Below are 58,560 nucleotides of genomic sequence, written 5' to 3' on the forward strand. Positions count from 1 at the left end.
CTCACACTTCACTGGCTTCCTCACACTTCACTGGCTTCCTCACACTTCACTGGCTTCCACACACTTCACTGGCTTCCTCACACTTCACTGGCTTCCTCACACTTCACTGGCTTCCACACCCTTCACTGGCTTCCACACACTTCACTGGCTTCCTCACACTTCACTGGCATCCTCACACTTCACTGGCTTCCACACACTTCACTGGCTTCCTCACACTTCACTGGCTTCCTCACACTTCACTGGCTTCCTCACACTTCACTGGCTTCCTCACACTTCACTGGCTTCCACACACTTCACTGGCTTCCTCACACTTCACTGGCTTCCACACCCTTCACTGGCTTCCACACACTTCGCTGGCTTCCTCACACTTCACTGGATTCCACACACTTCACTGGCTTCCTCACACTTCACTGGCTTCCTCACACTTCACTGGCTTCCACACACTTCACTGGCTTCCTCACACTTCACTGGCTTCCTCACACTTCACTGGATTCCACACACTTCACTGGCTTCCTCACACTTCACTGGCTTCCTCACACTTCACTGGCTTCCACACACTTCACTGGCTTCCTCACACTTCACTGGCTTCCTCACACTTCACTGGCTTCCTCACACTTCACTGGCTTCCACACACTTCACTGGCTTCCTCACACTTCACTGGCTTCCTCACACTTCACTGGCTTCCTCACACTTCACTGGTTTCCAGTTGAAGCTCACATCCACTACAAGACCATGGTACTTGTCAATGGAGCAGCAAGAGGAACTGGCCCTCCCTACCTTCAGGCTCTGCTCATGTTTCCAATGTAGTGTGATTTCATCCTGTTTCCTATGTAGTGTGATTTCATCCTGTTTCCTATGTAGTGTGATTTCATCCTGTTTCCTATGTAGTGTGATTTCATCCTGTTTCCTATGTAGTGTGATTTCATCCAGTTTCCTATGTAGTGAGATTTCATCCTATTTCCTATGTAGTGTGATTTCATCCTGTTTCCTATGTAGTGTGATTTCATCCTGTTTCCTATGTAGTGTGATTTCATCCTGTTTCCTATGTAGTGTGATTTCATCCTGTTTCCTATGTAGTGTGATTTCATCCTGTTTCCTATGTAGTGTGATTTCATCCTGTTTCCTATGTAGTGTGATTTCATCCTGTTTCCTATGTAGTGTGATTTCATCCTGTTTCCTATGTAGTGTGATTTCATCCTGTTTCCTATGTAGTGTGCTGCTTTCCACTAGTTTATAACAACAGTATAACTAGGGGCTGATGTTCTTCCTGGTCAGGTCACGTGGTCAGGAGAAATCAGGGGTCCAAGTAATGACCTCATAGTTTAAAGGTATACTCTGTAAGATGTGCCTTTAAGATGTGCGTCTGTAAGAAAATAGGTAGGGACAAGCTGTGGAATTACATAATGTGCCTTTTATGCCACTGCCGGGCATGGCCTTGACCAGCTAGCACAGCCAGCATACCCACTGGACAACAACACAGTGAGTGTGTGTGTGTGTCTGTGTGTGTGTGTGTGTGTGTGTCTGTGTGTGTCTGTGTGTGTCTGTGTCTGTGTCTGTGTGTGTGTGTGTCTGTCTGTCTGTCTGTCTGTCTGTCTGTCTGTCTGTCTGTCTGTCTGTCTGTCTGTCTGTCTGTGTCAGTCTGTGTGTAGTAATGTCTTCCACAGTTCTCTCTCTCCACTTTAACTCCCCAAAGAGGAAAGCTCCTCCCTTCTCCGTTTTCACAAAACAAAACACAGTTGAGGTGCCCAGATTACTGATATGTGTGTGTGTGTGTGTGTGTGTGTGTGTGTGTGTGTGTGTGTGTGTGTGTGTGTGTGTGTGTGTGTGTGTGTGTGTGTGTGTGTGTGTGTGTGTGTGTGTGTGTGTGTGTGTGTGTGTGTGTGTGTGTGTGTGACATGCTTTTACTCTCTCTAAACATCTGCATATAATAGAACAGTATTTCAAACTAGAATGGAGAGGCCACTACAGGAGATAGACCTGATATATTATATATGGCAGAGGAGATAGATCTGATATATTATATATGGCAGAGGAGATAGACCTGATATATTATATATGGCAGAGGAGATAGACCTGATATATTATATATGGCAGAGGAGATAGACCTGATATATTATATATGGCAGAGGAGATAGTTCTGATAAATTATATATGGCAGAGGAGATAGACCTGATATATTATATATGGCAGAGGAGATAGACCTGATATATTATATATGGCAGAGGAGATAGACCTGATATATTATATATGGCAGAGGAGATAGACCTGATATATTATATATGGCAGAGGAGATAGACCTGATATATTATATATGACAGAGGAGATAGACCTGATATATTATATATGGCAGAGGAGATAGACCTGATATATTATATATGGCAGAGGAGATAGACCTGATATATTCTAGTATCAAAACAAATCAAACATACTGAAGTATGCTGTCAGAAGTATAATATTATCTCTGTACCAACTTCTTATCAATACCTCTAGCAGTCTGCCACAGATTATCTCTGTACCAACTTCTTATCAATACCTCTAGCAGTCTGCCACAGATTATCTCTGTACCAACTTCTTATCAATACCTCTAGCAGTCTGCCACAGATTATCTCTGTACCAACTTCTTATCAATACCTCTAGCAGTCTGCCACAGATTATCTCTGTACCAATTTCTTATCAATACCTCTAGCAGTCTGCCACAGATTATCTCTGTACCAATTTCTTATCAATACCTCTAGCAGTCTGCCACAGATCACATTTGCCATAGGTGGATAAGGCTATTTTATTTACAGTCCCAGTCTACCTCTAGTCTCATCACGGTATGTCTGTTGCTGAGCGACTGAGCAGTAGGTGGGTTTGATCCTGGAGTCTTTAACGACTGAGCAGCAGGTGGGTTTGATCCTGGAGTCTTTAACGACTGAGCAGCAGGTGGGTTTGATCCTGGAGTCTTTAACGACTGAGCAGCAGGTGGGTTTGATCCTGGAGTCTTTAACGACTGAGCAGCAGGTGGGTTTGATCCTGGAGTCTTTAACGACTGAGCAGTAGGTGGGTTTGATCCTGGAGTCTTTAACGACTGAGCAGCAGGTGGGTTTGATCCTGGAGTCTTTAACGACTGAGCAGCAGGTGGGTTTGATCCTGGAGTCTTTAACGACTGAGCATTAGGTGGGTTTGATCCTGGAGTCTTTAACGACTGAGCAGTAGGTGGGTTTGATCCTGGAGTCTTTAACGACTGAGCAGTAGGTGGGTTTGATCCTGGAGTCTTTAACGACTGAGCAGCAGGTGGGTTTGATCCTGGAGTCTTTAACGACTGAGCAGCAGGTGGGTTTGATCCTGGAGTCTTTAACGACTGAACTATATTGTAGTTTAGCCTGTAGCTTTAGCCATCAGGACAAAAGGTTATTGTAATTAGACAATGGTATGGATGACAATATAATGTGTGTGTCACCTGAGTTGTCCTGTATGTATAATTACTGTGATCCGTCTAATCGTTTCCAAGGGGTCCCCAAAGGGTCCCCAGAGGCCTCTAGGGTTACACAGTACCACAGCTGTTTGGACATACTGCTGGACCAAATCACCACAGGGACAGGTGGGGGGCACTAAACAGTTATCTTTAGTTACAAAGGCCTACATTCAATTATTTACAGACGTTCATTTCTTTAGATATGTTTATGTATATATTACTAAATATAGACATCATGATAAGCAAACCATAACTGTCTGAATCTAAAAAAAATATATACATTTACTAGAATCGTACTAGTGTTATAAAAATAATTTGTGGGAGCATTGGTCAAGTCTACCCAATAAATAACATTACTTAATGACGCGGTGGCATTTGCCTTCCAAATAGAGACAGATTTGTTAGACTATTTTCCACTTAATGTAGACTGTATGTATGTCTATGTCTCTATGACTATGTCTCCACATGTGTGTATATGGTATTACCGTGTAATGATGAGACCCGTTATTTCTGTATAGGCTACAGTCTATGTGACGACCCCAATAAAGCCCCATAATCATTTGTCCATCCAATCGCATGGCAGGAAAGCTGGCCTTATATAAACTATCGCGTGCAGAACAATGCAATCACGTCGGAATGACTAGGTGTCATTAATTAGGTTTCATATACGGCTCCTTTCATCATTTTCTGCTCCTCCAAATACGAGATGGCCTATCACTGCCATTCAGCCATGCAATTTCGGCCTCTCGTCCCTTAGAAAGCAATATAGGTCGACCGACCATCATTTCAAGGTAAATTAGAACAAAGATAGATTTATTACCATACAAGAAGAGCCCGTGTTGATGCTGTGCCCGATGTTAAATCGTCAGTGTCCCGACGCTGCAACGTAGAGACCGTAGCCAGCCCCAAAAAAACTGTTTCTTCCCTGGAGAGGCGGTAGTCCTGTGACAGCGAGGCTGCGCGCGCGCAGACGGTGTCCTCGGTTTTCTCCGGTACGTAGTATTTTGACAGGAGAGAGCTGTCCTCACCCTGCGAGCAAACCGTTATTTTTTATAGTCTATGAAGCATAGGCTATAGTACAGTAGGTTTATAAGGAACGCTGTCAAACAGATGTAACTACAAAATATAATAATTTATAAACAATAATGCCTACCGTGACAGAAAAAAATATAGAATTTCCATGGCAAAAGCATAGGGTATATCTATTCTATTCTATAGACAAGTAATCAAAATGATTAAATTTATTTTATGGTAAGCATAATTTGTGTGAATCTTTATTGTTGACATTCTTGTCAAGTGACGTCCTTGTGGCTGTCCTGGGTCAAATACTTTATTGACATGTCTTTCTGGGTTCAATAGATTGTTGTATACTCTGGATGCCTGGCTGGGCTCACACAACCTTGTCCAATTAACATTACAACAATCATGTGTAAATGCATCATTTCCACAATAACCATTGGCTTTACTAAGTTATTATCAACATCTGACATGCATATATAAGTGTTTCCCAGATTTATTAAGATAAGAATGTGTGAGGGGAGAGCAGGTCACCTTTTCTCTTTTTGTTTTTCAAAACCACATCTTTGAGGAAAATCAAACAGTTGTATTATTGTGTAAAGGTTTAAGGCATGACGGCACTAGAGTTAATTTCCTCTATTCTGACTGTTTTAAATTTGGACACTGACTTCAGTTTGATTGTCACTTTCCTCAAGTAAGACATCAGTGGTGATGGGGGAGGGGGGGGGGGGGGTGAAGGGTTGGAAAGGGGGAGGGAGCTCTTAGATTCTTACCCCAGAGAATGGAACACAGGGCACAAGTTCAGTTCAGTTCAGTTCAGTGAACTGCTTGAAGGCTCAGCTCCATGGGGAATTAAATGGGGAGAATTGAGGGTTGATTTTCCCCAACTGGGGTTTAGAAGTGGTAGTGGTGGTGTTGGTGGTGGGTAGGGGCCTCAGCCCAGGACTGTTGGCTGGTCATCTGGGTGCATCCTGGGGGTTAGAAGTTGAGCTGTGAGGGGGTCACAGTGGTGGGTCAGTCTTTAAAGGCCCACTATGGAACAATAGACCTTTCAGAGCCTGTCTGTGAGGAGACAGACAGGCCAGGCTAGGGGTGAGGAGACAGACAGGCCAGGCTAGGGGTGAGGAGACAGACAGGCCAGGCTAGGGGTGAGGAGACAGACAGGTCTGGCTAGGGGTGAGGAGACAGACAGGCCAGGCTAGGGGTGAGGAGACAGACAGGCAGGCTAGGGGTGAGGAGACATACAGGCCAGGCTAGGGGTGAGGAGACAGACAGGCAGTGAGACATCAACCACCATCACTTCCTGTCCCAATGCATTCCCTTCACTCTGCCAGGTCTGCTCAGCAGAGAGGCAAGGGACAGGGCCTCAAAGCAGATCGCCTCACAGTGGATGGGACCTAGCAATACAGTGCAGGCCATCCTGTCTGTTGGCTAAACTACACAGCAATGACACATCGCCATCTACTGGTGGTGGGGCCTCTAGGCATTCTCTCCCCTGAATCTGAGAAGCAACGAAAGAAAATGCCAATGCGAATACTTTTATCCAGAGTGACTTACAACAGACTTACAGCGAGTGCATACATTTTCAGTGTGTGTGATCTCTGCTAGCGTTACACACACACACACACACACACACACACACACACACACACACACACACACGCCGACCTGTGTGACGTGAAGGACGTACAAGGACACCACATGTTTCTTTTAAACGCAGTCACATTTATTGTCCTTTTCTATGCCCAGTCACTGAGCAGTCTGATGAGCTGTCAAATCAATAACATATAAAGCAGTCAATGGAGGTCTCACGTTTACCCAAAAATAAATACAAGACTCAAATAGTGTTGCACTGCTCCAAAATATACAAAGGCTTGGAATTAATTCATTAATCATGTAAACTTTGAAAATATTTTACAAAAAGAAAAAGATCTTTGCAACATTTTTAAAAAGGTTTACTATTTACATTTAGTTTGTACAAAAATACAAAAAGTGATGCAATCTGTTCTGCTCTAGCTGTGAGCCAGGAGCATCTTGTACCGACCGAGACAGTTACACTGTAACGCTCATCCTTTTAAATAGTTGGTTGGTTTTTCATCTTTTTAAAGTTTGTTTTTCATCTTTTAATGTTAATGTTTAAAGTTTCAAAATCTTTTTTTTGTGTTTGTTGGTTCTTTCCAGTACACTTCTGACTCTCTGAAACCCTTTGACAGAAGCCTGGCCTGTGCTATCCTGAACATGCATCCTAAATGAATGAACCATGTATAATATATTTGAATCAATAGGGGAAATACAGTCTTTTACACAAATCATCACATATCATCATCAATATAACTTCAGGTTACAGCAAAAAAGAAAAAAACTTCACAAGCTCCACTATACCAGTGCAATAGGAGAATATTTTTTTTTTTTTTGTTTTTAAACTTTGAAATAATGGTAAGTTCAGGGAATCATGTCTCAGAGTATAACAGTATTTTTTTTAAATCGTAGGTTAAAATGTGTCTAGGTCAATGCAAACAAGAGAAGATTATTACCTCTGGCTCTCACTTCTGTGTTGGGGTTTTACACTTCTGTGTTGGGGTATTACACTTCTGTGTTGGGGTATTACACTTCTGTGTTGGGGTATTACACTTCTGTGTTGGGGTATTACACTTCTGTGTTGGGGTATTACACTTCTGTGTTGGGGTATTACACTTCTGTGTTGGGGTATTACACTTCTGTGTTGGGGTTTTACACTTCAGGGTTGGGCTCTAATCCATTTCAAATCCAGTCAATTCAGGAAGTAAACTGAAATTCCAATTCCGATTGTCTTCAATGATTTTCAAAGAGGAGAAATTTGGAATTGGAATTGAGAATTTGGTTAACTTTCTGAATTGACTGGTATTGAAATAGAATCGATCCCAGCCCTGTTACACACATTGGATATGTCTCACGCAAAGGCAGGCAATAGTTTCTTATTTGAAAACGTTTGTTTGTGGGGCCTGGACTCAGACGAACCAATGTCTTTAGTTTGTGGGGCCTGGACTCAGACGAACCAATGTCTTTAGTTTGTGGGGCCTGGACTCAGACGAACCAATGTCTTTAGTTTGTGGGGCCTGGACTCAGACGAACCAATGTCTTTAGTTTGTGGGGCCTGGACTCAGACCAACCAATGTCTTTAGTTTGTGGGGCCTGGCCTGGGGGGAAATGGCTACATTGCTACTTTACTGAAAATTGAAAGACACTTGCAATGGGAACACAAATCATCAAAATATAATCTATATATTTTTTTGGCTGCATACAGATTATGTCAAACTACTGTTACTAATCCATATGAACAATTAAAAATGACTTCAGAGGATCCCAAATATCTACTCAAGGTGGATTTTGACACCATATAGTTTAACGTTTATATTCTAAGACTGAGTCAGAAATGGCCCCCTTTTATTCCCTATGTAGTGCACTACTTTTGACCAGCGCCCTATGGGGTAGTGCACTAGGTAGGGAATAGGGTGGCATTTGGGATGCATTCTAAGAATGCACCGTCAAGTTTAGCATCAGCCAGTTCAGTTCAATCATGATATTATTATAGACTCTGATATGAAGTGTCTAAGTTTCACCATCATTCCTCTTCTAGGTTATTCAATATGATAATAAAATAACTCTCTGGATAAAATATCCTGTGATTAAAAATAGTTTCTATACAATGCTGTATAATTATTGTCATTAATGAATGTCATCTTGTAGATCCTGTCAAGTTGTCGCACCATAATCTACATTTGAAAGAGAGACACAATGCATAGAGAGGTACCTGTCTCTTGGTTCCCCAATGTTCCCCAATGTTCCCCAATGTTCACCAGTGTCTAACCAGCCATTTTGTGTCATTTTGACCACAGAAAGGTTCAACAAACACTTAGATATATATATAGTATGGCATTTCAACACCAGGCAAATGAATGGCGGTAGTTCTATAGTCCAACAGTTTGTAAAACGATAAGATGAAATAGAATGTTAACACAATTATACACTACACTCTTAGAAAAAAAGGTTCCTAAAGGGTTCTTCGGCTCTCTCCATAGGAGAACACGTTTTGGTTCCAGGTAGAACCGTTTCTACAGAGGGTTCTACATGGAAGACAAAAGGGTTCTACCTAGAACTAAAAGGGTTCTACTTGGAACCAAAAAGAGTTCTTCAAAGGGTTCTCCTATTGGGACAGCCGAAAAACCCTTTCAGGTTCTAGATAGCACCTTTTTATCTAAGAGTACAGGGAGGAATTGTAGTGCGTTGCCCTACCTAACGACGACCCTACCTCTACCTGCTCTGCTCACTGTCCACGTAACACATACACACACACGCAGATGCGCACGCACACATACACACACAAGTGCACACGCATGCACATACCCATCCTACCTCCCGTCCCATCTCAAGCTCAATTCAACTGATTCTCACAAGGATTTCACCCTGGATCTTTTTACTAATAACTAACTCCAGAACGTACTCATCCCTCACCTGGAACCTACGTAATAACTAAGTCCAGAACGTACTCATCATCCCTTACCTGGAACCTACGTAATAACTAACTCAAGAACGTACTCATCATCCCTTACCTGGAACCTACGTAATAACTAACTCCAGAACGTACTCATCCCTTACCTGGAACCTACGTAATAACTAACTCCAGAACGTACTCATCCCTTACCTGGAACCTACATAATAACTAACTCCAGAACGTACTCATCCTTTACCTGGAACCTACGTAATAACTAACTCCAGAACGCACTCATCCCTTACTCATCCCATACTCTTATAGCTTTCTTACATTTTCCAAAATTCTCTGTTTGATTGTCCAGTCATTTTTTGTTCATTTTACAGTACAAGATACCCCCCTGTCCATGAACACAACTATACAAAACAGAATTGTCAAACATTTTGTACATATATTGAATTACACTCAACTTTACATATTCAAAAATGAAACTGAAAATTCTATATCTTTTCTCGTGGTAGTATCTCTAACAGACATTTCCCCTCTTGAAAATGATATGGTGTTTTTTTGTTTATTGCATGCGATAGATGAAACTACTAATAAAACAACGAACACCACAGTGCTCTGCAGCAACGGATATTAATTCATGACAGATCATGTTAAATTCTAATTAGTTCACAGCTTGTTCCTCCTGTAACCTCGTACACAGTGTCAGTTCAGTTAGTTCTGCAATTCAAATTTCGCTGAGTAACAGTTGTCATTTTATCTATGTATCTCTATGTTAGATCTGTACAAACGAACAGTAATATGGTTGCAGAGGTATTCATAGAACACATTGAGTGACTTCATTGATCTACAGTTTGTTTTTCAATGTAGAAACACAACTCTTCAAGATTTGTCTGTTCACCAGAATGTCATTACTTAAAATGTATAACCCATTTGTTATGTTCAATTCGTTTAAAACCCTGAAAAACACTAGACAGAAGCGTAATATTTGAGTGAAATCTTAAAAAAAAAAAAAGATTCAACCGATATTTTCACAAGGACAGATGATTTGTTGCTTCTCTTAATAAGGTTGAATGATTAATGTGTTGGGCTTTGTGACGTGCCCCTGGCTACTGATGTTACGGAACTACGGTAAGATTGCATCCCACCCACCCACCCCCATAGAAACAGAATCTAGTCATTCTAGAATGTAGTTATTCTATTTCTACGTCACCAATCCACTCTGCTACACATGATGGGTTTGTGTCATTAAAAAAAGTTTTGTATGTCTCTTCATATAGCTATGTTCTTTATATTCAATACAAATATACACAATAGGAATTTTCCATTATAAGATTAGTTTTATTTTTCTCAAGGAATATTCTTGAAGAATTGATAATAACGAAGTGCAAAGGAGAAGCTTTGAAAACCCGATTCATTTCAACCTCCCAGCTAGCTAGCCAAACATTAGTAGTAAAGACCCTCGATAGCTTTTCACTCTTTGATTGTTTTTATAGTCCAAAATATCTCCTCTGGAGTAGTCAGTGAATCCCCTGCATGCTTGGCCCTCCAGCACAGAAAGGCCACAGCACGACTGTCCCATCATCTCTTCTGACACCTTGACATCTGCACCAAATCACTTCAACAAGACCAAATATTTACCTTATGTGTCCCTGCCAGGAATCCCTGCACTGAGAGCGCTTCTAGGGGCATAGGTCATTCCTATTTCTTTACATGTAGTTTATCTATGTGAGGATGGCATGTAGACCTATGTGTGTTGTTAACTCACTCTTGGTAAAACAATGCTTTGACACATGGTTGTCAATAGTGATCACAGTCCATTGTTTTGTGTTGGGGCGGTAGCAATACAAAACATATAGCTTATTCAATTTTGTCGACTGGGAATATTGTGTTTATGGTTGTAATAATGACCTGTCCTCTGGGTAATGACCTGTCCTCTGGGTAATGACCTGTCCTCTGGGTAATGACCTGTCCTCTGGGTAATGACCTGTCCTCTGGGTAATGACCTGTCCTCTGGGTAAGTGTAGAGAGAAATGCAATTCTTTTGGAAAGCAGTTATTTTAGGGTCACGTTAGGACACGACATACACGTCATCCAACATCCAAGAAGATAAAAAATGACGATGGATGTTCCATTTGCTTCAACACACACACAGGTTGTCTTACCGCTCCATTTTTCTCCTCTTGTCCACGTTATCACTCAATACAGGATCTTGGGTTATTTAAAAAGGGAGTTCAAAGTTCAAAACAAGATATTTTTTTTCTTTCTTTACACTGAACAAAACACAAAGTTGTGTTCTTCAGTTCTGCACATAGATATCAAATCCCCAGGCAGGTAGTCCCGAGTAGTCTTCTCTCTGGTTAGCCCCTCTTTGTTTAGTTGTGTATCCGTCAGTACTCAGTAGATAAAGTAACAGCACTGAACCAGATCCATATGTCTCCGTCCCAAATGGCATCCTATTCCTTATATGGGCCCTGGTCAAAAGTAGTGCACCAAATAAGGAATAGGGTACATGTTTCTGCACTGAGCATGCCATGTTCTTTACGAGGAGCGATCATCATGAGGACTCCCATCTGAGTTCTCAGTCTCCCCCTCTGATATGACCTGCATGGGTGCCGTATAGAGTCGGCTACGGGTGCTGTAGCGACTACTATTGGCTGCAGGGGGGATCCGGGAGCGCCCCTGTCTGGACGAAGCCGACGTGGGGGGTGTTTTAGGGCTGAAGCTGTCTGAACTGGGCCTGGGGAAGAGGTTGGGGGGGAAGAGTTGCTCCTCGGCCGCCTGCAATGACGGCTCCTGGAGGGGAGAGGGGGGCTCCTCGGTGGGGTACCTGACCTGGCCCTCCGCAGCCAAGGGGTGCCCAGGGGACTTTGGGGCGATGGGGCTTTTGAGGATCTCTGTAGCAGACATGCGGTAGCTGGAATCAGTCCGGCTGCCCTTCTTCAGGAGAAGCAGCTTGAACTCCTCGTTGGAGGTGCTGGACTTCTTGGCGCTGCGGTAGATGGGTCCTGGTGTGCGCTGGGTCCCGGCTGCGGTCAGGGTGGAGAGGGCTGGGGCGGGGGGGATGATGAGAGGGGGCGGAGGGGGGATGGCTGGGAGGATAGCTGCAGGGGGAACGACGGCAGCAGGAGGAGGACACAGACGGCTCTTCCCACTCAGCTCTCCAGAGTCCTTACGGCCAAGGACTTTTCTCTTGGACCTAGAATAGGAGAGTGTTACACGGTTCAGGTAAACAGGACATTTTATAGTCCATTCTACTGTGGTTCTGATGTCTGATGGGTTTCTGCTGTGGTTCATATGTCTGATGGGTTTCTGCTGTGGTTCTGATGTCTGATGCATTCGATGTGTGTTCTCAGTTTGTTTGTAATTAGCTGCAACCTTGGAAAACAATGAAGATCTTTTGAACTGAATTGAAGATAGTGACAGATAAATGTAATGATAATATCGGTTATGACAAGTACAGCTATAGCCTAGTGAGTCAAAAATAATACAGTTATTTGAAGTGAATTGAAAGTGACCTGTGGATCATGGCGAACAGGTCTTCAGTAGTACGTGATTTGCTGGGCGACATGAAGACAACATCATCCTCAGGTTTGGTTGTTTCGTCAGTCAGAGGAGAGAGGGAGTTATCACTGGGACTAGTAGACTCTGGAGGAACAGGAGGTTATAGGGAATATCATGCCAGTGATCTGATCACATTCCTTATAGGGCATTAAAGACTAGAGATGAGAGGACCACAACAGAAGTGATCTGATCACATTCCTTATAGGGCATTAAAGACTAGAGATGAGAGGACCACAACAGAAGTGATCTGATCACATTTCTTATAGGGCATTAAAGACTCTAGAGATGAGAGGACCACAACAGAAGTGATCTGATCACATTTCCTATAGGGCATTAAAGACTCTAGAGATGAGAGGACCACAACAGAAGTGATCTGATCACATTCCTTATAGGTCATTAAAGACTCTAGAGACGAGAGGACCACAACAGAAGTGATCTGATCACATTCCTTATAGGGCATTAAAGACTAGAGATGAGAGGACCCCAACAGAAGTGATCTGATCACATTCCTTATAGGTCATTAAAGACTAGAGATGAGAGGACCACAACAGAAGTGATCTGATCACATTCCTTATAGGGCATTAAACCCTCTAGAGATGAGAGGACCACAACAGAAGTGATCTGATCACATTCCTTATAGGTCATTAAACCCTCTAGAGATGAGAGGACCACAACAGAAGTGATCTGATCACATTCCTTATAGATCATTAAACCCTCTAGAGATGAGAGGACCACAACAGAAGTGATCTGATCACATTCCTTATAGGTCATTAAAGACTAGAGATGAGAGGACCACAACAGAAGGAAGAGAAAGGGGATTATACTTTTACTTGAAGTCTCTTAAATTAATACATCAATTCAAAAACAATTAATTGTTAAAAAGTCTCAAAGTAAAGTAAAGTTTTAAGTAAAGTATTAAAGCTGCAATATGTCACTTTTTGGGTGACCTGACAAAATTCACATAGAAATGTGTTTATATAGATCTGTCATTCTCATTGAAAGCAAGTCTAAGAAGCAGTATATCTGTTCTATGTGCTCTATTTCTATGCTTCCCGGTTTTGTGTATTTTACTTCTGGTTTTGTATACCAGCTTCAAACAGCTGAAAATACAATATTTTGGGTTATGGAAAAGATATTTCACAGCGCTTTAGATGGTACAATGATTCACTACACTATACTTGCCTGTTTTGACACATAAACTGAAATTAGGCAAACTGTTCGAATTTTTGCAACCAGGAAATGGCGGAGCGATTTAAGTAAAGTAAAAGTAAAATCTATCAATCCAGACTGACCTTTGCTGAAGTAGTCCTCTGTGTCCGGTGTGGTGGAGTCATCTCTGCTGTTATCCTGAGAGGCACTTCTGGTAGGAACCCCTGATAATGTCATCTCATAGCGGTCCTCTCCACCCCTACCTCTTAGATCTATCACATGGCTAATTGAGTAAGGGTGTGATGCTTCCACAGTTACACCGGGCACTTTGTCAGGACTGCTGCTTGGGCCCAAGTCCCACCTCTGGACCATTTGACTGTGACAGGAGTGTGTCTGTGACTGGCTGTGATAATGCGACTGGGACTGATATGAGTGGGACTCCTCTAGCGTCTCGTACGTCGGTGGTTCCCTTGGATGATCTCTTTGATGATATTCTCGATATTCTCTAATTAGGCCTTGACTGTGACTCATAACCCTTGATATCTCTCTATCGTGCTCTTCCTCCTCCTCGTCTTCTTCATCCTCTGTCCGCTCCCCTAGCACGTGGCACTCCGGATGTGTAGTAGGAATCACGGGTTCCGGAGTTGGCGGTGGAGCTCGGTGCATGGGTTCCTCAAGTTCCAAAGGTTCCGCAGGCCGTGTCCGGAACGCCGTCATTGCCCAGAAGGTTCCGGGGCTGTAGCGGTCCTGCCGGTGCCTGGCCAGGCTCTCATAGGGCGGGGGGCCGTCCGGGTGCTGCATGGGGGTGGGATGGTGCTGGGGCTGGGGTACAGAGTGGTGGTGTTGCTCCTGAGAAGGGTGGTGAGGGTCCTGGCACGGTGGTGGCGGGGGTTTCTGGGCGATGGGTCTCCTGGGTGGCAGGGGCCTGGTGTTGGTGTCAGAGTGGGGGGTCACAATGGTTACACTGGGCATCTTGGGTCTGGTGGCAGGGGCCCCTGAAGCCTCGTGGGCCCATGCTTGTGGTGGTGGTGGTGGAGGCTCCTGGCCCTGAGCACCCTGAGCCTGGCCCAGGGCCTGGGGCTGAGAACCATCTGTGGCCCTGTGGCCGATGGAACGTAGATGGACGGAGCGCAGCACAGTGGGGGTGATGGCCAGGGCCATGGGGTTGGCAGCAAGTGGGGCCTCTGGGGTCAGAGTGGATCCATAGATAAACCCAGAGGGGGCTGCACTAACGTTAACACTAGTGTTAGCATTCGCACTAGCGGTAGCGTTAGCACTAGCTTTAGCACTAGCATTAGCGTTAGCGGCTGCAGTGTTACCCGCGGTGGCCCGGGCCTCTGCTGCTGCTGCTGCCCTCTGCTTGTTCTGGTGCAGCGTGTGCATGTGGGTCCGGTGGGCCAGAGTGGGTAACGGCCGGCTGCTGTGGGCGCTGTGAAGAGAACTTAAGTCCAGCTGGGTGGGTGGAGCCGGGAAGTCATAGTCCTTCCTGGATGACGAGGAAGAGGAAGAGGAACAGGAAGAGGAGGATCCAGAGGCCGAGCTAGAGAACTGGGTCTGGGCCTGGTGCTGCAGCGAGGATAGAGAAGACTTCCTCTCGGGGACTTTGGGTTTCCGTTTCCCGCTGGTCGGAGAGAGCGGGCCGGGGAAGAACGCTAATGGGAATGAAGACGTGGGCGTCTCGGATTGGCTAGAGTATCCGCTGGAGGGCGAGGCGAGGCCAGCCAGCTTCTCAGGAGAGCCCAGCTTGAAGTCTCCATCCCCGGGGGGAAGAGGAGGGGAGGTGGGCCTGGAGGAGCTGGAACCAGAGCCAGAGGAATGCATCAACACCTGGGTCTCTCCCCCGGGAGAGGAGGAGCTGTCCAGCGGCGACTTCATGCATTCGATAACAGTAGTACCCGTAGCAGTGCTGGAGGTGGACAAGGAGCCGTTGGGGTCCAGGTTATTTTTGGATTTCAAGTCGTTGAGGAACCAGAGGTCTGCATAGTCAGACTGAACGGCGCCCTCGTCCTTGAAGGAGTGAGTGTCCGTGGACCCGAACGAGGTGGGCTCCGTCATCTCCACAGTCCTGGGGCTCCTGGGGCTCCCCATCCCCCAGGCACCTCCACCACCACCACCCACCGCCTCAGCCTCCAACCCAGGATTCTCCACCTCCCCTGGGCTGGCCATGTCCAGCTGCAGCCTCATCTCTCTGTCCCTGGAAGACATGGGCAGGTTCAATGTCTGGGTCTGCCCACTACTAGGAATCTTTGGTTGGTCCTGGTCGCCCTGCTCATCGCCCTGCTCAGGGGGGACGTTCTCTGGAGCACCAGCGCTACACTTCTCCTTCAGCGATGAGCTCCGTTTTGGTGGGGGTGGCTTGACCTTTGGTTTCTTCAGCGGACGACACGGCCTCCCTAGCGTCAGGGTGGCTCCCCTGTAGTCAGAGGACTGAGGAGGATACCCAGCCATGCCCTCTCCCTCACCAGGCGTAGCGCCCACAGTATTACCCTGGCCACAGTCAGTGCCAGAGCCCACTGCTGCATAGTTGTACATGTAGCTCCTGTAACTCTGGCCCTGCATGGGGTCAAAGTGCATGGAGGATGAGTAGAAGCCCTGGGAGTCTGCTGCAGCAGTAGGGGGAGCTCGCTCTGAGAAGCCGTCGTAGGTGCTGATGCTGGTGAAGTCTATCCTGGTCTGGTCCCCCCTGGAGGAACGCCTGGGGCTGAAGTCCTGACAACACAGCTGGTCCTGATCAGCCTAGAACAGGATAACATAACATTATATAAGATAAGATGAGACAAGATAAGATAAGAGAAAAGATTAGAAGAAAAGAGAGGAGGATAGGAGAGGAGAGGATAAAATTATCTATATTGCTAAATAGCAGTGGTACCTGGTCTTGAGGGTAGGTCCACTCTCCCTCGCTGGCAGTGCTGACCCCTGCATCATCCAGCTGGTCAGTGGCTGAGGAGGTGAAGGAGCTGGACCTATGACCCTGGCCCTGTAATAATAATGATTATAATTCATAATATTAATAAATCCGATTTATATAGCTATTTTCCAGTAGCTCAAAGTGCTTTACCTAGTTTAGTTAAGTAAATTTAGCTTTATTTTATTTCCAGCTAAAATATTAACTTCCTGTACAAAAGTCCCAACAAACAACACCATCTCCAAGTCAATAAATAAAGTATTGAAGACAGGAAGTCAAAGGTAAGTAGGATCGTCAGAGGGAAACTCACCTGCGGCTGATCCGAATGGTATGGGTCGATGATAAAGCCGGTGAGGTCATCGATGGCGTGTGGCGCGGCGTTGAGCGACAGCTCCGAGTCACAGTGGGAGGAGCCGGTCAGAGGGGGTGAGGCGGCAGGGGGGAGTGTCTCGGAGGTCTGGGAGGGGCATGTGGAACTGCTGCCACTCCAGTTACCACTGGACGACTGGTGATCCTCCTTATGGTAATAATACATGTTATTTGTAGAGCGCTTTTCATCACATGCAGAAAGCAGAAAGCTCTGCACATCACATAAGTAAGTCAGCCTTGTCCAAGCCAGAATGGCCCATTGGGCAGGAGCCTATCTCCTGTTTCTGTAGCGTGAGGCAGCTTGATGTACAGTACACCCCCTGGACAGGACACTAGTCTATCTCCTGTTTCTGTATCGTGAGGCAGCTTGATGTACAGTACACCCCCTGGACAGGACACTAGTCTATCTCCTGTTTCTGTATCGTGAGGCAGCTTGATGTACAGTACACCCCCTGGACAGGACACTAGTCTATCTCCTGTTTCTGTAGCGTGAGGCAGCTTGATGTACAGTACATCCTCTGGACAGGACACTAGTCTATCTCCTGTTTCTGTAGCGTGAGGCAGCTTGATGTGCAGTACACCCGCTGGACAGGACACTAGTCTGTCGCAGGGCCTGCTCATCAAAAACAAACTAACAAAAACAAACAAAATGACTTCCAAAAGGCTACAAGCAAAAGAAGACAGAAGACAAGATACACAGATAAGTGAAGATGGCAACGAAAACGTACCTTGTGGTCTATCTGTCCTCTCAGCACCCCCGTAGTAGAGACAGAGTGGATGGGGCTGCTGAAGGTGTCTGAGCTGGAGGAGATCTCACAGCTCCCCATGTCGACCTGACGGGGGAGGCGGGAGCGACCCCTCTCCATCCACATGTGTTCTGGACTCCCCCCGTCTCCTTGCTGTATCCTCTTCAGACTCCCCAGCTGCAGCTCTGGCATGGCCTGGTCATCCGTACTCTCCTCCTCGTCCTTTAACATCCTTGGCCCCGTTCCCGGGAGGAAGTCCTCCGTCTCGTACGGAGAGAGCTCCTCATCTTCATCATCATCGTCGTCATCATCATCCTCATCTTCATCACTATCGTCCTGGTCCTCGTCGCGTATGCGGCCGCCCTCGCGGGGGAGGCTGCGGGAGCGGAGGCGGGAGCCGGAGGCGGTGTACATGGCGGTGTCAGGGTGGTCGGGGAGCGAGGAGATGTTCCCGGTGGAGTGGGAGAGGGAGGCGGGGATGCCCCCCTGGCCGCCGCGCTGGGCACGTATACGTCTCCTGGACGGGGCACCACCGCCACCGATCAGGCAGTCGTCCGTCTGGCAGCCGGAGTCCTTGGTGTGTCCCCCTCGGAGGGACAGCTCCTCCTGACAGAGGGACAGGTGAGGGTTGGTGTGGACCATCACGGTCCTTTCCCTCGCCACTGGAGACTCATCAGAGTCTGAAGGGAAACAGGGGTGGCATTGATTAGTAAGTCATCAATCAACATGATCAGAAAATAAAGCCTGAGTCTCCTGTTTTCTATCAATGAAATTCAGGCAGATGCAATATTTGTTCAAGTCTAAATGGTAGGACAAATATGCATGTTTGTTTGTCACCAGAAATAGGATTGTGTTAAACCATTAAAGTAAAGAAACATAGAAGAAGAACAACAACATCACAGTCAGTTGACTGAGTGGTAATAACAGTACTTGGAGGTCAGGCACAGACAGACAAACAGTATAACAGACAGACAGCTGTACCCATGTCCTGCTGAACTCGTCTGGGGATACCAGTGATGGTCTTCCTCCTCCTCAGCTTCCTCCTCCTCTGCAGCACAGACTGGGAGTGTACCAGGGAGCAGCGCACACTAGCCTCCCTGTCGAACCCCACCCCTGTGGAGAGGAACAAAGTACACGTGAGAGAGCTGCTCTGGAAGCAGTTCATTGATGCCATTTATTGTCCATCAAGAGTAATGTCTTTCCACATCTCACAAATGACATTCCACACAGTTTACAAGTTACACACACTCACTAATACACTAACAACAGTTCAGTAATAGATGAATTGATTCAAACAGCAGACTAGAGAGAGAGAGAGAGAGAGAGAGAGAGAGAGAGAGAGAGAGAGAGGGAGAGAGAGAGGGGGAGAGAGAGAGAGAGAGAGAGAGAGAGAGAGAGAGAGAGAGAGAGAGAGAGAGAGAGAGAGAGAGAGAGAGAGAGACAGAGACAGAGACAGAGACAGAGACAGAGACAGAGACAGAGACAGAAAGAGAGCGAGAGAATGTACAGAGAGATAGAGAGAAAGGGAGAGAGAGAGAGAGCGAGAGCAATTGAGAGAATATCAAACACATCCAGAGACAGACATTGGAGCTGTGTTGTGTTTACCAGTGACGTTGATGGGGATGATGCACGAGGACACGACTGCTGGGTCACTCTTCATCCTCTCCTGGGGGGTGGGCAGAGGCAGGGCCTTGGACCAGTTGGTCTGCTTGTCCAGTGTGGAGGGGGGGTTGGGGATAGCACCAGTAGACCTGTGGCCCACTGCAGGCTCAGCATCAGGGTCAGTGGTAGTGGCAGCCTGAAGCAGATGGAGTTTCAGTCAGTTGGTATTGTAGGGTTAGAGTAACAAGTTATGCTATACTTCATCAATAAGGCACAAGGGGGTGTGGTATGTGGCCGATATACCATGGCTAAGGGCTGCTCTTAGGCACAACACAACGTAGAGTGCCTGGACACAGCCCTTAGCCGTGGTATAGTGGCCAATATACCACGGCTAAGGGCTGTTCTTAGGCACAACCCCCCAGGTGCCTTATTGCGATTATAAACTGGTTACCAACGTAATTAGAGCAGTAAAAATACATGTTTTGTCATACCCGTGGTATACGTTCTGATATACCACGGCTGTCAGCCAATCAGCATTCAGTGCTGGAACCAGCCAGGTTATAATATTCCCTACTGTACCACTACAGAACCAGAGCATCATGGCTCACTATATAGGGAATAGAGAACAAGGAGCCCTTTTCAACACATGCTCAGATGTATTGTTACAAAGGCCAACATACACAGTACATTGTATTCAGGCAGTTACTTAACTCTTATGTTTAACACTTATACACTTACAAGGCACAGACACAAAAATTAGCAAAACATTTGAATTCCATGTCAGTAAAAGCCAGTTGTTCTGGAGGAAAGGGAAATGAAGAACAGGAAGATATCAAGATCAACACAGAGATCAACAGACAGCTCAAACGCTCAAGTGTCAAAGAATAGGATTCCAGGAAAGTCCCAGATGTCTGGATAGTGGTCAGAAGTTGAAAGGAGTGAAGAGGAGAATGATCATGTTTTGAAGACAGTAGACAGGAGCTAATGAGATGTAGACAGTAGACAGTAGACAGGAGCTAATGAGATGAAGACAGTAGACAGTAGACAGGAGCTAATGAGATGTAGACAGTAGACAGGAGCTAATGAGATGTAGACAGTAGACAGGAGCTAATGAGATGTAGACAGTAGACAGGAGCTAATGAGAGGAAGACAGTAGACAGGAGCTAATGAGATGTAGACAGTAGACAGGAGCTAATGAGAGGAAGACAGTAGACAGTAGACAGGAGCTAATGAGAGGAAGACAGTAGACAGGAGCTAATGAGAGGAAGACAGTAGACAGTAGACAGGAGCTAATGAGAGGAAGACAGTAGACAGTAGACAGGAGCTAATGAGAGGAAGACAGTAGACAGTAGACAGGAGCTAATGAGAGGAAGACAGTAGACAGGAGCTAATGAGAGGAAGACAGTAGACAGTAGACAGGAGCTAATGAGATGTAGACAGTAGACAGTAGACAGGAGCTAATGAGATGAAGACAGTAGACAGGAGCTAATGAGATGAAGACAGTAGACAGGAGCTAATGAGATGTAGACAGTAGACAGGAGCTAATGAGATGAAGACAGTAGACAGGAGCTAATGAGATGAAGACAGTAGACAGTAGACAGGAGCTAATGAGATGAAGACAGTAGACAGGAGCTAATGAGATGAAGACAGTAGACAGGAGCTAATGAGATGAAGACAGTAGACAGTAGACAGGAGCTAATGAGATGAAGACAGTAGACAGGAGCTAATGAGATGAAGACAGTAGACAGGAGCTAATGAGATGAAGACAGTAGACAGTAGACAGGAGCTAATGAGATGTAGACAGTAGACAGTAGACAGGAGACAGGAGCTAATGAGATGAAGACAGTAGACAGGAGCTAATGAGATGAAGACAGTAGACAGGAGCCAATGAGATGTAGACAGGAGCTAATGAGATGTAGACAGTAGACAGTAGACAGGAGCTAATGAGATGTAGACAGTAGACAGGAGCTAATGAGATGAAGACAGTAGACAGGAGCTAATGAGATGTAGACAGTACACAGGAGCTAATGAGATGAAGACAGTAGACAGGAGCTAATGAGATGTAGACAGTAGACAGTAGACAGGAGCTAATGAGATGTAGACAGTAGACAGGAGCTAATGAGATGTAGACAGTAGACAGGAGCTAATGAGATGTAGACAGTAGACAGGAGCTAATGAGATGTAGACAGTAGACAGGAGCTAATGAGATGTAGACAGTAGACAGGAGCTAATGAGATGTAGACAGTAGACAGGAGCTAATGAGATGAAGACAGTAGACAGGAGCTAATGAGATGTAGACAGTAGACAGTAGACAGGAGCTAATGAGATGTAGACAGTAGACAGGAGCTAATGAGATGTAGACAGTAGACAGGAGCTAATGAGATGTAGACAGTAGACAGGAGCTAATGAGATGAAGACAGTAGACAGTAGACAGGAGCTAATGAGAGGAAGACAGTAGACAGTAGACAGGAGCTAATGAGAGGAAGACAGTAGACAGTAGACAGGAGCTAATGAGATGTAGACAGTAGACAGTAGACAGGAGCTAATGAGATGAAGACAGTAGACAGTAGACAGGAGCTAATGAGATGTAGACAGTAGACAGTAGACAGGAGCTAATGAGATGTAGACAGTAGACAGTAGACAGGAGCTAATGAGATGTAGACAGTAGACAGGAGCTAATGAGATGAAGACAGTAGACAGGAGCTAATGAGATGTAGACAGTAGACAGTAGACAGGAGCTAATGAGATGAAGACAGTAGACAGTAGACAGGAGCTAATGAGATGAAGACAGTAGACAGTAGACAGGAGCTAATGAGATGTAGACAGTAGACAGTAGACAGGAGCTAATGAGATGTAGACAGTAGACAGGAGCTAATGAGATGAAGACAGTAGACAGTAGACAGGAGCTAATGAAATGAAGACAGTAGACATGAGCTAATGAGATGAAGACAGTAGACAGTAGACAGGAGCTAATGAGATGAAGACAGTAGACAGTAGACAGGAGCTAATGAGATGTAGACAGTAGACAGGAGCTAATGAGATGTAGACAGTAGACAGGAGCTAATGAGATGAAGACAGTAGACAGTAGACAGGAGCTAATGAGATGAAGACAGTAGACAGGAGCTAATGAGAGGAAGACAGTAGACAGGAGCTAATGAGATGAAGACAGTAGACAGTAGACAGGAGCTAATGAGATGTAGACAGTAGACAGTAGACAGGAGTTAATGAGATGAAGACAGTAGACAGTAGACAGGAGCTAATGAGATGTAGACAGTAGACAGGAGCTAATGAGATGTAGACAGTAGACAGGAGCTAATGAGATGAAGACAGTAGACAGTAGACAGGAGCTAATGAGATGAAGACAGTAGACAGGAGCTAATGAGAGGAAGACAGTAGACAGGAGCTAATGAGATGAAGACAGTAGACAGTAGACAGGAGCTAATGAGATGAAGACAGTAGACAGGAGCTAATGAGATGTAGACAGTAGACAGTAGACAGGAGCTAATGAGATGTAGACAGTAGACAGGAGCTAATGAGATGAAGACAGTAGACAGGAGCTAATGAGATGTAGACAGTAGACAGGAGCTAATGAGATGTAGACAGTAGACAGGAGCTAATGAGATGTAGACAGTAGACAGGAGCTAATGAGATGTAGACAGTAGACAGGAGCTAATGAGATGAAGACAGTAGACAGGAGCTAATGAGATGTAGACAGTAGACAGGAGCTAATGAGATGAAGACAGGAGACAGGAGCTAATGAGATGAAGACAGTAGACAGGAGCTAATGAGATGAAGACAGTAGACAGGACCTAATGAGATGAAGACAGTAGACATTAGACAGGAGCTAATGAGATTTAGACAGTAGACAGTAGACAGGGGCTAATGAGATGAAGACATTAGACAGGAGCTAATGAGAGGAAGACAGTAGACAGGAGCTAATGAGATGAAGACAGTAGACAGGAGCTAATGAGGTGCTAGAGGATGGAGGTTAGAACAGCAGGAAGGAGAGGTAGTAGTAGTAGTAGTTCTATTTAGAACTAGTATTACAATGAATTTAGGGCCTGTAGATTTGAAACCACGAAGCTTGGAATGCAGACAAATACCTTTCTGGTCCATGGGGTGAAGAGGCAACATTCAGTGGGGGTGGGGGAGCGGGTACGGTCATACTATAAACACAAAACATGAAGAAAACAAAAATGATGACAACTTGATCGATGGGACAAATGAAAACCATGGATGGGACTTAAAGACATAGATGAAATCATATTGAATGAAACATTTGACAGACAGGATGAAACATGGGGACCCAGGTGCTGCAGATAGGGACACAAAACATTGTGAGTAACTTCTTGTGATGCAAGAAGGAGATGAGTAAGTCAGGCATCCTTCTTCCCCTATTAGACAAGGAAGTGATTTCATCATCGCATCCTACAAGAAAATGGAGTGAAAGAATTATATTTATCTGTGAATGCTGAGAGGGGACCGTTTTCAGGATCCTCAGGACAGAAAGCTGTTATAAGCTGTTATAAGCTGTTATAAGCTGTTATAAGAGTGGCGTTAGCAAGACTCTAGAGGGGTCATCTTGCAATGAACGCCATCCCATTTACCTTTCTCTGTATAGTGTGACAGTGAACTTCCCTTCCAGGTCTCTCCTGCAGCGTTAAAGGAAGACACGTAGCATGATGAGTCATAACGCTAAACATTTTTATGTGCAATACAATCATACTCCTACAGCATGCAAACTCACTGGGATGGAAAATATATGATAGAAACATGCGTTGAGATCAGGTCGCCTCGCGGCTAGAGAGACGAGCCAATAACCGGAGAGTTGCCAGGTCAAATCCCGGGTCTGACGGGGAAAATCTGGCGGGAAGTGATCAAATCTTAAGATGCCAATGCCTGCCGTTGTGCCCTTGAGCAAGGCACTTAACCCCTACAATGACAGCTCCCAGAGTGGCAGCCCCCTGCATCGCTCCAAAACTTGTTAATGTGTCTTTCGGAGGGTTTGGGTTAAGAGCGGAAGTCAAATTTCGGTTGGACCTTGAGTGCAATTGACCGATAAAGTGATCTGAATGTAGATATATGTGTTCTGATGAGATACAAGAGCTGTCTTTTCTGTTACCTTTCTTTGTATTGTCTGGATGTCTGTCTCTTTCACGTGTCTCTCCTAGTGGTAGCCATGCAGCAGAGAGAGAGAACACAACAAGCTGAAACCTACTAAGCTCACTGCACTGTACTGGTGACATCATCAACAATGGACACATGCTACTATATCATGTTAAGAAGAAATTCAACTGTATTTTCATAGTTACAGTTACAGGACCACAATGTGAAAACATAGTGGACATCACACACCACTTGTAGGTTGACATCACACACAGCACTTGTAGGTTGACATCACACACCACTTGTAGGTTGACATCACACACCATTTGTAGGTTGACAACACACACCACTTGTAGGTTGACAACACACACCACTTGTAGGTTGACAACACACAGCACTTGTAGGTTGACATCACACACCACTTGTAGGTTGACATCACACACCACTTGTAGGTTGACATCACACACCACTTGTAGGTTGACATCACACACCACTTGTAGGTTGACATCACACAGCACTTATAGGTTGACAAAACACACCACTAACAGGCACGACACTATGTGATAGTTTACCTTCCGCAGTTGATATTCTATCTCTCTCTCTGGTCTCGCCTGCTGCTTGTCAATAAAACAAACAAATACAGTCAAGTCATTTCAGCACTTCTCCTCAGGACATTGATTAGCTGCTATATCAGTCAAGTCATTTCAGGACTTCTCCTCGGGACATTGATTAGCTGCTATATCAGTCAAGTCATTTCAGGACTTCTCCTCAGGACATTGACTAGCTGCTATATCAGTCAAGTCATTTCAGGACTTCTCCTCAGGACATTGATTAGCTGCTATATCAGTCAAGTCATTTCAGGACGTCTCCTCAGGACATTGACTAGCTGCTATATCAGTCAAGTCATTTCAGGACGTCTCCTCAGGACATTGACTAGCTGCTATATCAGTCAAGTCATTTCAGGACGTCTCCTCAGGACATTGACTAGCTGCTGTATCAGTCAAGTCATTTCAGGACTTTTCCTCAGGACATTGATTAGCTGCTGTATCAGTCAAGTCATTTCAGGACTTTTCCTCAGGACATTGACTAGCTGCTGTATCAGTCAAGTCATTACAGGACTTCTCCTCAGAACATTGATTAGCTGCTGTATCAGTCAAGTCATTTCAGGACTTTTCCTCAGGACATTGATTAGCTGCTGTATCTGGTGTGCTTGTATAGCGCTTGAGCAAAAGCCTGTAAAGACGTGTGTATCCCCTTACCGCGCGGCTGTGCCTGCCCCTCTGCTCGTGCCGTCTGAGGGTGCGTGGGGAAGGGAGGGTGGGCATTGGAGGAGCCCCAGAGATGGTCACTCTGCGCTCGCGGCTGTTCGACCGTTGCCGTTGCTGTTGGTCTGTAAAGCATGATGGGAAACACTGTGGTCAGATTCTGACAGGGTCTCGCTACATTAGACGACTGTATTCACTAGCAGTCACCATGTTGTGTTACAGCTTTAACAGCCACTGGTTCCTCACTGAGATGAGATCAATCAAGAGTTTTCAGGAACACAGACAAGCAGCTGTTCACAGTACTAACACTAGGTGGCACCACATATGAGGGATTACTGATGGACTTCCCACCAACCCTGGTTCAAACTGTTGTTAGGTAGGGTGTATGGTTTATGGTGTGGGTGTTTGTGTGCTTTGGTTCCCAAGCTCTGTGTAGGGCTCAGAAGCTCTGCTTGGTATTTCTGTGTTAGGTGGTCTGTGTTAGGTGGTCTGTGTTAGGTGGTGTATGTTAGGTGATGTATGTTAGGTGGTGTATATTAGGTGGTGTATGTTAAGTGGTGTATATTAGGTGGTGTATGTTAAGTGGTGTGTGTTAGGTGATGTATGTTAGGTGGTGTGTGTTAGATGGTGTATGTTAGGTGGTGTGTGTTAGGTGGTGTATGCTAAGTGGTGTGTGTTTGGTGTTAGGTGGTGTGTGTTAGGTGGTCTGTGTTAGGTGATGTATGTTAGGTGGTGTATATTAGGTGGCGTGTGTTAGGTGGTGTGTGTTAGGTGGTGTATGTTAGGTGGTGTATGTTAGGTGGTGTATGTTAGGTGGTGTGTGCTAGGTGTTAGGTGGTGTGTGTTAGGTGGTGTATATTAGGTGGTGTATGTTAAGTGGTGTGTGTTAGGTGGTGTATGTTAGGTGGTGTGTGTTAGGTGGTGTATGTTAGGTGGTGTGTGTTAAGTGGTGTGTGTTAGGTGGTGTATATTAGGTGGTGTATGTTAAGGGGTGTGTGTTAGGTAGTCTGTGTTAGGTGGTGTGTGTTAGGTGGTGTATATTAGGTGGTGTATGTTAAGTGGTGTGTGTTAGGTGGTGTATGTTAAGTGGTGTATGTTAAGTGGTCTGTGTTAGGTGGTGTATGTTAGGTGGTGTGTGTTAGGTGGTGTATATTAGGTGGTGTATGTTAAGTGGTGTGTGTTAGGTGGTGTATGTTAAGTGGTATATGCTAGGTGGTGTATGTTAAGTGGTGTGTGTTAGGTGGTGTATGTTAGGTGGTGTATGTTAAGTGGTGTATATTAGGTGGCGTGTGTTAGGTGGTGTATGTTAGGTGGTGTGTGTTAGGTGGTGTATGTTAGGTGGTGTAATATTAGGTGGCGTGTGTTAGGCGTTGTGTATTAGGTGGTTTATGTTAGGTGGTGTATATTAGGTGGCGTGTGTTAGGTGGTGTGTGTTAGGTGGTATATGCTAGGTGGTATATGCTAGGTGGTGTATATTAGGTGGCGTGTGTTAGGTGGTGTATATTAGGTGGCGTGTGTTAGGTGGCGTGTGTTAGGTGGTGTGTGTTAGGTGTTGTATGTTAGGTGGTATATGCTTGGTGGTGTATATTAGGTGGTGTATGTTAAGGGGTGTGTGTTAGGTGGTGTGTGTTAGGTGGTGTATGTTAGGTGGTGTATGTTAGGTGGTGTATGTTAGGTGGTGTGTGCTAGGTGTTAGGTGGTGTGTGTTAGGTGGTGTATATTAGGTGGTGTATGTTAAGTGGTGTGTGTTAGGTGGTGTATGTTAGGTGGTGTGTGTTAGGTGGTGTATGTTAGGTGGTGTGTGTTAGGTGGTGTATGTTAGGTGGTGTATATTAGGTGGTGTATGTTAAGGGGTGTGTGTTAGGTAGTCTGTGTTAGGTGGTGTGTGTTAGGTGGTGTATATTAGGTGGTGTATGTTAAGTGGTGTGTGTTAGGTGGTGTATGTTAAGTGGTGTATGTTAAGTGGTCTGTGTTAGGTGGTGTATGTTAGGTGGTGTGTGTTAGGTGGTGTATATTAGGTGGTGTATGTTAAGTGGTGTGTGTTAGGTGGTGTATGTTAAGTGGTATATGCTAGGTGGTGTATGTTAAGTGGTGTGTGTTAGGTGGTGTATGTTAGGTGGTGTGTGTTAGGTGGTGTATGTTAGGTGGTGTGTGTTAGGTGGTGTATGTTAGGTGGTGTATGTTAGGTGGTGTGTGTTAGGTGGTGTGTGTTAGGTGGTGTATGTTAGGTGGTGTGTTAGGTGGTGTGTGTTAGGTGGTGTATATTAGGTGGTGTATGTTAAGTGGTGTATATTAGGTGGCGTGTGTTAGGTGGTGTATGTTAGATGGTGTGTGTTAGGTGGTGTATATTAGGTGGCGTGTGTTAGGTGGTGTGTGTTAGGTGGTATATGCTAGGTGGTGTATATTAGGTGGCGTGTGTTAGGTGGTGTATATTAGGTGGCGTGTGTTAGGTGGCGTGTGTTAGGTGGTGTGTGTTAGGTGTTGTATGTTAGGTGGTATATGCTAGGTGGTGTATATTAGGTGGCTTGTGTTAGGTGGTGTATATTAGGTGGCGTGTGTTAGGTGCTGTATATTAGGTGGCGTGTGTTAGGTGGTGTGTGTTAGGTGTTGTATGTTAGGTGGTATATGCTAGGTGGTGTATATTAGGTGGCGTGTGTTAGGTGGTGTGTGTTAGGTGATGTGTGTTAGGTGGTGTGTGTTAGGTAATGTATGTTAGGTGGTGTGTGTTAGGTGGTGTATATTAGGTGGTGTATGTTAGGTGGTGTGTGTTAGGTGGTGACCTCTCACCTCTGTGCAGGGCTCGCAGGCTCTGCTTGGCACATCTGTGGAGCTCCTCTACGCATGGTGGCCGGCTGCAGGGGTGAAACACGTTGTGGTGCTGGTGCCATGGGGCCTGGTAGTGCACTGTTAGCTTACTCTCCACATCCAGGTTAGAGACAGCTGGGGAGACAGACAACAGGAGAATACATTGGTCATATTTATATTATTGAAATGATGTTCTTCGAAAGACAGACAGCAGGTTAGATTCTACTGTACTTTTCATTCATTGGCTGTTGTGATTGTTATTCATTGATAGGGATATGAAGATTTAAAAAATATATATAATTTAACGTTTAATTAACTAGGCAAGTCAATTAAGAACAAATTATTATTTACAATGATGGCTTAAGATAGGGAGAGAGAGAACAGGAGAATAGATCATTATTATTCATTTGCACATAAATTATTTTTTGCTATCACTGGGAGAGAAGACTCTCAGCTATGTTTTTAGACACGGTATGAGCCCAACGGTATGACCCCAACAGTATGACCCCAACGGTATGACCCCAACATTATGACCCCAACAGTATGACCCCAACGGTATGACCCCAACAGTATGACCCCAACAGTATGACCCCAACAGTATGAGCCCAACAGTATGACCCCAACAGTATGAGCCCAACAGTATGATCCCAACAGTATGACCCCAACAGTATGAGCCTAACAGTATGACCCCAACAGTATGAGCCCAACAGTATGACCCCAACAGTATGACCCCAACAGTATGAGCCCAACAGTATGACCCCAACAGTATGACCCCAACAGTATGAGCCCAACAGTATGACCCCAACGGTATGACCCCAACAGTATGAGCCCAACGGTTTGACCCCAACGGTATGAGCCTAACAGTATGACCCCAACAGTATGACCCCAACAGTATGACCCCAACAGTATGACCCCAACAGTATGACCCCAACGGTATGACCCCAACAGTATGACCCCAACAGTATGACCCCAACGGTATGACCCCAACAGTATGACCCCAACAGTTTGACCCCAACGGTTTGACCCCAACGGTATGACCCCAACGGTATGACCCCAACAGTATGAGCCCAACGGTTTGACCCCAACGGTATGAGCCTAACAGTATGACCCCAACAGTATGACCCCAACAGTATGACCCCAACAGTATGACCCCAACGGTATGACCCCAACAGTATGACCCCAACAGTATGACCCCAACGGTATGACCCCAACAGTATGACCCCAACAGTTTGACCCCAACGGTATGACCCCAACGGTATGAGCCCAACAGCCTTCCATTTACTTTGGTTGTCCAGCTACAATCATACCAAGACCTTGATGTAAATCAATACATTATATATACATATAATTCAAGAAATTATATATACAAATAAATCAATACATTATATATACATATAATTTATATACACATATATATTGAAATATTTCCGAGCAAAGGATCAAAATGTGATTCTGACGTTGAACTTCGAGGAAACCCGCCCAACATGAACAGGAGGAAGACAGGAGTTATGAAACCAGTCACTGCCATTCCATACCAGCAGGGGGCAGTAACACATATCAACATCAACTGAATTAAGCCGACAACGGCTCCAATGACAGTCGTCCATGTTTCCTCAAAACACCATCTCTGCTGCTGTTATACATCAACACACAGATGCACAGGAACATCTGATTTAAAGAGGCGGTGGTGTTGTTATGATTCAGACAAAAGACAACGCTGCTTTTATCCTCCAAGGCTGGGAGACGGGGATGACAGGAGGAGAGAGATGAACAGAAGATACGAGGGAGATGTAACCCTCTTTCTTTCATCATCTTTTATCTTCTGGCCTTGCTTTCATTTCAATCCTCATATTACAACAGCAGCATCTGTTCATTAACATCTACAGTAGGTGTGTGTGTGTGTGTGTGTGTGTGTGTGTGTGTGTGTGTGTGTGTGTGTGTGTGTGTGTGTGTGTGTGTGTGTGTGTGTGTGTGTGTGTGTGTGTGTGTGTGTGTGTGTGTGTGTGTGTGTGTGTGTTCGCTGTGCGTGTCTGAGAGTTAGTTCGCTGGGTTCGTGTGTGTAGTCTGTTGTTTCCTTGAATAACCCAGGCTCATCTGTAACCAGGCAACCCTTCCTATCTGATGTAGGATGAATAGAACGATCTCTATCAATCCATAATCATGAGACTAATGTGGATGAGACGATCTGTCCAGGTCTGATGATTTCAGCCCAGAGAAAGCAGAACATTCAACAGGTCCCTGACAGCCAGGAAATGAATAAACACAGCTAGCTTGCACAGTGTATGTTACCAGCTGGGTTGTGCCTCTATACAAGACTGTGTTAGCCTGCTAAAGCTTCAGGTCTCAGACAAGGTTATTCATCACACTGTTGCACAAGACTGTGTTATCCCAATGAGCTAAAGCCTTTGACCTCCATCAGTGGGCTACCAGTCTTGTGGTGCACAGGAGAGCGAAGGTGTAGAGCCATGCGTCCTCCGAAACACAACCCCTCCAAGCCGCACTGCTTCTTGACACACTGCTCGCTTAACCCGGAAGTCAGCCGCACCAATGTGTCGGAGGAAACACCGTATAATTGACGACCGAAGCCAGCCACACCAATGTGTCGGAGGAAACACTGTTTAACTGGCGACCGAAGCCAGCCACACCAATGTGTCAGAGGAAACACCGTATAACTGGCAACCGAAGCCAGCCACACCAATGTGTCAGAGGAAACACAGTATAACTGGCAACCGAAGCCAGCCACACCAATGTGTCGGAGGAAACACTGTTTAACTGGCAACCGAAGCCAGCCACACCAATGTGTCAGAGGAAACACCGTATAACTGGCGACCGAAGCCAGCCACACCAATGTGTCGGAGGAAACACCGTTTAACTGGCAACCGAAGCCAGCCGGGTCAATGTGTCGGAGGAAACACTGTTTAACTGGCGACCGAAGCCAGCCACACCAATGTGTCAGAGGAAACACCGTATAACTGGCGACCGAAGCCAGCCACACCAATGTGTCGGAGGAAACACTGTTTAACTGGCGACCGAAGCCAGCCACACCAATGTGTCAGAGGAAACACCGTATAACTGGCAACCGAAGCCAGCCGGGTCAATGTGTCGGAGGAAACACTGTTTAACTGGCGACCGAAGCCAGCCGCACCAATGTGTCAGAGGAAACACTGTTTAACTGGCGACCGAAGCCAGCCACACCAATGTGTCAGAGGAAACACTGTTTAACTGGCGACCGAAGCCAGCCACACCAATGTGTCAGAGGAAACACTGTTTAACTGGCGACCGAAGCCAGCCACACCAATGTGTCGGAGGAAACACTGTATAACTGGCAACCGAAGCCAGCCACACGAATGTGTCGGAGGAAACACTGTTTAACTGGTGACTGAAGCCAGCCGCACCAATGTGTCAGAGGAAACACTGTATAACTGGTGACTGAAGCCAGCCGGGTCAATGTGTCGGAGGAAACACCGTATAACTGGTGACTGAAGCCAGCCGCACCAATGTGTCGGAGGAAACACCGTATAACTGGCGACCGAAGCCAGCCACACCAATGTGTCAGAGGAAACACCGTATAACTGGCGACCGAAGCCAGCCACACCAATGTGTCGGAGGAAACACCGTATAACTGGCGACCGAAGCCAGCCACACCAATGTGTCGGAGGAAACACCGTATAACTGGTGACTGAAGCCAGCCGCACCAATGTGTCGGAGGAAACACCATATAACTGGCGACCGAAGCCAGCCACACCAATGTGTCGGAGGAAACACCGTATAACTGGTGACTGAAGCCAGCCACACCAATGTGTCGGAGGAAACACCGTATAACTGGCGACCGAAGTCCGCTTGCAGACGCCCGGCCCGCCACAACGAGTCGCTTTAGCGCAATGGGACAACCCTCCCCTAACCCGGACAAAGTTGGGCCAATTGTGCGCCGCCTCATGGGTCTCCCGGTCACGGCCGGCTGTGACACAGGCTGGGATCGAACCCAGGTCTGTAGTGACGCCTAAAGCACTGCAATGCAGAGCCTTAGACCGCTGTGCCACTTAGGAGGCCCACCTAGGGCTTTTAAATGACACTGAAGTGAGTACTGATAATGACAAGGGAAGAAATCGATACAGTTTGAATTTCTGATATTATTTTTGACTAATTACCATATCGTATCGTTTTCACAATATTATTTTGGCGCAAGGTAGCTGCACCAAAACTGTTTACTTCATAGCTTGTTCTCCATCTTCTTTTTAAACAGGGAGACAATTTGTTTTCAGCATTTTTGTTGAATCGCAACACATATAGAATCGTGAGAATCATAAGAATGACAATATGTTTCATATCATCTCCTAAGTATCGTGATAATATTGTATTGTGAGGTTCCTGACAATTCCCCGCCTAGTTACTGCCTTCAGCCACTGCTGCTGTAATGGAGTAGAGGTGGTGGATTCAGCCTCTGCTGCTGTAATGGAGTAGAGGTGGTGGATTCAGCCTCTGCTGCTGTAATGGAGTAGAGGTGGTGGATTCAGCCTCTGCTGCTGTAATGGAGTAGAGGTGGTGGATTCACCCTCTGCTGCTGTAATGGAGTAGAGATGGTGGATTCAGCCTCTGCTGCTATAATGGAGTAGAGGTAGTGGATTTGTGTCACGTACTGTTACAGCACACCCTCCACCGCTCCTTTCCTCATTTGTTCTCCTCCTCCTCTTTTTCCTCTCTCCTCTCATCTTCTCTCCTCTCCTCTCCTTCTTTCCTTTCCTCCTTCTCTCCTCTCCTCTCTTCCATTCCTTTCCTCCTCTTCTCCTCTACTCTATTCCTCTCCTCTCCTCTCCTCTCCTCTCCTCTCCTCTCCTCTCCTCTCCTCTCCTCTCCTCTCCTCTCCTCCACTGCATTCTCTGATGATACACTGCTGCTGCATAAGCTATCTGGAGGAGAGGAGGAGAGGAGGAGGAGGAGGAGAGGTCCTCTCCTCTCCTCTCCTCTCCTCTCCTCTCCTCTCCTCTCCTCTCCTCTCCTCTCCTCTCCTCTCCTCCAGATAGCTTATGCAGCAGCAGTGTATCATCAGAGAATGCAGTGGATTTTAAAGAGTCAATTACTCAGCAACATTTTCTTCCTCACATCACATGGTTTTAGTGCTGTGCATCATCAAGAAACATATCAGAGAGAGAGAGAGAGAGAGAGAGAGACAGAGAGAGCGAGAGATAGAGAGAGAGAGATATTTAAATATATAGAGAGAGATATATATAGAGAGAGAGAGAAAGAGAGAGAAAGAAAGAGAGGAGAGAGAGATAGATAGAGGAGAGGAGAGAGGAGAGTGTGAGAGAAAAATAGAGTGAAAAAAAGAGAGAAAGAGAGAGAGAGAGAGAGAGAGAGAGAGAGAGAAAGAAAGAAAGAAAGAAAGAGAGAGAGAGAGAGAGAGAGAGAGAGAGGAAGAGAGAGGAGAGAGAGAGAGGAGAGAAAAGAGAGAGAGGAGAGAGAGAAAAAGGAAGAGAGAGGAGAGAGAGAGATGACTTCCACAAGCGTTCCTTCTCCCTATGCACTGAACACAGTCATTGTTTCACAGAAAACAGCATCAACAACAGCATAATATTAAGCATAACGATCACGATAACCAACAAAGGCTTGCAGTGGATACATAACACACACACACACACAGTACACACCTCTAACTATCGCCCGAGTTGGATCGGCCAAACCCAGTGCGTGACCTTTCAAGTCATCCCTATGTCCAGCCATTCAGCTAGCCCCAAACATCTGCACAACAGAGGTGGTTGGATGAGTAACCTTCCCTGAAGACTTGCGTTAGGTCTGAAGACTCGATGACAGTCAGTCACACACGCTCCATCCCTACACTAGCGCAATGTCAGTCACTCACCTGTCCCTCATGTTATGTCTAGCCTTCATCCCTCCTCCTACCTGCAATGTCCTTCTCCTGTTTTCCTCCTCTCCTACTCCTCTTCCTCCTCTGCATGCGACAGGGAGGAATCGTTCTCTGCGAGTTACCCATCCCTGCGTGTTATCCATCTCCAGCTTCAGTGGCTACACTGAGAGACGGACGGGGCAGCATGTCCGTGTGAGACAGAGACCAACTCAGGTCTGACAGAGTGGACAAGCTCTCTCTGTATCTGACTGATACTGTACCCTGTCTCTCTCTACATACCTCTCTTTCTCCCTCTCTCTCTCTCTCCATCTGTCTCTCTCTCTCTCTGTCTCTCTCTACATCGCTCTCTCTCTCTCTGTCTCTCTCTACATCCCTCTCTCTCTCTCTCTCTCTCTCTCTCTCTCTCTCTCTCTCTCTCTCTCTCTCTCTCTCTCTCTCTCTCTCTCTCTCTCTTCTGTCTGCAGGTGTGGACTCAGCAGTTTACAGCATCATCAGCCTGGCCCAGGAACTTATCCCACTCCAGAGCAGCAGAGAGGACTAGTAACAGTATTATTGACAAGCTGTAACTTCCATACCACTTCCACAGTGTAGACTGTACAGCAATATGTAGACTGTGTACAGCAATATGTAGACTGTGTACAGCAATGTGTAGACTGTGTACAGCAATATGTAGACTGTGTACAGCAATGTGTAGACTGTACAGCAATGTGTAGACTGTGTACAGCAATGTGTAGACTGTGTACAGCAATGTGTAGACTGTGTACAGCAATATGTAGACTGTGTACAGCAATATGTAGACTGTGTACAGCAATATGTAGACTGTGTACAGCAATGTGTAGACTGTGTACAGCAATATGTAGACTGTGTACAGCAATATGTAGACTGTGTACAGCAATGTGTAGACTGTGTACAGCAATGTGTAGACTGTGTACAGCAATATGTAGACTGTGTACAGCAATGTGTAGACTGTGTACAGCAATATGTAGACTGTGTACAGCAATATGTAGACTGTGTACAGCAATGTGTAGACTGTACAGCAATGTGTCTCCTCCAAGATGCAGGTTCCGTCAGGAACAACACCTTGTTACACAGTATGTGATGTAAACACCACATTATTGGATAGAAACTGACCAACCTAGACTCAATACTTATATGTTGTGCATATATCTCTCCTCCTAAATTTATTAACACACGAATATACAGTCGTGGCCAAAAGTTTTGAGAATGACACAAATATACATTTTCACAAAGTCTGCTGTCTCAGTGTCTTTAGATATTTTTGTCAGAATGTGTGGGTTTTTGTTTGTCCATCCGCCTCTTGAGGATTGACCACAAGTTCTCAATGGGATTAAGGTCTGGGGAGTTTCCTGGCCATGGACCCAAAATAGCGATGTTTTGTTCCCCGAGACACTTTTGCCTTATGGTAAGGTGCTCCATCATGCTGGAAAAGGCATTGTTCGTCACCAAACTGTTCCTGGATGGTTGGGAGAAGTTGCTCTCGGAGGATGTGTTGGTACCATTCTTTATTCATGGCTGTGTTCTTAGGCAAAATTGTGAGTGAGCCCACTCCCTTGGCTGAGAAGCAACCCCACACATGAATGGTCTCAGGATGCTTTAGTGTTGGCATGACACAGAACTGATGGTAGCGCTCACCTTGTCTTCTCCGGACAAGCTTTTTCCGGATGCCCCAAACAAACGGAAAGGGGATTCATCAGAGAAAATGACTTTACCCCAGTCCTCAGCAGTCCAATCCCTGTACCTTTTGCAGAATATCAGTCTGTCCCTGATGTTTTTCCTGGAGAGAAGTGGCTTCTTTGCTGCCCTTCTTGACACCAGGCCATCCTCCAAAAGTCTTCGCCTCACTGTGCGTGCAGATGCACTCACACCTGCCTGCTGCCATTCCTGAGCAAGCTCTGTACTGGTGGTGCCCTGATACCGCAGCTGAATCAAGTTTAGGAGACGGTCCTGGCGCTTGCTGGACTTTCTTTCTTTACAACAATTGAACCGCTCTCCTTGAGTTCTTGATGATCCGATAAATGGTTGATTGAGGTGCAATCTTACCGGCAGCAGTATCCTTGCCTGTGAAGCCCTTTTTGTGCAAAGCAATGATGATGGCATATGTTTCCTTGCAGGTAACCATGGTTGACAGAGGAAGAACAATGATTCCAAGCACCACCCTCCTTTTGAAGCTTTCAGTCTGTTATTCGAACTTAATCAGCATGACAGAGTGATCTCCAGTCTTGTCCTCGTCAACACTCACACCTGTGTTAACAAGAGAATCACTGACATGATGTCAGCTGGTCCTTTTGTGGCAGGGCTGAAATGCAGTGGAAATGTTTTGGGGGGGATTCAGTTCATTTGCATGGCAAAGAGGGACTTTGCAATTAATTGCAATTAATCTGATCACTCTTCATAACATTCTGGAGTATATGCAAATTGCCATCATACATCATACAGCAGACTGAAAATTAATATTTGTATCGTTCTCAAAACTTTTGGCCACGACTGTACACCATTTAGCTCTATATGCTTCGGAAAATGGTCTGTATTTGACACTTGTTTCTGAGCAGCTCTACAGTAATGATATTAAAGGCTGTAACAGGGCTGTAACAGGGCTGTATAATGCAGCAGCTCTACAGTAATGATATTAAAGGCTGTAACAGGGCTGTATAACGCAGCAGCTCTACAGTAATGATATTAAAGGCTGTAACAGGGCTGTAATAGGGCTGTATAATGCAGCAGCTTTATAGTAATGATATTGAAGTCTGTAACAGAGCTGTAACAGGGCTGTATAATGCAGCTCTACAGTAATGATATTAAAGGCTGTAACAGGGCTGTAACAGGGCTGTATAATGCAGCAGCTTTATAGTAATGATATTGAAGGCTGTAACAGGGCTGTAACATGGCTGTATAATGCAGCAGCTCTACAATAATGATATTAAAGGCTGTAACAGGGCTGTAATAGGGCTGTAACAGGGCTGTATAATGTAGCAGCTCTACAGTAATGATATTAAAGGCTGTAACAGGGCTGTAACAGGGCTGTATAATGCAGCAGCTCTACAGTAATGATAATAAAGGCTGTAACAGGGCTGTAACAGGGCTGTAACAGGGCTGTAACAGGGCTGTAACAGGGCTGTAACAGGGCTGTATAATGCAGCAGCTCTACAGTAATGATAATAAAGGCTGTAACAGGGCTGTAACAGGGCTGTAACAGGGCTGTATAATGCAGCAGCTCTACAGTAATGATAGTAAAGGCTGTAACAGGGCTGTAACAGGGCTGTAACAGGGCTGTATAATGCAGCAGCTCTACAGTAATGATATTAAAGGCTGTAACAGGACTGTAACAGGGCTGTATAATGCAGCAGCTCTACAGTAATGATATTAAAGGCTGTAACAGGGCTGTAACAGGGCTGTATAATGCAGCAGCTCTACAGTAATGATATTGAAGGCTGTAACAGGGCTGTATAATGTAGCAGCTCTACAGTAATGATATTAAAGGCTGTAACAGGGCTGTAACAGGGCTGTATAATGCAGCAGCTCTACAGTAATGATATTGAAGGCTGTAACAGGGCTGTAACAGGGCTGTAACAGGGCTGTATACTGTAGCAGCTCTACAGTAATGATATTGAAGGCTGTAACAGGGCTGTATAATGCAGCAGCTCTACAGTAATGATATTAAAGGCTGTAACAGGGCTGTAACATGGCTGTATAATGCATCAGCTCTACAGTAATGATAGTAAAGGCTGTAACAGGGCTGTAACAGGGCTGTATAATGCAGCAGCTCTACAGTAATGATAGTAAAGGCTGTAACAGGGCTGTAACAGGGCTGTATAATGCAGCAGCTCTACAGTAATGATATTGAAGGCTGTAACAGGGCTGTAACAGGGCTGTATAATGCAGCAGCTCTACAGTAATGATATTGAAGGCTGTAACAGGGCTGTAACAGGGCTGTATAATGCATCAGCTCTACAGTAATGATAGTAAAGGCTGTAACAGGGCTGTAACAGGGCTGTATAATGCAGCAGCTCTACAGTAATGATAGTAAAGGCTGTAACAGGGCTGTAACAGGGCTGTAACAGGGCTGTATAATGCAGCAGCTCTACAGTAATGATATTGAAGGCTGTAACAGGGCTGTAACAGGGCTGTAACAGGGCTGTATAATGCAGCAGCTCTACAGTAATGATATTAAAGGCTGTAACAGGGCTGTAACAGGGCTGTAACAGGGCTGTAACAGGGCTGTAACAGGGCTGTAACAGGGCTGTATAATGGAGCAGCTCTACAGTAATGATATTGAAGGTTGTATTAGGGCTGTAACAGGGCTGTAACAGGGCTGTATAATGCAGCAGGCAGATAGAGCTCAGATAGTCCAGATGCCACAGCCCCTCCTCTCTCTCTCTTCCTAGTGCAGCTGCAGCAGATATACAAGTCATTAGTGGTGAAAAGTATTAGTGCAGACAAATCTGGGTCAGAACAGAGTAGAACACACAGCCAGCGCATTGGTGCTGGTGATGAGGGGTCATGGTGTGTGTGTGTGTGTGTGTGTGTGTGTGTGTGTATGAGAGTGAGTGGGTGGGTTGGGGGGGTTGTGTTTAGAAGGCTGTTATAGGAGAGAGGATATTATTGTACTGTACATAATCATCCTGAGTAAATAACACGGAGGTCAGTATTGTTAATCATCCCTGCAGGTCTCCATAGTCAAATAATAACACGGAGGTCAGTATTGTTAATCACCCCTGCAGGTCTCCATAGTCAAATAATAACACGGAGGTCAGTATTGTTAATCACCCCTACAGGTCTCCATAGTCAAATAATAACACGGAGGTCAGTATTGTTAATCACCCCTACAGGTCTCCATAGTCAAATAATAACACGGAGGTCAGTATTGTTAATCACCCCTGCAGGTCTCCATAGTCAAATAATAACACGGAGGTCAGTATTGTTAATCACCCCTGCAGGTCTCCATAGTCAAATAATAACACGGAGGTCAGTCTTGTTAATCCCCCCTGCAGGTCTCCATAGTCAAACAATAACACGGAGGTCAGTATTGTTAATCACCCCTGCAGGTCTCCATAGTCAAATAATAACACGGAGGTCAGTATTGTTAATCACCCCTGCAGGTCTCCATAGTCAAATAATAACACGGAGGTCAGTATTGTTAATCATCCCTGCAGGTCTCCATAGTCAAATAATAACACGGAGGTCAGTATTGTTAATCACCCCTACAGGTCTCCATAGTCAAATAATAACACGGAGGTCAGTATTGTTAATCACCCCTGCAGGTCTCCATAGTCATTTAATAACACGGAGGTCAGTATTGTTAATCACCCCTGCAGGTCTCCATAGTCATTTAATAACACGGAGGTCAGTATTGTTAATCACCCCTGCAGGTCTCCATAGTCATTTAGCAGACACTTTATCAAAAGCTATTCACAGTTCATAGTGACATTGTGATACATTCAAAATATGTGGAAAAATACTGTCTCTGTGGGAAACTCTCCCTCTCTCTCCCTCGCTCTCTCTCCCTCGCTCTCTCTCTCTCTTTCCATCTCTGACAGCAGAGTGGGGGATGGGCGCACGGCGGACGGCAGTGGCGTGTATATCTGCCTGTTCCTCACAGCTGGCTACCTAAAGGTGATCCTGATAGCGTTTGATAATCCCACAACGATACAACTACGCTCAGCTATGCTTTCACCAAATACTGCTGGGTCCTGTTATGGGACTGTTGTTGACTATAGACACCACACCAAGACTATAGACACCACACCAAGACTATAGACACCACATCAAGACTATAGACACCACATCAAGACTATAGACACCACATCAAGACTATAGACACCACATCAAGACTATAGACACCACATCAAGACTATAGACACCACATCAAGACTATAGATACCACACCAAGACTATAGACACTACATCAAGACTATAGAAACCACACCAAGACTATAGATACCACATCACGTCTATAGACACCACATCAAGACTATAGATACCACACCAAGACTATAGATACCACACCAAGACTATAGACACCACATCAAGACTATAGACACCACATCACGTCTATAGACACCACACCAAGACTATAGACACCACATCACGTCTATAGACACCACATCAAGACTATAGATACCACACCAAGACTATAGATACCACACCAAGACTATAGACACCACATCAAGACTATAGATACCACACCAAGACTATAGATACCACACCAAGACTATAGACACCACATCAAGACTATAGATACCACACCAAGACTATAGACACCACATCAAGACTATAGACACCACATCAAGACTATAGACACCACATCAAGACTATAGACACCACATCAAGACTATAGACACCACATCACGACTATAGACACCACATCAAGACTATAGACACCACATCAAGACGATAGACACCACATCAAGACTATAGACACCACATCAAGACGATAGACACCACATCAAGACTATAGACACCACATCAAGACTATAGACACCACACCAAGACTATAGACACCACATCAAGACTATAGACACCACACCAAGACTATAGACACCACATCAAGACTATAGACACCACATCAAGACTATAGACACCACATCAAGACTATAGACACCACATCAAGACTATAGACACCACATCAAGACTATAGACACCACATCAAGACTATAGACACCACATCAAGACTATAGACACCACATCAAGACTATAGACACCACCACATCAAGACTATAGACACCACATCAAGACTATAGACACCACATCAAGACTATAGACACCACACCAAGACTATAGACACCACATCAAGACTATAGACACCACATCAAGACTATAGACACCACACCAAGACTATAGACACCACATCAAGACTATAGACACCACATCAAGACTATAGACACTACATCAAGACTATAGACACCACATCAAGACTATAGACACCACATCAAGACTATAGACACCACACCAAGACTATAGACACCACATCAAGACTATAGACACCACATCAAGACTATAGACACCACACCAAGACTATAGACACCACACCAAGACTATAGACACCACATCAAGACTATAGACACCACACCAAGACTATAGACACCACATCAAGACTATAGACACCACATCAAGACTATAGACACCACATCAAGACTATAGACACCACATCAAGACTATAGACACCACATCAAGACTATAGACACCACATCAAGACTATAGACACCACATCAAGACTATAGACACCACATCAAGACTATAGACACCACATCAAGACTATAGACACCACATCAAGACTATAGACACCACATCAAGACTATAGACACCACATCAAGACTATAGACACCACATCAAGACTATAGACACCACATCAAGACTATAGACACCACATCAAGACTATAGACACCACATCAAGACTATAGACACCACATCAAGACTATAGACACTACATCAAGACTATAGACACCACACCAAGACTATAGACACCACATCAAGACTATAGACACCACATCAAGACTATAGACACCACATCAAGACTATAGACACCACATCAAGACTATAGACACCACATCAAGACTATAGACACCACATCAAGACTATAGACACCACATCAAGACTATAGACACCACATCACGTCTATAGACACCACATCAAGACTATAGACACCACATCAAGACTATAGACACCACATCAAGACTATAGACACAGCATCAAGACTATAGACACCACATCAAGACTATAGACACCACATCAAGACTATAGACACCACACCAAGACTATAGACACCACATCAAGACTATAGACACCACATCAAGACTATAGACACCACACCAAGACTATAGACACCACATCAAGACTATAGATACCACACCAAGACTATAGACACCACATCAAGACTATAGATACCACACCAAGACTATAGACACCACATCAAGACTATAGACACCACATCAAGACTATAGACACCACATCAAGACTATAGACACCACATCAAGACTATAGATACCACACCAAGACTATAGACACCACATCAAGACTGTAGACACCACATCAAGACGATAGACACCACATCAAGACGATAGACACCACATCAAGACTATAGACACCACCACATCAAGACTATAGATACCACATCAAGACTATAGACACCACATCAAGACTATAGACACCACATCAAGACGATAGACACCACATCAAGACTATAGACACCACATCAAGACTATAGACACCACATCAAGACTATAGACACCACATCAAGACTATAGACACCACATCAAGACTATAGACACCACATCAAGACTATAGACACCAGATCAATACTATAGACACTACATCAAGACTATAGACACCACATCAAGACTATAGACACCACATCAAGACGATAGACACCACATCAATAATATAGACACCACATCAAGACTATATACACCACATCAAGACTATAGATACCACACCAAGACTATAGATACCACATCAAGACTATAGATACCACACCAAGACTATAGATACCACACCAAGACTATAGACACCACATCAAGACTATAGACACCACATCAAGACTATAGACACCACATCAAGACTATAGACACCACATCAAGACTATAGACACCACATCAAGACTATAGACACCACATCAAGACTATAGACACCACATCAAGACTATAGACACCACATCAAGACTATAGACACCACATCAAGACTATAGACACCACATCAAGACGATAGACACCACATCAAGACTATAGACACCACATCAAGACTATAGACACCACATCAAGACTACATACACCACATCAAGACTATAGACACCACATCACGTCTATATTCACCACATCAAGACGATAGACACCACATCAGTACTATAGACACCACATCAAGACTATAGACACCACATCAAGACTACATACACCACATCAATACTATAGACACCACATCAAGACTATAGACACCACATCAATACTATAGACACCACATCAAGTCTATAGACACCACATCAAGACGATAGACACCACATCAAGTCTATAGACACCACATCAAGACTATAGACACCACATAAGTCTATAGACACCACATCAAGACGATAGACACCACATCAAGACTATAGACACCACATCAAGACTATAGACACCACATCAAGACTATAGACACCACATCAAGACTATAGACACCACATCAAGACTATAGACACCACATCAAAACGATAGACACCACATCAAGACTATAGACACCACATCAAGACTATAGACACCACATGAAGACTATAGACACCACATCAAGACCATATACACCACATCAAGACTATAGACACCACATCAAGACTATAGACACCACATCAAGACGATAGACACCACATCAAGACTATAGACACCACATCAAGACTATAGACACCACATCAAGACTATGGACACCACATCAAGACTATAGACACCACATCAAGACTATAGACACTACATCAAGACTATAGACACCACATCAAGTCTATAGACACCACATCAAGACTATAGACACCACATCAAGACTATAGACACTACATCAAGACTATAGACACCACATCAAGTCTAGAGACACCACATCAAGACTATAGACACTACATCAAGACTATAGACACCACATCAAGACTATAGACACCACATCAAGACTATAGACACCACATCAAGACTATAGACACCACATCAAGACTATAGACACCACATCAAGACTATAGACACCACATCAAGACTATAGACACCACATCAAGACTATAGACACCACATCAAGACTATAGACACCACATCAAGACGATAGACACCACATCAAGACTATAGACACCACATCAAGACTATAGACACCACATCAAGACTATAGACACCACATCAAGTCTATAGACACCACATCAAGACTATAGACACCACATCAAGACCATAGACACTACATCAAGACTATAGACACCACATCAAGACGATAGACACCACATCAAGACTATAGACACCACATCAAGACTATAGACACCACATCAAGTCGATAGACACCACATCAAGGCTATAGACACCACCACATCAAGACTATAGACACCACATCAATACTATAGACACCACATCAAGTCGATAGACACCACATCAAGACTATAGACACCACATCAAGACTATAGACACCACATCAAGACTATAGACACCACATCAAGACTATAGACACCACATCAAGACTATAGACACCACATCAAGACTATAGACACCACATCAAGACTATAGACACCACATCAAGACCATAGACACCACATCAAGACTATAGTCACCACATCAAGACTATAGACACCACATCAAGACTATAGACACTACATCAAGACTATAGACACCACATCAAGACCATAGACACTACACCAAGGCTATAGACACCACATCAAGACTATGGACACCACATTAAGACTATAGACACCACATCAAGACTATATACACCACATCAAGACTATAGACACCACATCAAGACCATAGACACTACATCAAGACTATAGACACCACATCAAGACTATAGACACCACATCAAGTCGATAGACACCACATCAAGTCGATAGACACCACATCAAGGCTATAGACACCACCACATCAAGACTATAGACACCACATCAATACTATAGACACCACATCAAGACTATAGACACCACATCAAGACTATAGACACCACATCACATCTATATACACCACATCAAGACTATAGACACCACATCAAGACTATAGACACCACATCACATCTATATACACCACATCAAGACTATAGACACCACATCAAGACCATAGACACTACATCAAGACTATAGACACCACATAAGTCTATAGACACCACATCAAGACGATAGACACCACATCAAGACTATAGACACCACATCAAGACTATAGACACCACATCAAGACTATAGACACCACATCAAGACTATAGACACCACATCAAGACTATAGGCACCACATCAAGACGATAGACACCACATCAAGACTATAGACACCACATCAAGACTATAGACACCACATGAAGACTATAGACACTACATCAAGACTATAGACACCACATCAAGTCTATAGACACCACATCAAGACTATAGACACCACATCAAGACTATAGACACTACATCAAGACTATAGACACCACATCAAGTCTAGAGACACCACATCAAGACTATAGACACTACATCAAGACTATAGACACCACATCAAGACTATAGACACCACATCAAGACTATAGACACCACATCAAGACTATAGACACCACATCAAGACTATAGACACCACATCAAGACTATAGACACCACATCAAGACTATAGACACCACATCAAGACTATAGACACCACATCAAGACGATAGACACCACATCAAGACTATAGACACCACATCAAGACTATAGACACCACATCAAGACGATAGACACCACATCAAGACCATAGACACTACATCAAGACTATAGACACCACATCAAGACGATAGACACCACATCAAGACTATAGACACCACATCAAGACTATAGACACCACATCAAGTCGATAGACACCACATCAAGGCTATAGACACCACCACATCAAGACTATAGACACCACATCAATACTATAGACACCACATCAAGTCGATAGACACCACATCAAGACTATAGACACCACATCAAGACTATAGACACCACATCAAGACTATAGACACCACATCAAGACTATAGACACCACATCAAGACTATAGACACCACATCAAGACTATAGACACCACATCAAGACTATAGACACCACATCAAGACCATAGACACTACATCAAGACTATAGACACCACATCAAGACCATAGACACTACACCAAGGCTATAGACACCACATCAAGACTATGGACACCACATCAAGACTATAGACACCACATCAAGACTATATACACCACATCAAGACTATAGACACCACATCAAGACCATAGACACTACATCAAGACTATAGACACCACATCAAGACTATAGACACCACATCAAGTCGATAGACACCACATCAAGTCGATAGACACCACATCAAGGCTATAGACACCACCACATCAAGACTATAGACACCACATCAATACTATAGACACCACATCAAGACTATAGACACCACATCAAGACTATAGACACCACATCACATCTATATACACCACATCAAGACTATAGACACCACATCAAGACTATAGACACCACATCACATCTATATACACCACATCAAGACTATAGACACCACATCAAGACCATAGACACTACATCAAGACCATAGACACCACATCAAGACTATATACACCACATCAAGACTATAGACACCACATCAAGACTATAGACACCACCACATCAAGACTATAGACACCACATCAAGACTATAGACACCACCACATCAAGACTATAGACACCACATCAAGACTATAGACACCACATCAAGACTATAGACACCACATCAAGACTATAGACACCACATGAAGACTATAGACACCACATCAAGACCATATACACCACATCAAGACTATAGACACCACATCAAGACTATAGACACCACATCAAGACGATAGACACCACATCAAGACTATAGACACCACATCAAGACTATAGACACCACATCAAGACTATGGACACCACATCAAGACTATAGACACCACATCAAGACTATAGACACTACATCAAGACTATAGACACCACATCAAGTCTATAGACACCACATCAAGACTATAGACACCACATCAAGACTATAGACACTACATCAAGACTATAGACACCACATCAAGTCTAGAGACACCACATCAAGACTATAGACACTACATCAAGACTATAGACACCACATCAAGACTATAGACACCACATCAAGACTATAGACACCACATCAAGACTATAGACACCACATCAAGACTATAGACACCACATCAAGACTATAGACACCACATCAAGACTATAGACACCACATCAAGACTATAGACACCACATCAAGACTATAGACACCACATCAAGACGATAGACACCACATCAAGACTATAGACACCACATCAAGACTATAGACACCACATCAAGACGATAGACACCACATCAAGTCTATAGACACCACATCAAGACTATAGACACCACATCAAGACCATAGACACTACATCAAGACTATAGACACCACATCAAGACGATAGACACCACATCAAGACTATAGACACCACATCAAGACTATAGACACCACATCAAGTCGATAGACACCACATCAAGGCTATAGACACCACCACATCAAGACTATAGACACCACATCAATACTATAGACACCACATCAAGTCGATAGACACCACATCAAGACTATAGACACCACATCAAGACTATAGACACCACATCAAGACTATAGACACCACATCAAGACTATAGACACCACATCAAGACTATAGACACCACATCAAGACTATAGACACCACATCAAGACTATAGACACCACATCAAGACCATAGACACCACATCAAGACTATAGTCACCACATCAAGACTATAGACACCACATCAAGACTATAGACACTACATCAAGACTATAGACACCACATCAAGACCATAGACACTACACCAAGGCTATAGACACCACATCAAGACTATGGACACCACATTAAGACTATAGACACCACATCAAGACTATATACACCACATCAAGACTATAGACACCACATCAAGACCATAGACACTACATCAAGACTATAGACACCACATCAAGACTATAGACACCACATCAAGTCGATAGACACCACATCAAGTCGATAGACACCACATCAAGGCTATAGACACCACCACATCAAGACTATAGACACCACATCAATACTATAGACACCACATCAAGACTATAGACACCACATCAAGACTATAGACACCACATCACATCTATATACACCACATCAAGACTATAGACACCACATCAAGACTATAGACACCACATCACATCTATATACACCACATCAAGACTATAGACACCACATCAAGACCATAGACACTACATCAAGACTATAGACACCACATAAGTCTATAGACACCACATCAAGACGATAGACACCACATCAAGACTATAGACACCACATCAAGACTATAGACACCACATCAAGACTATAGACACCACATCAAGACTATAGACACCACATCAAGACTATAGGCACCACATCAAGACGATAGACACCACATCAAGACTATAGACACCACATCAAGACTATAGACACCACATGAAGACTATAGACACTACATCAAGACTATAGACACCACATCAAGTCTATAGACACCACATCAAGACTATAGACACCACATCAAGACTATAGACACTACATCAAGACTATAGACACCACATCAAGTCTAGAGACACCACATCAAGACTATAGACACTACATCAAGACTATAGACACCACATCAAGACTATAGACACCACATCAAGACTATAGACACCACATCAAGACTATAGACACCACATCAAGACTATAGACACCACATCAAGACTATAGACACCACATCAAGACTATAGACACCACATCAAGACTATAGACACCACATCAAGACGATAGACACCACATCAAGACTATAGACACCACATCAAGACTATAGACACCACATCAAGACGATAGACACCACATCAAGACCATAGACACTACATCAAGACTATAGACACCACATCAAGACGATAGACACCACATCAAGACTATAGACACCACATCAAGACTATAGACACCACATCAAGTCGATAGACACCACATCAAGGCTATAGACACCACCACATCAAGACTATAGACACCACATCAATACTATAGACACCACATCAAGTCGATAGACACCACATCAAGACTATAGACACCACATCAAGACTATAGACACCACATCAAGACTATAGACACCACATCAAGACTATAGACACCACATCAAGACTATAGACACCACATCAAGACTATAGACACCACATCAAGACTATAGACACCACATCAAGACCATAGACACTACATCAAGACTATAGACACCACATCAAGACCATAGACACTACACCAAGGCTATAGACACCACATCAAGACTATGGACACCACATCAAGACTATAGACACCACATCAAGACTATATACACCACATCAAGACTATAGACACCACATCAAGACCATAGACACTACATCAAGACTATAGACACCACATCAAGACTATAGACACCACATCAAGTCGATAGACACCACATCAAGTCGATAGACACCACATCAAGGCTATAGACACCACCACATCAAGACTATAGACACCACATCAATACTATAGACACCACATCAAGACTATAGACACCACATCAAGACTATAGACACCACATCACATCTATATACACCACATCAAGACTATAGACACCACATCAAGACTATAGACACCACATCACATCTATATACACCACATCAAGACTATAGACACCACATCAAGACCATAGACACTACATCAAGACCATAGACACCACATCAAGACTATATACACCACATCAAGACTATAGACACCACATCAAGACTATAGACACCACCACATCAAGACTATAGACACCACATCAAGACTATAGACACCACCACATCAAGACTATAGACACCACATCAAGACTATAGACACCACATCAAGACTATAGACACCACATCAAGACTATAGACACCACATCACATCTATATACACCACATCAAGACTATAGACACCACATCAAGACTATAGACACCACATCAAGACTATAGACACCACATCAAGACGATAGACACCACATCAAGACTATAGACACCACGTCAAGACTATAGACACCACATCAAGTCTATAGACACCACATCAAGTCTATAGACACCACATCAAGACTATAGACACCACATCAAGACTATAGACACCACATCAAGACTATAGACACCACATCAAGACTATAGACACCACATCAAGTCTATAGACACCACATCAAGAATATAGACACCACATCAAGACTATAGACACCACATGAAGACTATAGACACCACATCAAGACTATAGACACCACGTCAAGACTATAGACACTACATCAAGACTATAGACACCATGTAAAGGTTATTAAACTGTAATAAGCTGTGTAAACTAGCCAACAAACAGGTTACGTAGGATCAGGATATAGAGTGTGGTCACCTGACAGTATACGGTTAGTACAAGGTGTTAGACGTTCCAGTGCAGATCTGCAGGATGCCATACAACTCAATGGCATTAAAGAGGTGACCACGTCCTGAAGTAGAGATGTCAACAGGTGTAACACGTGAGAAAAGCAGTAAGCATCATCTGCTGTAGCATATCTCTCCAGCCTGACTTAACTAGTCAAGTGTTATAGAATGGCTCCCAAGACTAGCCATCATCAGCATACAGAAAAGACTGCTTTGTTTGGCACAGCAAGCACAACATATCAGGAGGGTAGGACCAGGGTAGGACAGGCAGACAGTTTAAGAGAAATACCAGGGTAGGACAGGCAGACAGTTTAAGAGAAATACCAGGGTAGGACAGGCAGACAGTTTAAGAGAAATACCAGGGTAGAACAGGCAGACCAGACGGTTTGCTGGGAGGATGGCATGGTACCACACGGATACATGGGCACAGAGAGTGTGGCAGCCTCGGTCCATGTGGCGTTTCAGCCATGCATACCCATGCAGCCCTGCCCAGCTATGCCTCCTATCCAGGTTTGAAATGTTGCTCTCTAAAGCCTGGTGCCCCACTAGAGAGCCAACCAACCAGGCCTGGTTACCCATGGTTACCTAATCAGAAGAGAACCATGGCGTTCTCCCAGAAGCTTGGCTGGTGCGTAGAACCCTCCAATTCAGACAAACAAAGAGGTGTAATGGGTTCGCACTCCAAAATATTTCATAAAGCTATCCCTGATGCAGTAAAACATCAAACACATTGAGTAATGACCTCAGCTTTATGCTACCCATGGTGCCCCCTAAGGCAGGACCTACAGTGCCTTGCAAAAGTATTCATCCCCCTTGGCGTTTTTCCTATTTTGTTGCATTACAACCTGTAATTTAAATATATTTTTATTTGGATTTCATGTAATGGACGTACACAAAATAGTCCAAATTGGTGAAGTGAAATGAGTGCTGTGTGCATATGTATTCACCTCCTTTTACTATGAAGCCCCTAAATAAGATCTGGTGCAACCACTTACCTTCAGAAGTCACATAATTAGTTAAAGTCCACCTGTGTGCAATCTAAGTGTCACATGATCTGTCATATGATCTCAGTATATATACACCTGTTCTGAAAGGCCCAAGAGTCTGCAACACCACTAAGCAAGGGGTACCACCAAGCAAGCGGCACCATGAAGACCAAGGAGCTCTCCAAACAGGTCAGGGACAAAGTTGTGGAGAAGTACAGATCAGGGTTGGGTTATAAAAAAATATCCGAAACTTTGACATCCCACGGAGCACCATTAAATCCATTATTAAAAAATGTAAAGAATATGGCACCACAACAAACCTGCCAAGAGAGGGCCGCCCACCAAAACTCACAGACCAGGCAAGGAGGGCATTAATCAGAGAGGCAACAAAGAGACCAAAGATAACCCTGAAGGAGCAGCAAAGCTCCACAGCGGACATTGGAGTATCTGTCCATAGGACCACTTTAAGCCGTACACTCCACAGAGCTGGGCTTTATGGAAGAGTGGCCAGAAAAAAAGCCATTGTTTTAAGAAACAAATAAGCAAACACGTTTGGTGTTTGCCAAAAGGCATGTGGGAGACTCCCCAAACATATGGAAGAAGGTACTCTGGTCAGATGAGACTAAAATTTAGCTTTTTGGCCATCAAGGAAAACGCTATGTCTGGCGCTAACCCAACACCGCTCATCACCCCGAGGATATACCATCCCCACAGTGAAGCATGGTGGTGGCAGCATCATGCTGTGGGGATGTTTTTCATTGGCAGGGACTGGGAAACTGGTCAGAACTGAAGGAATGATGGATGACGCTAAATACAGGGAAATTCTTGAGGGAAACCTGTTTCAGTCTTCCAGAGATTTGGAACGGAGGTTCACCTTCTAGCAGGAAAATGACCGTAAGCATACTGCTAAAGCAGCACTCGAGTAGTTTTAGGGAAAACATTTAAATATCTTGGAATGGCTGAGACAAAGCCCAGATCTCAATCCAATTGAGAATATGTGGTATGGTTTGAAGATTGCTGTACACCAGCGGAACCCATCCAACTTGAAGGAGCTGGAGCAGTTTTGCCTTGAAGAATGGGCAAAAATCCCAGTGGCTAGATGTGCCAACCTTATAGAGACATACCCCAAGAGACTTGCACGCTCAAGTTTTTTTGTCTTATTTCTTGTTTGTTTCACAATAAAAAATATTTTGCATCTTCAAAGTGGCAGGCATGTTGTGTAAATCAAATGATACAAACGCCCCAAAAATCCATTTTAATTCCAGGTTGTAAGGCAACAAAATAGGAAAAATGCCAACGGGGGTGAATAATTTCGCAAGCCACTGTACAGTATATCAAGGCCAGTCACACACATTAACACACCCACAGGAAATGGTGCTGTAGTACTGCTCTTCATGTCGCTTGCTCCTCTAGGAGCCTCATACCGTTTAATCTATGTACACCTTCACTGTCTTCTGTTTAATCTACACACACACTCACTGTCTTCTGTTTAATCTACACACACCCTCACTGTCTTCTGTTTAATCTACACACACCCTCACTGTCTTCTGTTTAATCTACATACCCTCACTCTCTTCTATTTAATCTACACACCCTCACTCTCTTCTGTTTAATCTACACACCCTCACTGTCTTCTGTTTAATCTACACACCCTCACTCTCTTCTGTTTAATCTACACACCCTCACTGTCTTCTGTTTAATCTACGTACACCCTCACTCTCTTCTATTTAATCTAAAAAACACCCTCACTCTCTTCTGTTTAATCTACACACACCCTCACTCTCTTCTGTTTAATCTACACACCCTCACTGTCTTCTATGTAATCTATACACCCTCACTGTCTTCTGTTTAATGTTCACACCCCCCCACTGTCTTCTGTTTAATCTACACACCCCCTCACTGTCTTCTGTTTAATCTACACACCCTCACTCTCTTCTGTTTAATCTACACACCCTCACTCTCTTCTGTTTAATCTACACACACCCTCACTCTCTTCTGTTTAATCTACACACACTCACTCTCTTCTGTTTATTCTACACACCCTCACTCTCTTCCGTTTAATCTACACACCCTCACTGTCTTCTGTTTAATCTACACACACCCTCACTGTCTTCTTTTCAATCTACACACCCTCACTGTCTTATGTTTAATCTACACACCCTCACTGTCTTCTGTTTAATCTACACACACCCTCACTGTCTTCTGTTTAATCTACACACCCTCACTGTCTTCTGTTTAATCTACGTACACCCTCACTGTCTTCTGTTTAATCTACACACCCCCTCACTGTCTTCTGTTTAATCTACACACCCTCACTGTCTTCTGTTTAATCTACACACCCTCACTCTCTTCTGTTTAATCTACACACACCCTCACTGTCTTCTGTTTAATCTACACACACCCTCACTGTCTTCTGTTTAATCTACACACCCCCTCACTGTCTTCTGTTTAATCTACACACACCCTCACTCTCTTCTGTTTAATCTACACACACCCTCACTCTCTTCTATTTAATCTACACACCCTCACTGTCTTCTGTTTAATCTACACACCCTCACTGTCTTCTGTTTAATCTACACACACCCTCACTGTCTTCTGTTTAATCTACACACCCTCACTGTCTTCTGTTTAATCTACACACACCCTCACTGTCTTCTGTTTAATCTACACACCCTCACTGTCTTCTGTTTAATCTACGTACACCCTCACTGTCTTCTGTTTAATCTACACACCCCCTCACTGTCTTCTGTTTAATCTACACACCCTCACTGTCTTCTGTTTAATCTACACACCATCACTCTCTTCTGTTTAATCTACACACACCCTCACTCTCTTCTGTTTAATCTACACACACCCTCACTGTCTTCTGTTTAATCTACACACACCCTCACTGTCTTCTGTTTAATCTACACACCCCCTCACTGTCTTCTGTTTAATCTACACACACACTCACTCTCTTCTGTTTAATCTACACACACCCTCACTCTCTTCTATTTAATCTACACACCCTCACTGTCTTCTGTTTAATCTACACACCCTCACTCTCTTCTGTTTAATCTACACACCCTCACTCTCTTCTGTTTAATCTACACACCCTCACTCTCTTCTATTTAATCTGCACACACCCTCACTCTCTTCTGTTTAATCTACCCACCCGCACTCTCTTCTATTTAATCTGCACACACCCTCACTCTCTTCTGTTTAATCTAAACACCCTCACTCTCTTCTGTTTAATCTACACACCCTCACTCTCTTCTGTTTAATCTCCACACACCCTCACTGTCTTCTGTTTAATCTACACACCCTCACTCTCTTCTGCTTAATCTACACACCCTCACTCTCTTCTGTTTAATCTACACACCCTCACTCTCTTCTATTTAATCTGCACACACCCTCACTCTCTTCTGTTTTATCTACACACCCTCACTCTCTTCTGTTTAATCTACACACCCTCACTCTCTTCTATTTAATCTACACACCCTCACTCTCTTCTGTTTAATCTACACACCCTCACTCTCTTCTGTTTAATCTACACACCCTCACTCTCTTCTATTTAATCTGCACACACCCTCACTCTCTTCTGTTTAATCTACACACCCTCACTGTCTTCTGTTTAATCTACACACCCTCACTCTCTTCTGCTTAATCTACACACCCTCACTCTCTTCTGTTTAATCTACACACCCTCACTCTCTTCTATTTAATCTGCACACACCCTCACTCTCTTCTGTTTTATCTACACACCCTCACTCTCTTCTATTTAATCTGCACACACCCTCACTCTCTTCTGTTTAATCTACACACCCTCACTGTCTTCTGTTTAATCTACACACCCTCGCTGTCTTCTGTTTAATCTACACACCCTCACTCTTTTATGCTTAATCTACCCACACAATCTTTCTCTTAATCTACATATTAACTCTCATTCCAAATCTACACAATCTCTTAAAGTACTGCTAATCTACACACACACACACACAATCTCACTCCCTTACTCTTCCTAATCGACACACTCATCGAACTCCATCAGGAGAAGCCAGTTCATCTAAGGGACATTTGCCAAAAAGCAGATAGACTCTTTCCCACAATCATCCTCTCCCCCCGGAGCCTTAGAAGACTTTAAAGCTGTCCTCTCCTCTATCTTTAAAGCTCTGGTTTCCTCATTTCCCCCCAGACTGCTACTTCTGCCCTTTAATTATTCCAACCAGTTGAGACGTGTACTGCCCAGTCCTCAGCCCATGTATTAACACTGCGGTTCATATGGGAACGGCGCTTTCAGGAACTTCCACAAGAAAAAAGAAACAATAGCCTAGAGAGCTTTGACAAACTGATGTTTAAATGTTACTCCAGTGGATCTAGTCAAAGGGACGGATTTGGTCTTCTGTTGAACACAGGAACACTTCCCTGTTACCATGCATATGAGAAAGTCCAGAAACTCCAATGCTTTCAGAAAACAAACCGATAACAGACCGATAAACTAGAGCTGAGAGCTCAGAGGAAGTGATTTTGAAAAAGAGAATAGTATATTTTTGACCCACGTCATAATCTGTTTTTTTCCACAGGTTACAAACAAACAAGACAGCAGGCTAAACCAGCGGACAAACCAACTCTGATTATCAGCATAGAACACTAGTGAGTTCACCAGAAACACAACCATAACCATTCAAACAGCTGTGAAGAATAAACCATACTACTGCTACTACTAGTGAAGCAGACCAAAGAGTACCATACCTCTAGATCTGAGAGATACACAGTACCATACCTCTAGATCTGATAGATACACAGTACCATACCTCTAGATCTGAGAGATACACAGCCCAGACAGTAACATACCTCTAGATCTGATAGATACACAGTACCATACCTCTAGATCTGATAGATACACAGTACCATACCTCTAGATCTGATAAATACACAGTAACATACCTCTAGATCTGATAGATACACAGTAACATACCTCTAGATCTGAGAGATACACAGCCCAGACAGTAACATACCGCTAGATCTGAGAGATACACAGTACCATACCTCTAGATCTGAGAGATACACAGTATCATACCTCTAGATCTGATAGATACACAGCCCAGACAGTACCATACCTCTAGATCTGATAGATACACAGTATCATACCTCTAGATCTGATAGATACACAGTACCATACCTCTAGATCTGAGAGATACACAGCCCAGACAGTACCATACCTCTAGATCTGATAGATACACAGCCCAGACAGTACCATACCTCTAGATCTGAGAGATACACAGCCCAGACAGTACCATACCTCTAGATCTGAGAGATACACAGTACCATACCTCTAGATCTGATAGATACACAGTATCATACCTCTAGATCTGATAGATACACAGCCCAGACAGTACCATACCTCTAGATCTGATAGATACACAGTACCATACCTCTAGATCTGAGAGATACACAGTACCATACCTCTAGATCTGAGAGATACACAGTACCATACCTCTAGATCTGAGAGATACACAGTACCATACCTCTAGATCTGATAGATACACAGTACCATACCTCTAGATCTGAGAGATACACAGTACCATACCTCTAGATCTGAGAGATACACAGTACCATACCTCTAGATCTGAGAGATACACAGTACCATACCTCTAGATCTGAGAGATACACAGTACCATACCTCTAGATCTGATAAATACACAGTACCATACCTCTAGATCTGATACATACACAGCCCAGACAGTACCATACCTCTAGATCTGATACATACACAGCCCAGACAGTACCATACCTCTAGATCTGATACATACACAGCCCAGACAGTACCATACCTCTAGATCTGATACATACACAGTACCATACCTCTAGATCTGATAGATACACAGTACCATACCTCTAGATCTGAGAGATACACAGTACCATACCTCTAGATCTGATAAATACACAGTACCATACCTCTAGATCTGATAGATACACAGTACCATACCTCTAGATCTGATAGATACACAGTACCATACCTCTAGATCTGAGAGATACACAGCCCAGACAGTACCATACCTCTAGATCTGATAGATACACAGTACCATACCTCTAGATCTGAGAGATACACAGTACCATACCTCTAGATCTGATAAATACACAGTACCATACCTCTAGATCTGATAGATACACAGTACCATACCTCTAGATCTGATAGATACACAGTACCATACCTCTAGATCTGAGAGATACACAGTACCATACCTCTAGATCTGATAGATACACAGTACCATACCTCTAGATCTGATAGATACACCCGCAGTACCATACCTCTAGATCTGAGAGATACACAGCCCAGACAGTACCATACTTCTAGATCTGATAGATACACAGTACCATACCTCTAGATCTGAGAGATACATAGTACCATACCTCTAGATCTGATAGATACACAGTACCATACCTCTAGATCTGAGAGATACACAGCCCAGACAGTACCATACCTCTAGATCTGATAGATACACAGTACCATACCTCTAGATCTGATAAATACACAGTAACATACCTCTAGATCTGATAAATACACAGTACCATACCTCTAGATCTGATAGATACACGGCCCAGACAGTACCATACCTCTAGATCTGATAAATACACAGTAACATACCTCTAGATCTGATAGATACACAGTAACATACCTCTAGATCTGAGAGATACACAGCCCAGACAGTACCATACCTCTAGATCTGAGAGATACACAGTACCATACCTCTAGATCTGAGAGATACACAGCCCAGACAGTACCATACCTCTAGATCTGAGAGATACACAGCCCAGACAGTACCATACCTCTAGATCTGATAGATACACAGCCCAGGCAGGCCAAGGCCATGGTGAGTTGCAGTCAGGTACTCCTCACGTTCCTTCCTTCTTATCGTCAGGTTGCAGGCCTCTCTCTCAGCATCCACCTGATACCCTCTCTATGGTACTCTACGTCTGGTTCACTCACTCAGTCACTAGGGGCTATGGCCATTCTAGACACTAGGTAGGCGCCCTACTATGCTCTTCTTCTTGTAGTCCCTGTTCTATCGTTGCTGCTAGTGTGCACTCTGACCATGTCTGCACCGTCTGCAGCTACACTGATGGAGGGCACCCCCCAATACTGTTCTCCAACCTTCC

At 44.3% G+C, this 58,560-nt stretch overlaps 1 protein-coding gene across 2 annotated transcripts; it reads right to left on the minus strand.

Moving 5' to 3' along the window:
* Positions 1-6,178: 6,178 nt before the first annotated feature.
* On the minus strand, positions 6,179-34,622 carry LOC129848702 (actin remodeling regulator NHS-like). 2 transcript variants are annotated; one of them, XR_008758531.1, is made up of 15 exons: positions 34,358-34,622; positions 28,442-28,594; positions 25,649-25,779; positions 24,962-25,003; positions 24,406-24,450; positions 23,891-23,935; positions 19,287-19,479; positions 18,663-18,794; positions 17,664-18,361; positions 16,877-17,083; positions 16,531-16,638; positions 13,805-16,397; positions 12,467-12,596; positions 9,064-12,147; positions 6,179-8,965 (listed from the first exon to the last, which is right to left on the minus strand). XR_008758531.1 is itself a non-coding variant. In XM_055915798.1 (14 exons), exons 1-14 carry the CDS (start codon positions 34,446-34,448, stop codon positions 11,490-11,492), a joined length of 5,226 nt encoding a protein of 1,741 aa, XP_055771773.1. In that variant the 5' UTR covers positions 34,449-34,622; the 3' UTR covers positions 6,179-11,489. The 2 variants fall into 2 exon arrangements, 1 of the variants encoding a protein (XP_055771773.1); XM_055915798.1 differs by having other exon boundaries at positions 6,179-12,147.
* Between the last annotated feature and the right edge of the window lie 23,938 nt (positions 34,623-58,560).

This window comes from Salvelinus fontinalis, unplaced genomic scaffold (genome assembly GCF_029448725.1).
Source record: "Salvelinus fontinalis isolate EN_2023a unplaced genomic scaffold, ASM2944872v1 scaffold_1116, whole genome shotgun sequence".
Taxonomy (NCBI): Eukaryota; Metazoa; Chordata; class Actinopteri; order Salmoniformes; family Salmonidae; genus Salvelinus; species Salvelinus fontinalis.

Excerpts from the sequence above, each read along its gene's own strand:
- LOC129848702 (XM_055915798.1), bottom strand. The coding sequence starts at position 34,448 with ATGGGTAACTCGCAGAGAACGATTCCTCCCTGTCGCATGCAGAGGAGG. Across the intron at positions 25,004-25,648 it reads GGGGCAGGCACAGCCGCGCG|CAGGCGAGACCAGAGAGAGA; the intron begins GTAAGGGGATAC and ends ATTGACAAGCAG. Across the intron at positions 17,084-17,663 it reads GAGGACAGATAGACCACAAG|GAGGATCACCAGTCGTCCAG; the intron begins GTACGTTTTCGT and ends TATTACCATAAG.